This window comes from Cygnus atratus, chromosome 2 (assembly GCF_013377495.2).
Source record: "Cygnus atratus isolate AKBS03 ecotype Queensland, Australia chromosome 2, CAtr_DNAZoo_HiC_assembly, whole genome shotgun sequence".
Classification (NCBI taxonomy): Eukaryota; Metazoa; Chordata; class Aves; order Anseriformes; family Anatidae; genus Cygnus; species Cygnus atratus.
Genome location: NC_066363.1, coordinates 111073001 through 111133948, shown reverse-complemented (window position 1 = coordinate 111133948; position 60948 = coordinate 111073001). Strand labels below are relative to the sequence as shown.

Genomic DNA, 60948 nt, shown 5'->3' with positions numbered 1-60948 from the left:
CATGGACGCCCAAGGGTTATGTCCGGAGAATGGGTTCTCTTCTTCATCACACCAAGATGTGTGTGAAGGGAGACCCCTAAATCCTACTGCTTGCTTTTGTGTTGGATGGGGAGGGAGTCCAGCCTTCATGAAGTACAGAAAATTCATCCTCAGAGGAATGACCAGAGACAGCTGGCTGCAATTCAGGGGGCAAAACAGCAGCTCAATCCTACCCTGAATAACCACAACTTGTTATATGCACGTCTTGCATAGTCTGATAGAGACTAAAACTGCAAAAAAATGGTCTGAGTGGGATGCCTTCTTCCCTCAGAAAAGTTTTGGCAGGAAACTGCCAAAAGAAAATGAATAAAATGAAAAAATAAGCAGAAAAAGAAAATGAAACAAATGGAAAAGTGGTCCCCTAGCAGGAGAGATCCAAAGTCTTCTGCTGTCTCCACTCCGACTGAGCAGCACCTTCATGTAATAATCTTTATGCTGAGATCAATGGGGCTGTTTAAATAAAAGAAGCATTTAAGTGTAAAAGAAAGCCAGAGAAGAGAGACTGCATTCAAATCAAAAGACTAAAATTCAAGCCTCCTTGAGCCCCAAGGAAAGGATAAATCCTTTAAGCTGTGAAGAAGTAAATGCTGGAGAAAGTCTGTGAAATCCATTCTAAAGCTTATCACAAAATAAAACTCAGTTAATGGCCAGAAAGAAAACTGAACGGTTCAAAGATGTGGCAATGTAGCAGAAGAGAACAGCTCTGCTAGCATGACATTTTGTCTGTATTTGGTGCATCTGCAGGTCTTTCTGTTTGGAAGCTTGACACACCAGTAATTCCTTCTTCCAATGTGAAAATAAATAGTTTATTTCTAATTTACTGCAACGTCTCTGGAGGTGGCTGTTTTTTTTTGTGCTAGCCCCTCAGGAAAGAAAGAAAATGTTCAGATACACACCAAAAAGGAATTAACTAGATTTTGGCTATATATATATATATAGCCAAAGACATATATATGTGTGTGTGTGTGTGTATATGCAAGTATATATATAGAGATAGATATTTCATTTTCCCCTGCGGGGATGTAATCCAACCAGATATAATAGGACATAATGAATACACTCAAACTAGAGCAATAACAAGGATATGTAGCAGAACTATTCTGCTGGCTGTTTTTGGAAATGTTTTAGCTGTTTCCATCATGCCAGCATGACTGTGTTCCTATGGGAACAAGCTTCCTCATAGCAAGAGGCTTCTATAGCAAGAGAAGGTGACTCCTGGCTAAAAACTTGGGGTTTAGCACAAAACTTAATTCTCGGTAAATATTATTTTTTTTCTGTGATATTTGGATTACATTCACTCATTTTCAGAACTAATTAATTATTTTTTTTTCTACTCTGTCAGTGAGGCAAGATGCTATCAGCTACATTAAAACTGTCATTAGGACTAGCTAGTAGATCCTCAATAGTAAAAGCTTGTTCACACCCTCCTTGCAAGTATGGTGTTGCTTCCAAGAGCTGCATCCCAGTGATGGAACCCTTTTGAAAGGCACCATGCTGCAGCAGTAATCCCATACACTTTAATAGGACTATAGGTGAATTAAAGTAGTAGTATTCTTTGTGAAGAAGCCTATTAGAATCTGGCTTCATGTTAACAGCTGCCTTCAATGCATATCTCCTCTGAGAAGCAAGGTCTTGTGTTGTATATTGTAAGAGTATTATGTTGCTGTAATGTTTACTTGCAGCAGGAGTAATGCTTACGGGAAAAAAACGTGGAACTTCAAAGCTCTCTCAAGGATGCCTTTGAAAGAAGGGATTACAGGGGAAAAAAACAACCAAACAAACAAACAACCAAACAAAAAAACCAAAAACAACAACAACAAAAAAAATCAATATGACCCATCAGAGAATGAAGCAATTGCTGTAGCTAGCTGAATATTTCTTTGAATCAGTATTCTGAGTGTTCATACCCTGAACTGAAGCTGATCAAATGTATCTGCTTAATTTTTAATTCCTAACTGTAAAAACTGCCAGCAAAGTAGCTGTTACGCACGTAAGTGATATGAAGAAGACAGAACTTAATCTGTTGTTCTTAACCAGCAGATAATGAATGGACATACTGGAAATTGTAAGGAGGCTGGGACTCAAATTTCAAGGCAAGCTTGTAAACTGGGGGGAATTACCCAGTAAATGGAGTCGGATGTGCTGTACATCAAGGGGACATATGTAAATGAAACCTCAAGTGTGGTCCCATCATGTCCCATCTGGTACTATGAGTCCAGAAATACCATTTTCCTACAAACAAATGAAACAAGGATGTCAGAATTGTATCCTCCGGTCTTGTCCTTATTCCTCCTGTAATCACTGCTGAAACTTTTCTAGTTCTGTTCTCAGTGCTGGTTCATCACTGTCTTGTCTCTGCTGGCATAGCCCTGGCTTTCCTTGCTGGTGCTCTAGTCTTGGTGCAACTCTTCTTGTACCTCACTTGAAGTGCAGAGGGTGGCCATGAGGCATCCACCTGCTGAAGGCAAGGGGACCTTGTGTATGCCATTTCCCTTCTTATCCTTAAGGCAGGTGATGGTGAGCTGGCCCTGAAGAAATCTGAAGGTGTGTTAGACTCAGAAGACTTTAGGCACCAGTAGAAACCTCCAAGAAAAGTACTGGAGCAATGGGCTTGTTGGTGATAAGGTAGGATCGCTGCTTAGTGTTGAGAAACTGAAGCACATTTCAGGAGAGATCTGCTGTCTGCCCTGTTTTATGCACTGCTGGTTCAGGCCACCTCAGCAGCTTACAAGGGGCCACGAAGTCCCTCCTTCCTGTACAGTTTCACCTGAGTGATTTGTTATTTTTGAGGGTGGAAAACACGTTTCTGAGAAACAGAAGCAAAGAAGAACAGACTATAAATAATCACAGAATGGGTCGGATTGGAAGGGACCTTTTCAACTCTAATCAAAGCTTTGATTAGTGCTGACATTCTGTCTAATATCAAGAAACTTCCTGGTTTAAATTTCCACCTGCTCGTAACAGCAAAGGCATGTTGCCACCCCTCTGTATTTTTGTGCTTAAGAAGGTACAGGAATTTCAAAGTGACGAGCTACAACACCTAACCAGCATTTCAGCGGAGCCGCTGTTCTGATAATGTATCATGAAGCATATACTGTACCCTTGGAAACAGCCGTTTGCAGTTTCTGTCTTTAGAACGATCTTTATAGCTCAGAGGAGAACTGCACAGCAAAAACATGGGTGTGTTAATCCGTTGTAAGCTTGATAAGACGTGAATTTGTTTGAATAGCCATCTGCTAGTCTTGAGACTTTAGTGTTTGCTTGCCAACTAGAACAAGGTAGGCTGAGGGTTGTTTTGCTTTTATTGCTGTATATGAAGTACACCTGGATGCAGAGGAAAATAGGATGATGATGGACCGTGAAGGCTGAGCCAATGACGAATGAAAGTAGGGCTGTTTTTCCGGGAACTTCAAATGCTTAAATTCAATGTGCAAGTGTTTCTAGAGTAGGTGTTTTTGAAGGGCACCAAGCCAAGTAGTTTTAAGGCCAAATGTATGGCTGTTTAAAGAAATACATCACAGAGCATTAAGAGTGACTCCCATGAAACATCGTTTGAATCGTGCCTGAATTTTTGCAGTTTTGCCCCAGCTTAGAGCCAGCAAGCAGGTACGGCAGGGCACTGTAACACTCGGTGCCGAACACGGTCACGGAGGATCTTTCTTTTCCCTCCCCGCTCCGAGTGTTCCCTTGCAAGTGTTATGAAATGCAAAAGCAATAGCACTGTGTGGGTGAAGCCTAGAAAGCACAGCTCCCCTAGAAGCAGGCTGGTAGTGCACGTGAAGCGTGCCGGCCTTGTTTATTCTCAGGATAAATGCTGCCTCAGGGAGTATACCGGGGTGCCCCGCTTTGTACGGGGACTTTCCTCTCCCCAGATGACGGTGGCATGGGTCAGATTTAACCTGAAGGCAAATGCTTTCACTGGAAGGAGGTGCACAGGTGGAAGAGCAGTGGTTTGAAGGAGAAAGAGGGCTGCTCTTCGCCGTGACCGCACCAGGATGGTGCTACGCCAGCTCCCCCAGGTGTGGAGTCCCTCGAGCTGGGAAGTGCCCTGCGCTCATCCTTCTGCCCTCTGAAAGCAACGCGGCGCTGCGTGCACGGTGGCTGATTTCAGCAAGGCTGAAGTCCATCAGAGTGATCTTTAACTTGGCGTGACTGACTTAAGGGCTTTTTTTCCTTTTTCATTAGCTGCATGAGGAGTACAGCACATCTGATGCAGGACACGGCTGTGCTTTGTCTTGTGCTGGAGCACGGTGCTCTGGCAGGGCAGACCGACGGAGGAACATCATCTCGGTGCTGACTCTTCTTGATAGGGCTGATGGAGCTGTTTTTCCAGTGAATTTCCAGCTAGGCTGTTAAAATAAACTTCTCCATGTAAGCTTGTGACTGGAAGCAGTCATCCTGCCTCTGTATTTGCCTTCTTTCTGTAACTGGACTCTCCTTTGCAGAGCTTTCCCCTGCGTGGCTGAAATTACCCTGTGCACTGTCTTAGAGAGTATCAATACCTCACGTTAGCCACAAAACAACGCTATTTTAAGGACTGCAAGGTGTCCTGCCCCTGTGATAGTTATCTGAATGCCTCCCATCAGCTGTATCACAGCCTTGAGTGAGCTGGATGATTTGTTGTGCTTTGTGCATATGTTGTAATTAAGTCACTAGGCAAGAGCGTTGTTTTTTTTCTCTATTTTTAGTTTGTTTTGTTTGTGTTTTAATTATTATTATTTTTTTGGAGCCAAATTCTAAAGTCCATGTTTAGGGCTGCACACACTCAAATTTCCTTTAACTCTTGATAGGGGGAAAAAAACTGAGTCATGACCTTACAGTCTGAATGCGAGCAAACAATCTGTTATGGCAAACACACGGGGGGGAAAAAAAACAATGATTCAAGGCAACAAGATCCTCAACTTGAGATCATCATTTTCACAAAGGCAGGGGGTAACAGCTGTCTGGTGATCACGGGATTAGATCTTCCCGCTGTTCCTGGAGTGACCTTAAATAAAACCCCTGATGCCGGCGTGGCCGAGGCAGGCAGGGGCGGCGGGGATAAATCCCAGTGCAGCCCTTCGCAGCGTGCCAGGGCAGCACCAGTGCCCATGCTCCCGGCTTTGGGGAGGTTTCTGGAGCCTTCACTTCTCACCCACGTTTGTGGATTTGTGCCATTAGGTCCAGAACCTGGGGATTTAAACAGTCTCCCTCGTGCCACGGTTACTTTGCTAAAATCATAGGCGAGAGGTCCCTGTCCCGCTGAAGGTGTAACTGAAAGGCATTACGAACACAGGGCTTACTTCCAAGATGTGTCTGTCTTTTTTTTTTTTTTTTGGTTAAAAAAAAATCCTTGGATTTATGAAGCTTATTTTGTGCTAGATGTAAAAACGCGCGTTCTTCCAAGCATGCAGCATGAATGAAAGTGAGCACTGAATTATGCTGACCTTTCAATTCGAAATTTTCCACTGGGTACGATTCCAGGACAAATATTGATTGAACGAGCTGTGTGTGTGTGAAGTGTGGCCTGACACCCAGTGCGACCTTCCTCCTCCCTGCCTGATCACCAGCGGTGGCTTTAAGCTTCCTTCTGTACCAAAACCTTGTTTCATAACCGAGTTCCCCCGCTCTTTGGAACCCGGGTTTCTGCGTTTGTTTGCTCACTGAGCTGAAGTCTGTCAGGATATTTCTCTGTTTGGTTTCGTTGTTAGCTTTGTTGCCGTCCGAAATGGCCTGGGGCTGGTTTGTTCAAGGCTATTTTTCTGGGAGAGCTAGCAGAGGGTTTCGTGCTCCGCATGTTCGCCGGTGTCACCGCGTGTGATTTTTGCCCCATTATGCGCTGCTCGCCCGCTCAGGCCAGAGGCACGTTGTGTTTGCACATGCGCTGGGCTCCACTGCTTGTAGCATCCGCCAAGTCTAGGAAAATGTCTTCCTGATGGGAGATTTTTTCCCTGAATTTTCATATGTGCAATTCCTATAGAAAATTATGTATTTTTTTGAGGTCACAAGAGAGCAATTTTCAAAATTGCTCTTAAAGTTCTGTTCTGCACTCTGTTTTTGGAGTAGAAACAAAGGCACGTACACCTGTTGTGGTGTAGCAGGTTCCTCCAGCGAGGACAGATTTGGTCCCCAGCAAGTACTTTGCAGCAATGCAATCTGCCTTGGCAGGGACAGTGCAAAGGCCACGTGCACCTTCTGCACTCCCTGTAGCACTGATACTGCAGGATGGCACTTTGCACGGGTGAGTCGGGCCTCCAATGGTATATATATATATATATATATATGTATATATATATATGCTGATATTTTTAGATGCTGCTGAGTTTTTGGGATTCGGGGCTCACAGAGGCAATGTGGTGGGTAGAGAGGGAAGGGGGTCAGGGCTGCCAGCTTGGCCAAAGCTGGAGAAATGCTGGGTGCAGTAGAGGAAAGGCATGTGAATGAGACACTCTTAGGGATGCTCTTTATTAGAGGGAAAGAATAAAAATATAATTGACATTATAATTGCTTTTCACAAACCCAGAGAGCAAGGAGCGTGCCAGGAGGCTTCCCAGAGGAAAGCTGGGGTGGGAGCTGGAGCCTGGATTTATTTGTCTTTCATTCATGCCCTCACCAAAACTACCGATGTCCAGACCTCCAGCTCCCACCAAGGACGTGCGCATCCGTGGAGCACACGTTGCTGCCTTCCGGCCCTTATAAGAACCAGTATTATTTCTTCTCATGTTAATGAGAAATATTCATACTGGTTTCTTCTGAGATTATGATTCTTACTTCTATATATAATATATATTTAAAATATAAACACATGCAGACTATATATATGCATACATATGTATATATATATACATATCCCTTCCCCCCCCCCTCTTTTCCTTCTCTTCTCACAGACCAAACGGTCCCAGTGAGAGGACAGCAACTTTCCATCACAAATGCTTTTCCTGTGACTGTTTCTTGTTTTCTGAGCCTGCCACATGAAAGTAGACATAATATTTTCATTTCGGTTGTCTATAAATAAACAGAAATCTGACTTTCAGAAAGCGTTAGAGCAGCAAGTCGAGTGTCAAGGCAGAAAGGCCCTCATGTTCTCCACTGCTGAGCCCTGCCATGTACCCCGAGGTTGTGCTAGGACCCGGGGGTGTTCATGAGGAAATACGGACACCCCCAGCCTAAAATACAACAGCAAGGCCTGGTTGTGGAAGAGACAGGTCCTAAAACAAGGCCTAGGAAGCTGCTTTCACCATGGCTTTTTCTGTATTCCTTCTTTCAGTCACAGCTGTGGTTTTGTGGACCTCCAAGCAGATGTATTGGTCTTCCCATGGCTATCAGAAAACACTTCTTTACTGCGAGGGCGACAGGGCACTGGGACAGGCTGCCCAGAGAGGCTGTGGAGTCTCCTTCTCTGGAGATGCTCAGAACCAGCCTGGATGGGATCCTGCATTTGGGTCACAGTATTGACTGCTCATTGTGACAGGCACATGTCTGTGTTTGCTGCCCCGGTACAGGCCTTGGAAACCCCTGCTCCAGGAATGTCTGACTGTGGAGTGAGGCGGGTGGGTGCTGGGGGAGGCGAGAGGAAGGGCCGCACACCTTTTCTGAAGGCGTGCACAGCCAGAGGGCTTTGCAGCTCGAGCACAGGCAACACCCTACATGTCTGATTTCACCCAGCTCTTTCGCTTTAGAGTTTCTTTCCTACACAACACGCAGCTGCTGAGAAGTGGGATCGACCTCCTGTCCTCTAGAGAGCTGAATTTGAAGTCCCAGCGCAGCCTCCTGAGGGCCAAGGCACATTTCTCATGGGCCTCTCTGCACCCGCCCTGACTGGAAACCTGCACCGCTGCCAGAAGCGGCCTGCCTCTACAGCGCCTTCCTCCCTGCCCTCACCCAGCTCCTGTCCCTCACTGACCCACATCCACGGTGGCTCTGCAGTGTCAAGGAACTTAAGTCAAGGAAATTAAGAGGACCAGGCCAAGCTCTCAGAGTGCTGCAGGATGGGACGCAAGGCTTGCGAAGAAAGGAACACGGTGGCACTGGCACCTGAGAGCATTGCTCTGGGCTGGGAATGTTTCTGTCCACTACTCCCATGGAGCTGGTGTATTATCCACTGTTACTGTGGTATGGCTTCTGGATTAGTGTGTTCCTTTGATATTTAATCTTTTTCTTACCACGAGGCTATTAGGTAGAATTGCAGTCTAACTCGCATCCCTCTGGAAGAAGAAAACATCAGCGGGGCTGAAAAGCGGGCTCTGTTTAGGCATCATCACATTGATGATTTTTTTTTTCCTTTTCTTACCCTTTTTTTTCAGCCTAGGGCTGCAACTGAAGCCTTCAGCCCAGGAACATGTCACAGCCCCAGCTGTGGGTGCCTCTCACACGTGACAGGACTGCCTCGTATCAATGCGTAGCTTATAAAAGCTACTTTGCAGGGGAAAGGGGGAGTGTGGACCAGGTATTCATGCTTAACAACGCTTGCACAGTGAAAGTGGCTCACCAGGGACCAAAAGGCAGACAAATGAATCAAGATGAACTAGTTCTACTGTGTGTTTTGCTTTCCTGGCGAGAGGATTTGGGCATCACCCGTAGCGGTTGCCATCTTTGCTCCGCTGTTCCAAGAACTGCCACAGCCAACCCAGCCAGGAAGCCTCAGCGATGTTTCTGCTTGAAAACACATCTCAGGAATTTTATATGGGAATTTTAAAGGATGTCAGAAATTTTAAAGGGTTTGAAAGCTTTCCATCTCACTGCTTTCGCAAGAAGTTTTTTCCTGTGCTTGTTTATGGGTTTGATGCTCAGAGCAAACAGATGCTTGTTTAGAAACAGGTCAGAATTCCCAGACTTGCAGGAAACACTGCCTGCCTTGTTTTCCACTGTTTAGTACCCAAAGCTGAGGATGTAAACTGTCCCCGTGAATAACCTGGGTGGTTCCCCCGTTCATGAGCCCTCTCACTCATGCTGAGAGTTCTCCTGCAGCACAAGCCGTGGGAGACCATCTGTGCACGAGCTGTAGGGACTTGTGCCGATATTGCTGCTTTGGTGCCACCAGAAGGTGCAGAGGTAAATGATTGATGAGTGTGATCAGCACTGAGGCTGAGAGGATTCTTCTTGGGTTGGCTTTTCATCACTGACACCTCCTTATGGGGGTCTCGCTCACTGGAAAGTTTTACTGACAACTGGGTACTGGGAGGGAGCTGCAGCCCCAGGTCCTGAGGCCGATGATCTTGTGCTCAGAGCTGCAGAATGAGGGAACAAATCCTGCGGGCATGGTCATCCTGCTGAATCCAGCCCCAGGCAGCAGCCAGGCCGAGGATGGATTCCCAAGGGGCACAAGCACGTACCTGCACAGGGCCATGCAGCACAGCAGCTTCGGACACAGCCTTGTGTCACCTCACTTCACAGTATTAGGCCTGACGTACAGAAAGCTTCTTGCCCTCCCAGGTTGTCGGGGTCACTTTGTGTGCATTGCTTAAATAAATGCAGAAATTGCTGCAATTGTTTGGTTGCAGCGGCTGGAGCCTTAGCAAGGCAATAGCTGGGGGCCTGGTGATGAGACCATGACCATCAACAGCATTATGGTGGTAAAAATGGGGAAGTGGAATGGTCTGAAAACAGAAATGCAATACTTAAATGCACACAAATAACTAGCAGAAGAGAGGCAGTGCAAAAGAGCTGCCAATAGGCCAGGAAAATCGTGAAATTTCACGTGTTCACACTTTATCAAACCCCCTTGATATGAAGTTACACACAGGCCACTTGGGAGCAGTGAATGAGCCTCTGCTATCCCAGAGCCTTAATAAATTAAATGGGTTTGAGAGGGCTCCTCAGCTGGGGAAGTTCACAGATCCTCTGCTTTGACACCAGACATGGTAAAGGAGCTGCAGGTCTTTTATCATATAGCCTTTTTTACTTTTCAAAAGGATGCCAGATCTGAAGAGCATCAGATATTCTCTGTGTAGTCTGTGGGGTCAGCGACCACAGAAAGAACTGCATTACTTTATTTTCCTACTTCGTTCCTGATATTTTTCCACTTGTATGACTTATTCTTGGTTAGTCTATAGCACAAATACATATATAAGATATAGCTACCAAAGCCTAAGTGTTAAAAAAAATGCAGAAAAAGAGGCAAGTAGGATTTAAAATGGAGTAAACCAATTTGAAATACTTGATTCACCAGTCACCAATATGAGGGCTCAAGGAAAGCCACTAGAGTAGGGGGATAATCCGGACTGTGGGCTTTGAAAGCAGCTGTGGAACAGGCCAAGGTCTTACAAAAGGTCCTCAGCCATCCTTATACTAGCACAACTTCCAGAGCCTGAGGAATCAGAGAATATTTTCACACCAAACTCCCTCTGCCAGTGACCCAACCTACAGCCAAGCTTTTTGTGATGGGGTGTGAATTACATTGCTGTCCGATGGCTTAAATTCAGCATGCTCCAGACGTGTTGAGTCTCCCACCCTTTGCAACAATCCCCCCCTCTGAAAGCACTTGCAGCTAGCTACCACAAGCCTGGATCCAGAATTGCGAGCGATATGGGAAATTGCTGAGGGAAATACGTTACCAAGATGAAAGCAGACAAATGCTTGGCAGGCAAACATTAGTTTTGTTCCTCAAAAGGTACGTAAGCCTAGGATTTAGGAGAGCTGACGAGATTTGGAAGAAATGCGCAAGCTTCAAGGGATATGACAGATATTAAACTAAGACGGTTTGCTTAAAAATAACAGCGTGCTTCAGAGATGATGAGTATGCCACAGAAGTATTTGAGAGTCCGGGGACCAATTCTCGTAGCTTCATCTGACAAAATCCGCAGTGGCAGGCAGCTCGGCAGCCAGAAAGTTGACGTGTGCACAGGGCTGGGTGTTTTCTTCCTTCACCTGCAACAAGTTTTGGATCTCTGAAGTTCCCAGGTGTGCCCAGGAGCAGCTTGGGCCAGTGTGGTTGAGCATTCAAGGGCTTTGGCTTGGCTCCCTCCCGGTTTCACTTCTGGTCTCCCTCTGGGAGTGAGCAGTGAAGAAGGCCCTGAGCTAGCACGCTCTGGGAGGAAAGCAGGGTGGCACCTCTTGGTGGCGATCTGGAATGGTAGAAAAATGAAGCGTTGGCTTTCGGGAGACTCCTGCAGGTCTCACAACTGCACGTTGAAGGCAGCTGCCTCCACCAGAATGACTCGGAGCTTGCTACAGCTCACGGGGGACTTCGCCTGGTGTAAAAAGTGCAACCAGGAGTTGTGGGGACATGGGTGAGAGCCCCCGGAGTAGGTCACGTCCAGTTTACATACTCATTTGGAATAATCAGTTGTAGTCTCTTGGTAATAAATGCCTTAGGTCTTAGTGTTTGTTTTCTCATGTCCTTCCCAGTTCAATCCTAGGATAAACAGATTCTGCAGAAGTTTCCTTCTGAAAAAGCGTACAAGATCCATTTTTATGTACGCTGAACTGGAGTTAGTTTTCATCACAAAGGGAAACTTTTTTTTTTATTGTTTCAGTGCTGGTTCACATTTGTTTTAAGGAATAGAAACCCCTATATAAATGAACCCCTTTCTTTGGAGAAATCATAAATGCAGTAATTGTAAACAGCCAGCATGGCCTAGAGACCCCCAGTACTGTATACAAGTGAATACTTGTCTTCTAGAAGTATTGGTCACATTTAATGAATTATGAAATCTTGGTGTACAGAATTCTAAGTTAGAACCATGTGGTCATCTAACACCTTGACAAAGTTTACACAAAAGCCTCCCTTGCTCATCCTGATGTGGAGAAGCCCCTTCAGGATGCCTTGAAGTGTGCAGGTTGAGGTGACACCAGCAGGCACCCCAAGGCTCCCCTGCCCAATGCTCTCCGGTACCAAGGCAGGACATAGAGTGAGGAGGCACGGAGGCAACTCCTTTCTCAGGAACTCATGATGCCTTTCAAACCTCACTAAGAAAATACCCTGTGTCAATACTCAGAGGCTGAGGAATAAGAGGAATAGTTTTTGACACCCCTGTCACTCTTAAACTCTTAACTGTTTCAACACAGGCTTGAGAGGAATGGAGCTGTATCTCCAATGATTTGGTGTGATTATAGATCAAGGGAGAAGGAGAGGGAAGAATGGCTAAAAGCATATTCTTTGTATCTTTTCATCTTTCCTTTTCCTTTTTTTTTTTTTTTTCTTGATTAAGTGTCAAATTATTGGGACTGAATTTCAGAAATTCTGTTGCTTTGTCTGAGTGATTTGCCAGGCATTTAACAATTCATTAGCAATTAATAGAGTGCATTTGGCAGGCTAACAAACCAAAAAGTATTATTCATTCACTTGATACCCAGCAAGCAACATGCTTTAGAAGTGCATATAAAAAGCAGAGTGATTTCAGAGAGGGTTGTCATGATGTGTTTGAATTTCTTGCCTTCTTCTCATCTGACAGCAATGATATAAACTGAATTGCATTAGGACAGAGTGAAATACTTCAGCAAGTTTAATATTTCAAACCCAATTCTTTTAGACGTAACTTTGTGGAAAATCCTGTCTTTTTGTTCCAAAGAAGAACGCTGATACAATTTGAGATACTGGACGCTTCCCTGGAATAGAAATAGTAAATCGGCTTTTCTGATTTGCAAGGATCGGTGTCTTGGCTCTAACTGTATTCATCCTTATGCATGTGTGATAGGGTACCTGCAGTTTTGTAAACTGACTGAAGTAAAAGAAAATTGGAATTCAAATAATTGCCTCTTCTGGGCCATCTGCTCAACATTAAAAGCATATCAATTCATTATCTGATACACATTATCAAAGATAATGTTAGCATTTTTTATTTTATGCTTCTTTTCAAATGCAGCTTAAATTCCCAAGCTCTCTGAAATGGTGAGTCATTAGGAATGTCATTTCAAAGACTGTTTTTAATCTCTTTATCTTTTCCCACAACTGATTTACCCAAGGGCACAAGTAAAGCACATGTAACAGATTCCCCAAGGTCCAAAAATCATCATTTCTTTCCTATCTAGCCTTATTTTATTCTCACTTTATTTAAAACCGCCCTAAAAGGACTCATCGAGTTGGTAATTTTAACTATGAGGTAATGGGTGGCTTTTATCACCACACAGATGTAAGACGATAACTGGATCTGAATTTTGTCTCCTCTGCTTCTGGTTTCAAACATCTGACCCACAGCCTGGTCTCCTGGCTATTTCTGCTGGCTTTGGAGTACAGGCATATAAAGCTCTTTTCTTTTCTGTCATTATATTATTTTTTAAAGCCTTCTCCCTATGAAACCATTGGCTAAGTATAGACAAAGTGAGGTGAGTTATTAATTCACTGAAAATGAATTCATTCAAAATAGTTATTCGAGTTGGTGCTGAATTTCAAGCATAAAAATTATATACGTGAATCAAAGACTTAACTGATTTCTATTCCTCCTTTTAAAGTCATTTGTAAGAACATCAAGGATGCTCTACGTAAACCACTCAGAAATAACAAGAAAAGGGCAAACTTCTGTATTTCCAAGATGTGGTTAGAACGACGGTCATTCTTGCAGCGTAGTCGAAATATATTGCTTCATCACCACATGAAAACTCTGATTAGCCTCATTCATGGCTGCAGCTGGAATGCCAACAAAAACCTTCCAAGGGCAACCAGTCTCCAGTTGTCCTTCTCACGGCTCCTGCCGGGTAGGGTTATCTCCCATAAGTGTCGATGGTGGGAGAAAAACCTCCTTGGCCTTCCCTGCAGGCGCCCAGTGCCTCTCTTCGCCCTGGTGGGGATGGAAAGAAAGCCAGCTCCCAGCCACCTGGGAGCCTGGGGGCTCTGCCACCGCTGTGCTTGTACCTAAATGGCCACATGCCTGGCCACGAGCGCATCCTAAACATATTCTAAGGAGGAGAGGCAAGCCTTCTGTACTAAGAAGTCGGAGAAAGAAGGCAATTGTAACCCAGAAAGAATCTCATATTAACATGACCATCAAGGGAAGATTTCTCCATATTTATAGCACCCATCGTTTCAACCCTGATGGTATGAATGCATTGTGTATTTTTATACCGCACCCCTGTTTTATGTCACAGCACTCGCAAAACTGTGAAGTTCAACCCAAGCAGTGCTGACACATCACTTTGTAATCAGCAACGTACTTCACAGAGGACAACGCTGTTTATATTGTCTACAGCACATCATTTTCCATGTGATGGACACATACAGGAACGCAAACTGACCTCCAAGGCTGCACGCAAAGCACAGGCTAGAGAAAAAAGAGGAATTCTGGGGAAAATGCTTTACATTTCAGGCTTTATCCAATTAAATTGTTCCACGTGGGCATGAAGCAGTCCCGGTCCATCTTCCACTGAGTGGATCTTTGGACTTACTTCTGCATTGTCTCGCTCCTTCCCTTGGCTGTTGTTTCATACTCATACACAGAGAACACCCCCGTAAATGTTACGCTTGTGCTGTGCAGGGACAGCACAGTGAATCACTTCAGACCGAGCAGTCTTTCTGCACTTACACGTGGAAGAGAAAGGTAATGTTCGTTCTTTCTTCCGAATTTTCCCCAGTTGATCCGTTTAAATTCAGTAAAGCCCTTTCTTTGAGCATTAGGGCTGATGAGATCAAATTGACTTTAGCGGTATTTCTAAAAAGAAGAGCCCACTGATACCCCAGGATGCATCAACAACAAGAACCACACCAACCTCTTCTCCATCTGCTCTTCTTCCACCTGTATTTTGCTCTCTTATGTTGTTTTTTTGACAGGATTCCTCTTTAATCTGCAGACAGACACTGTCTTCCTCCTGCTTCATTAGGGCTAAGCCATTCATCCTCTCTGTCTGAGAGCAGCAAAGTTCAAAAGCACAACTAATTAAAAGCAACTAATGACCGGGACGGCCTTGCAGGCAGCGAAAGGAACAGTTTGCCTGTGGACATTTTAACAATGTCTGACTTTTGTGCTCCAAGCAGCCCAACAAACAGTTTATGATCAAAAGCTAACTTTTTTTGGGCTCTCTTTGTGGATCAGGCAGATAGCGTTTCGGATGCACTGAAGCCAGCCATTTGCTATCTTTATGATTTCGGGAACGGCCTTAGGCCACTGGCTTGAAAACTGTACCACTATTGGGCCCGTGGAAGTGTCTTAACATCACGAATGTGAATATATGCTAGCAATTCCTAATAACAGAGGGGCGATGCTCTGTGCTCCACTACTACTGAAGAAACTGCTGGAACTGCTGAGTACTACCTTGGATCTAAGTTAAGAGAAGCTGACTTTCAGAAACCACTTCAACCTATTCCAATGGGGTCGGTTTTGACATCAAATGGATGTGTTTTTAGATGATGCTGGCTCCTTGAGGATTGTTACTATGATAGATTCTTATCAACAGAAGTGGGATGAAGCTACCCATATGAACATCAAGTCTTCAGCTCCTTCCAGTCATGGCTAACGTGGTAGCACCCTATACCTGCATTTTCATTTTAAAAGATGCACAAATCCTAGCATTAATTACCATATTTTTCCCTTATTTCGTAAAACAAAAATAGGCAGCATGTGGATACATCCGAACCCCAAGATGCTGTCACAGACAACATGAGGAAACCAGACAATAGCTGCAGCTGTCCTGGTAAGAGTGAGGGGTGGCGCAGGTATGACCCAAGAGGCACTGCTATTCCAAGATTCCCAGCTGGGTACTGATACCTGAATACAACTGAAGAAAATCCCAACCCCCTTTTTCTTGCATTTCCTCTGGGCAAAAAATATACATTATTTCAAAAGCATGATAAAAATATAGGTAAACTATAATTACAAATTAATACTAAAATTTACTGCAAATAGAAAACAGTAACTTAATTTCTAACATTTGTCAATTTTAGTTGTCATTTTTGGTACACAGAAGTTGCTCAGACTTCTGGTATTTCTTTAGGAAATTCTCTCTTTGAAAGGGAAGCCATAGAGTATCTCAGCTATTGTTTCTATTTTTACTTCTAGATGATTTTTTAATTATCTGATCTCATCAAGATGAAACTTGGTCTCAATAGTAAACTTTTTTTTTTTCCTGGCATTATTGCAGATGGACAAGAGATTGAATTTTTAAGACAACTGAGCTCTTAAAACGTTGGTTAACTAGAATGGAAAGGGTAGTTCTTATTCTTTTACATGTAAAAGCAGTTCCTTACTGTCCTCTAGTGGAGTAGTACTATCCTCACGAACACCAATGGATTTTCAAAAAAAAATTTGATAAAATATTCATTTCACTGTATGTTGTTCATTCTTCTGTACCCAAAACCTCTGCAAGCTGCCTTTTGTATTTCACTTGAAACACTGTGGAACTATAAAGTAAGTAAAAGTTATTATCAAATGGCAGAGTCTAAATAATGGTTAATTTCTGCAAGCTTCACATCTACAGATCTGTGGATACAGGGGATGTGATGCATGTTTAGCAACGTAACTCTTTAAGCTATTGCTCGAGTGGCAGACACAAACCAAAAGATGGGGTACATCACATTTTCAAGGGGAAATGGCATCTCAGCCAGTAAGCTTCTCTAGTAAATACTCTGTGGAGTTTTGGCAGTATCGTAAGTGTAACATGAACCTAAGTACAGCTATACTGAGGGACACATACGGAGGCAGATACTTCCCCTAGGATACTCTCCCAGTTTCCTGTAACCCAAACTTAAGGAATGCCTGAGGCAGCAGTAGTATCTTTAACACATTCCATCCTTGATGACCATTTTCCACTTTATATTCTCTTTTTAACCTGCCCAAACTTTCTGTATCCATAATATGCCGCGGTGGTTCCATAGCCTAATCCCAAGTTCAGCTGGATACATAGAGAAATGCTCCCTTCTGCTTGTAATTGAACCTGCTACCTGATGCCCCTGATGAGCAACGCTTCCTGTTTACGGATTCCACACTTCATGACTTCATTGGCATCTATCATAGCCCTTGTTCTGTGTTTCCTTTTCAGATTAAGTCTTACCTTCTGCTTTGCAAATTGTGCCCTCTCCCTTGCTCTTCTATATTCTGGTTCTGTCAGTGTCCTCTTTCACAGTAAATAATTTAGTCAACTTTCTACTTTGCCTTCTCAAAACACAATTAGGCTGAATGCAAGAAGTCCTAGAAGAACTCTTATAACCTCTTCCCTCTGTGAAGATTTGATGCACCTTTAAACAGGTACAATCTATGAGGTAACTTCTTTTATACCTGCTATGAGCAGAACCCTGTTTTTACACCTTCAGAGAGACAAAGACAGGCAGAATGATTCATCTTTAAAAAGTCACATCAACTCTTCACATTATATTTATCCATAGGTCTGCAAATCCTGCTCATCACACTTTTTCAATTAGCTCACTGTTTCCAATAAACTATAAAACTATTCATGCCGCGGGATCCACTGATCTCAGTCTTCTTCAAAATCTGGTGGCAGAATTGTCACTTTGTATTCCTTGAACAGCAAAGCTGCTTTTCGCTACAAATTCCATGCTACAGCTAAGGGCTAAGCTGTTTCCTCACTTTGGAATCCACAGGAGCACTCCCCAGTGCCGCCACCTTGCTGACACTCACTTCATTGATGTTTTCTGCCACTTCACTGTACAACAGCTCCTCTTACCTTTTCTGCAAAGAAAGTTCCTTAAGCACTTCTGTGATGAACATCGGTCAAAAAAAGGAACATCACTGCAAAAATATCTAGCTTTTCTTTTTTCCTTACCTTTTAGATGTTCACATTAGTACGATCATTTACTGACTCACTGTAAAGTTCCCTCTGTCTGACAATTACTTATAAATATTGTTTCAAAGAAGAAACTGGTTTTTCATATAGCCTATTTCACAATGAATTTTAGGATTTGCTGTGTTATAATAAGTCTCCACTTTTGTTGTGAACATAACTTCTTTGCAAAGGCTCTCCCTAATTAAAAGCAACCTCCTACCTTACCTTCTTTGTCAAAGGCTTTTTTTTTTTTTTTTTTAATTGGCTAAACATTTATTCAGGGCATTTATTGTTGTCTTATAAAATTTTTCAAGATACCTGCAAGATTTCCAATTTTGGCTGCACTTGTCAATTTTCTTCAGTCTTCAAATTTTCAGGAAACTAGATTTCCCTCGCACGGATTCCTTGACCAACTGCTCCAAGAAATGAGTACTGTTTACAGTTGTGTAAACATCTACTGTCAGCACGTGTTAGTAAACATGGAAATGACTAATGATTGTCGTTGTTATTTGGCCTTCTGCCTTTGCCACGCAATAGGACATTCCTGTGTGATGCTAAGGCAACAAATCAATCAACTAAGCAGGTAGGATGGTGACAGTGCCGGGTGATACATTATTCTATTTTTCTGCAAGGCCTACGATGTCAGCCTAAGAGGATTCTGTGCTTCTTAGTGCAGCCTAGATTTATTTATTTTTTTGTCTTTCTAGGGGTATGCCATAACCTCTCCACCAGCAGACCCTACAGCCACTCCTGTAATAACTGCACAAGGAACTACATGGTCCCATCCATCAAATATTTAAATACATCTTTTTTTATAAAAACACAAACACGTCTAAATAAACAAAATACATGAATAGGAAGATACATTTTTATATATACACACACACTACACTTTATATAGTATATATGTATATGTATAAATGTATCTTCACTTTATACGACTATATAAAATCTGTCTATACTTTCTATTCTTTTATTTTGGCTTAAGGTATATAAATACTTGCTTATTTTATGATCTCCTTTTAAAAGGTATTCTCTTTGGTTGAGCCTATCCCTGGTTGCATACTGCTTGAACGTTTTCTTCTTCTCTATCCTAGAACACTATTTTATTCCTAAGTATCCTACAGTGATCTTTGGCCTGTCTGCCTGGGTAAAAGCATTACCTTGCCTCTGTGCTACTGTATGTTCTTACTCTCCCATAAAACACCTCTACAGAATCCTTCATAACCTAGTGGACAGCAATCAGCATTGCCTAAGAGAACTCTGTGCATAGCTGTCAACCAAATTTAAATGTAACAATGCTTATCTTCTTACCAATAAAGCATAGAACTGAGTACAAACAGATGCAAATTAAAAAGAGAAAAATTTGATATTCTAATTTAAACAATGTAGAAACATGGTGCTGTACCTTTTGCCCCAACACTGTAAGAAAAACGCTTAGACTCTATGGATTTCTATACTTCTGAACTATTAACAGTAGATACCTTTCATATTTAATACGGTTTTATTACAAGTAGATAAAACTATTATTGCAATAAGAAAAAGGTTATATAAAAAAATCCAGTGCAAAATGAAAGCATCCTACGAAATCTGCATTTCTGTTCCCGTTGACAGGCGTTTAAGACCTTGCAAGAACAAGTGTGATCTCAGTGACTTCAAAGAAGTTACTTAATAACATAAAGATTAGACAGGATTTGCTGAAGTTGTAACTGTTGACTTCAAAGAAAGACAAAAAAGGAGACTCGTTGTTTGACAGGTGCAAAAATTAATACAAAATGTATTAACACAATATGAAACAAACGTACATTAAATAGTTTTGTTTCCTGGCACATACTTCAGATTTTCAAATGAATTTTATAAAATTTACATATTTAATGAAATGATTTGTCGTTGTGGAAAACACAGTTCTCTATTTCAAGTTTATATTAACTATAAATATCTAAGGACAGGAAAGATGCTCTTCAAGTTGCCCTACTTCCCCATCATTTATGTCTTCTGCTCTTTGCCTTTCGGAGAGAACATTACAGCATAAGGCTGCCGCCTTTTCGGACGTTGACAGGGAGCAAGATCCTCTTTAATATATCCTTAAAATAAAAAGAACAAATATGAAGTAATAAATACAATATAATAGCATGAATGGCTTCAATTTCCTTTGTTTACCCTCAGAAAACCTTCTGATTATGCCTCCCCACTACCCTCTCTTGTAACTGGTTCTCACTTGAGAGAAAGTTGGATATCCCAGGGTGCAGTATCATTAACGAAAACACTCAGCTGCTTTCTGGTAGATGACTGCACAGTAATGCAATACCAACAGGTAAGACTGAAGAGAAGAATGGAGGCTATGAACTGTTCATCTAAACGCAAACCACATTTAATTTTTTTTTCCTGTAAAAGATTTTGTATAACGTAAGAGTAACAAGTATATCAGTACTGCAAATTCAGTTGGATAAAAAAAAAAGAAAAAAACACATTTAAAAATGTATTCCCTAGTCACGAAGAGGAAACTTTAGGCACATGCATTTCGTGGGTCTGAAGGGTATATGTGTCTGTTTTGAGAACATTCTTTTTTATTAGACTTGTCAATCTGGAAGAAGCCAAACAGTAACCTACAGATCAAACACCCTTTGAACAGCTCTCTGATAAGAAAAGTGTATAGGAAATTTCTGTAACACGCTCAACTTAGCTAACACTGACAGTAAGCAGACACTTTATGCAGATCAGTTACAGCATCTGGCTTTTGTCAAACCCTTACTGTTTATCAGCAATAACATCCGCTGAAGTGAGAGTAGTAGATTCTGACTTCATAGTTAGAAAATGCTTTCTTTACAACCCCCGGTTATTAAAAAAAAAAATAATCCAATTGGTTCAAGGTACCGCTGAGAAACAGAAAATACACCCTACATACCCCCCTACTTCTGAGTGACAACTGCAATTGTTCGGTAGCCTCTCTAGCGTCCTTGCTACGCTCTTGTGTAACATGGCTTTTGTGAAGAAAGGGCAGATGTAAAGTCTGCCTTTAATATGCTGTTGAGGACCATTAACAACTGAATAGCTCTTACCCTAGCAGAACAAGAAGATTGCTAAGAAGATAATTTTAACAAGCATGCAAGCAGATTCCAAATGGGTAGTAAAAGGCAATTTCCCTAACACGGTATCTCGATTGCCTGATGTTATAAATGGACATGGCTTAGCATTTAGACCAGCTTTCTCATTGGCTGAAACAGGTACAAGGCAACCAAGATTGGAAGTGGAAGGACTACGACTTGTTCATCTTAAAAGATAGTGATCAAGAAGGCTCTACAATGAAAATTCTGTCTCATTATCTAAGGTAAAAGAGGAATGGACCAGCCACAGCCGAGCCCTACCTAGCTGGACACAAAGGGAGGAGAGAGACAACGCACAAAGGAAGCCGTGATTCAGCAGTGTTCCTGCTGGACTGACAGATTCACTGTCCCGTATGTGATACCAGAAATGGATTTCTGGGCAAGAGCAAACTTTCCTGAAGCCTAACCAAGCCCAAGGAAGCTTAATGACCTGTCAATTTGGTAACTACCTTAACCCCTCACAGTGGATATTTAGGAACGGGGAACTCGACTTCAACAGGAAATCTCACGTTTGATTCCCACAATGCTTGGAGGCCGAAAGCTCCGAACACCATGTTTGAAATGCACACATTCTTTGGAAATCCAGGTTCAAATTTAAGCAAACTCAACGCCGCATATCTTGATTAAGCAGTATGACTTGCACTATTAAAGTTACGTAACTATCTAAAAATCAAGGCTCTCTGTTCTGAAAGATTATGAGAAGTATTATACTGTAACACTACCACGCAAGAACACATCCGCACCCCTGGCTACATTTTCCTTCACTCGACCTGAAACTGTTAAGAGAATGGGTGAAGATAAGTGAAGATTAATGTTTTGCAACCAGTATGAGTAAAGTAACTCACAGACAGTTCACATACCACTCCGTATCTCATACTTTAACCACTTCTGAAGAAATATACATATAGTACAGTACAAATGCACCATGTTTAAAGCCATTAGTAAAAACTAATTTTTATACCAAACTCCAGGATTTAAAAAAATATTTAGAAGAGAACAATATTCCTTGAGAAGTCAAAAAAAGTTCAAAAAACAAAAAAAGGGCTTTTGAGTTTCACTAATAACCAGGATATAAGCATCTAATCACATCTGACCCTCAACTTTTCAGTTTTCATTTTGTGCTAAGGAGCCCTCAAGATACAGACAAAGGAGATCAGTGGTGCTGCCCGTCTCTCCTCAGTAAATACAATCTCTCAGCCTTTGCCTCTGAAAATGCTGACCCTGTTCTTGCTTTGCTTCAAAGACAAGTAGAGCTTTAATTAAGTTCTATAGCAATTCAAATTATTTCTGCCTTCTCTATCTAGGTTCTGAGAAAGTTTCTCTACGTTCCCTTCTTCCTAGTACTACAGGTACTGCTAAACAGAGACAATATTCTTTCAAACTTATGGTTACAGGTAAGTAAACAGAACTCAGAAAGACTGGGTGAGAAAGGCTGCTGTATGAGTATGAACAAATCCAGAAAACCATTTTTAAAATCAGCTTTAAAAAGTGCTTTATGAGCCTTTTTTCACACTAACCTCTTTCCACACAAGTTTGGGTGGAAGGAAATCCAACCTCCCAGAAATTTTCAGGTGTATTTGGAGGAATGTAGCGAAATCTGTGTCTTGAACAGGCAGCTAGTTTCTTCTCTCTCTCTTCTTCTGGAATGTCTGCATAATACTGCGTGTTAGAAAAAGAAAAACCCAAGTTAACACATTTATACATATACAGCAACTGCTTTACACAACAACACTGTCAATCATTGTTTATTAACACAGTCATCTAAAAATAAGGGTGAAGATAGCCAAGAGTAAAGACTTGTTACCCCCATGACAAACATCTGGCCATTATCCTAAAAGTTTACAGAATTTACAGATTAAGCATAACCTTACAGTGGCATGTGTTAACTTTGTATCTTTTAACATACCACAGGTACAAGGTTTAGCAATGTGTATAATTACTTATGTCAACAGTTTTACTGACTGATTTTGTGAAGCTGTGACACAGGTGTTGAATTAGATAGGAATTCCCTAATAAACGAAGTTTCAGTTTACAGTTTGAAATAAAACAGAAAAAAATGAAATACAATGCATGCTGCAAAATTATTTGCAGTATCTAAACTTACTGAGCTTATAGCAATCAAGTCAAAATGCTTCCTGCTTTATTATCCTCAAGTTAGGTGTGCATGAAGAGCCAGCTTAATGTATGGTGACTGACCACTGGGACTCCAGAAGCTACCTGGACATTCTCTAGTAACGCTAAGTTATTAGCGTTAACGTTATTAGTAACGTTAAGTAACGCTTTGCCAAGGCACAAACAGAAGTGAAATCTCTCACATAGCTCAGAAGGACAGGTAATCCCTCCCACTCACATACTGCTTGTAGCACACAGCCGAAACAATTTACTGATTTTTACCCCTTCCCTAAACATTTCCTCAGACTTCACAAACTTTTCAAAACCTTGTGATTAATAAGCCTAGACTTTTCTAAAACATCATTTATGCTTCATCTAATACTCCTTTTTTCATAGGCATTTAATTTCAAGGTAGTTTTATTATGGTACAGTGATACAGCCAAGCATTACACATGTTCACATTCATCTTGAATGGCCTAGACTAAAAAAATGTTTTCTGAAGTTTGACGTAGAAACCTAATATTGTAAAAATCGAAGCTGTTACTGTTTGCAAAGTTACCATTCTAATTAACATACCAGGAAGTAACAAGAACTGGATTGACTGATCTATAGCTTACAGATACAGGAAATTGAAACAGTTAACAGGTGTCCCTAAGCCCAAAAAAATAGGCTAAAGTTGTTGTTGTTTTGTGTTTTTTTTTTTTTAATTATTTTTTAATTTCCCCATCCCTTCAGCATCCAGTTTTCTTTCAAACTATCTAAATTAAACACTTTTTTTGGGAAAATGGTATTTATAAGTTGACTGTAAAACTTAATTATTTGTATTTAATGAGTTTTACCAAAGATATTTTTCAGGAACATATTTTTGTCCAAAATGCACTCCGCTTTTGAATTTTGAAGTTTCTTCAGCTAAGTAAATGTAACTATAAAGTGAACAGCAGGAGAATCTATGAAAAATGTTGGTTCTATATAGGTGTGGAAATGATATGAAAAGACTCCAGGTATAATTCACACTTGCAGAATGTTTACTTATTAGATCATTGCCTAATTAACTCTAGCCTGAAGGTCTACTGTAACCAAATACATTACCAAATAACCCTACTATACATGTAACTATGTCAATATTTTATCTTTATACAAAGTATCTGAAAGCAGTTCAGTAATTTTAAAGGGAGGGAAAACTTATGAATGGAAAAACCTAAAATCTCACACTTTTTCCCTGCTAAGGCAAATATTTTTTTAAACATTTGTATTTATATTTACATTGGCACCTATGCTGGTTTAACTGTCTGAAAACACGGACCCCTCAGAAAACAAGAAACAAAACAGAAATCAAGACATATGGGTACAACAGGAAACAGAACGTACTTATTCCAGTACCTGTGAATTTCAGTAGATTTTGTTGAACTACAGAAACTTAAAATCATTCTTTGACTAGCTAATGTATCTTTTATTAACAAAAACTGGTTCCACGGGATGGAACTATACTGTGAGAAGTTTCTAGCTTCATACAGGCATAAAAAAAAGTTATATGCAGTTGCTACAGTTAAAAAAAACCCACAACAATACAACTTGATAAACAGCTTTGGTGGACAATTTTTTGCTCACTTATGCACAACCAGACTCATAATTTCAATAGCACTTCCTAACTTAGATAGCAGAAGAGCTGGAAGACCAGAATTCAGGGCAGTACTTACTATTTCACATTCCTTACAAGTATGGCCAGGCAATTTTCTTCTTTCTTCTTTCTTCCTAATAACCTCAATATGAGGAAAATTCAACACTGTATTCTTTCTGAAAAGCAAAAATGTTTTCATATGATTGTACATTCATTTCCTTTGTATGTCTGAGGAATTTCTCATGTTTATTTTTTTAGAATACAATAATGGAGAGTTTCAAGAAAAGAAAAAAAAATCACAAAATATCTACAAACCCAAACACATTGCATTTCATATCTGAATAAAATTATTTTTGTAAAGAAAACACTCCCAAGGTTTTTAAAATATATTATTATCCTTAGTTTAGGATCCATACCTCCAGATGTGTCTCAGATTTTTATGACTTTTCATCAAATGAAAGTAAGTAACTTGATGTAAATTACTCAAAAAATACATCTTCTGAAGAATACATATTTTGTCTGGGACACAAGTTTTTACTCTGATTTCTGAAGGAGGAATATATGTTCTGGTTCAAGCACTGAATAGATTTACTTAGTTTTTTAACCAATGTGCTCTTTTTCAAAAACCAGAAAACACTAAACAAATCTTCCTCTACAAAGAAAACACGCTGAGGCGTTAAAAAAAGAAAAGCCAATAACTACTTAACTGAAGGCCATAATATCATTAGGAAATGAAGATTCACACTACCAATGATGATTAGGCAGAAAGGCAACAGAGGAAGCACTAAGAGGTACAGTTGCTTACAATTCCTCATTTATTGCCTAGAGGAAGGGGAAAAAAAGCCAGAGATATGGAAGTTTTTATTTGTACAAGCCACCCCTAGACTCTTTGATGATAAACTCGTGCATGGCTACTTGCCTATAGGAAACTGCATGGAATACAAAATGCTTCATTCAACAGGATTATAAAAAGCAGAAATATCATTCCTTTCATTTCAGCAATTAGGATATAAATGCCTCTCAGTGTGTTTAGTCGTATCCCCCCTTCAGCTTTTATCTAATGCTTTTATCTAATTTACTGTGTTTTACCCATGCATCTTCAGCTGCTAGTAAGCTACGTACAAACAGGTTTGTTTTATGGAAGAAAACGTTCTCTGTAGGGAGGAAATAAAGAGCCTTAAAATGCCTGTATTAAACAAGCTACTTTTATTTCTATTTTTATTAGGCAAATTACCTTTCATCACTTTTGAAATATGGCTCCACAAAAGCTTTTTGTTTAGCTTTATCTTGTTTATCCTCATGTTCTGTAAATATACATGAAGAAAAAAAAATACACGTCACATAAGGTTAACAGACTGCCTAGAGAAACGTCTGCAAAACAATTTGCTGGAAATTATTAAGAAATATAAAAATGCCACGTGCATGCTGCTCTGAGGCGGCAGATTCAAAGAAAAAGTAGAAATAATATAGAATTGAACCAGGGATCAAAAAGCATTACTGGAGAAGAAGGAAAAGAGGAATGGACAAACAAAGAAGATGAGCAGAATTGCAAAGGAAAGGTTGCTTAAAATACAAAATATTGAGAAATCTCAATATAGGCAGGGAAACAAAGGAAGCAAGCAGTTACAGTCATAATCTACAGCCAAAAACTGGTGATTCCTTTAAGAGTCACCTCACCGTACGGCTTCTATGTCACCTTCCATTACATCTCCCATATTTGTGTGCATGCAATATAAACCAACCAACAACATAATTTTCAGGTTGGTTTGTTATGTCACTACAGTCCTCCGTGAACTTACAAAAAATGAACTCAGAGTTTATTCGGCATATTTGTTCCTACAGAACAAAGCCTGACTTCAAATCAACTCTTGTAGTTTGATCAGTCTAATAAAGACAAAAAAAATTATATCCCACTCTTTAGTTTCTTGCTTGCTACTGTTATTCCTTTATCCTGCTCTTCTTCATGAAGAGTTTCTTTTTCATCACATGCAGGAAGACCATCTTCTGGTAGGCATGATTCATATTCTTCAACATTTGTCCGATCAAACATTTCTGTTATGGTATCATTCATTTTTTTTTCTCCTCCTATTATAAAAAACAACATAATGAACATCCAAATCAGTCTCTCAGCAATTTAAGAAAGCATATTTTGACTGAATGGATATCAAGAATTAGCATCCACTTCCAACTCCAGTAGTGATTAACTTAACAATACTGACACATTTATTCTTTCTGCAACCTTTCCACGAGTCTTTTAAATGTGTAGAAAACTCAAATTTTTCATGAAGATATCTTGACTCCATTTCAAAACTTTGATTAATTGCTGAATCTCTTTGATATACCTTTAACCTTAGAAGTACATAAATGAGATTTTTGTTGTAATTCCGGCTTAATCCAAGCAGAAGGAAATATTTTCTTTATGTAGGAAATAAACTACATAAATGTGATCAAGTTGCAACAGCTTAAAATAGAAACAAAGAAAAAAAAATAAACTCCACCCCAAAAAACAATAACCCAAAACACTGTGGCCCCCCTCCAAAAAATCCACAACCACTGTTGAAAGTCGCTGCCCTGCAGCCATGATTCACCACTTACCATACATTACATGTGATATAAATACACCTGGATTTATTTTAAATACACTAGTTCTACTTGTATACCATTAAAAATGAAACTGGTCTTAGAAATTGGTCATAGAAATCCTGATATGATTCCATGGCAAACTTTCAAAGCTCTTAGTTGTAAGCATGTTCATTACAGGTCAGAACATGGAAAGTATTTAACGTCTTAAACAATATAAAAGCACGGTACTAGCTTTGTCTCAGAACAAACCTTATTTACACAATGTAAGCTAAAATGAACAGACACCATCGATTCTATTAGGAAACAGACTGATCTCTGTGAACTGAAAAATAAATACGTGTCTTTTGCTGTAAACCATTTCCTATTATCTAATCACACATGGGGAAAAAATATCCTTTATTCTTTACTGCTTCACAAAAAGCGAACCAAAGAAGAAAAAAAAGTCTTACTTGGACTGCTTTCCTGGTTTTGCTCTTGATTTTTCATTTTTAATAGTACACTTTCACTAACATATGTATAATCCATATCAACTTCCCCTCCAATTCTTGACTGAGAACCATCCTGAATAAAAAAATAAGGAAACACGATAACTGGAGTCAGAAGCAACTGGTATAGTCATTATCATTGCTGTGTATATAAAATCCTTTCATAACCATTACTGAAAACTTTTGGACACCCTGGTATTTTTTTCTGCAGTAATGTATTCAAGATAAAGATGTAAAATCTAGATAAGAGAATAACTCGTTTTGAAATTGAAATGGGAAGGATACATTGGGTGAATAACATTACTTGATAGACAAGAAATTCCTTAAAGTTTTCATGTTAAAATTCTACAAAGGAAAAAAAAAAAAGTATCAATAAAACACCGACTATTTTCAAAATAGTCCAGTTCCATAATCATCTTCCTAGCCCTCCTCTGAACTCGCTCCAGTATCTCCGTGTCCCTCTTGTACCAGGGAGCCCAGCACTGGACCCAGCACTTCAGGTGTGGCCTCACCAGTGCTGAGCAGAGGGACAGGATCCCCTCCATCGACCTGCTGGCAACACTCTTCCAAATGCACCCCAGGATACCGCTGGCCTTCTTGGCCACAAGGGCACACTGCTGGCTCATGGTCAGCCTGCTGTCCACCAGGACCCCCAGGTCCTTCTCTGCAGAGCTGCTCTCCACCAGGTCAGCCCCCAGCCTGTTGTGGTACATGGGGTTATTCCTCCCTAGGCGCAGGGCCCTGCACTTGCCTTTGTTGAACTTCACGAGGTTCCTCACTGCCCAACTCTCCAGGCCCCTCTGAATGGCCTCACAGCACTGCGGTGCATCAGCTACTTTCCCGTTGTGTGTCATCGTTACTTCTAGAGGCTTTTTTTCCCAATATTACGGAACATGCTGACTTGGTGCAGAACTGATAATTTACCTTTGTATCAATCACAGTAACGTCCATTTTGTACTGTGAAAGGTCAGCTCCTGGGTCTATGCTCCACTGAAGTTTTTCTAAGGAAGTTTTATCTTTCAGGTCTGGACACAGAATATGACAAAAGAAACAAATGATCAGAATTAAACTCTGGAAACAGTATCTGATAGTATCTAAAACACGAGTTGGCTTTCTCTTCATCAATTCATCTTTGGTTTTAGGGACTGATTTTTCTCAAATAGTAAACATACTCATTTGGCGTAAATAATTTTATTTGAAGATTCAGAAATACATCTTAAGTTTTTTGTCATATTCATGGAGGACACCACGCCTCTGTGTTTGTACATTGTACTTAACATGTACTTAAATACTCTTGCAGGTAAAATCTCTGTACTGTGCAAATCAAATGATATTAAAATTGGATAGAGAATATTAGATCAGTAAGAATACAGAAATTGAGTCTTAGACCACACGTGTAGAGAAGTGTCTGGAACAACGGTTCCAGAACTGGCTCCTCCTGATTTGTGAACTAGAGGTCTAGATTACAAGCTACATGACAACACCAACTGCTTAAAGACTTTTTAACCTTAAAATGCAAATATTTCTACATAGAGTATGCAGCATAACATCTTAGCTAAGGAACACTGAGACAATCCCAGTTATAAAAATACAAATTTTAGGACTGGAATCAGTTATGGGAAAGAAAATAACTTCTAAAGAAAATATCTGACAAATCTGCTCATTATTAAAGGCACTAATAGGTCATTGGGAATCTTGAAAGACACGATGGCTCATTATTATACTTACGGACACTTTTCAAACATCTGATGTAGATAGGTTGAACTCAAACTTCCTGAGATTTAATTTCAGTATCTGTTATTCACATGCTGCAGTAAGACACTGCGTGCAGCAATAACAATACTAAATAACTGAGGAAAAAAAGGTTTCCTAACTTGTTGAGTTTACGGCTGAATCCAGATGATACATTCATTATACAGGGGAGGAAGAAGAAAAAGAAAAACTTTATGAAATACAGTAAATTATGATACAGGTTGAAAAGCTGAAGGTGATCTTGAGAAGTGCTGAATAGAATGAGACTAAACTGGAGGCAGAACAGAGAAAGTTATTAATGTGGGAGAAAAGAAGATACAAAGAATTGTATTCAACCACAGCATAGGCTGGCAGGGTTAGGGAATAAAAGGAACATTTTTGTTAGGTTACCTTGTTCGTTTTGTACTGCTTTGTTTTTTGATAGTCTACAAGGGTTTGGCTGAAGCACAGATGCTGGTTCAGACTCTCCATGTCCTGTTCTTGTTTTCTTTCTGTTTGGTACATGGCCACTGGGAACCTAACAACATATTGCAATTTTACTATTTCCCAAAACTTAAACAAAGCATTTCAAAGGAGAAGGAAAAAAAGTCAGAAAAATATACCTTTACATCATCAAAAAGTTGCTCTGTGTCTACGGTACTTGGCAGTGGTGCAATTTTGAAGGGAGGGATTTCTTCTTTCATTTGGATCTGGTTTTTCTTATCCGGGAATGTTTTTCCCAGCATTGCCTCTTGTACGTAGGGTTCCTCTTGTAAATCTCTGCCAAACGAAGAGCTCTCGTTGTTGGCATTCTGAATAGATGGTGGACCCTCAGGAAGGGGCTTCCTTAGCTGTGAAAAAACATCATGCAGAGTCACCTGTTTCAGTCTATTTTTACAGGTCTCCTCACTCCCTTGTTTTTTCTCTTGACAACGAACTGCAGAGAAGCGATCAGACAAATCCAAGGGCTTATCAACCGTATGCTCCCCATTAACATGCTGAATATCTGATTGAAAGGGTACAGAGTTCTCTTTGTTGAAAGATGTTTTTTCACAGCTAAATGCATGCTCGTCTTCAACTTTCTTTCTCTTAGCACACCTGCCTTCTTGCTGCTTCTGGTGTACGAGAAGGAAATCACTCTTGATCACCTCATTTTTAGCTGCACAAGTGTTTCCAACACAAGTTACAGCCTCATTAGCATTCTTTTTCACAACAATTTGCCTGTTGATAGAGGCCTGGCTGATAACTGAGCTGATTTCAGTTCCAAGATTCAGTGGCGCAACAAAAGCAACATCTTCAGATTTTGATCTGCTTTTATGAGATCTAGAACTGGAAGGATTGTTGAAGAGGTTGGTTTTGACATTAGGCTTCAATCCTGAATCTAAAATACAAGGGGTATGACATGTACTTGAGTTGTTCTTCATGTTGCTAGAAGCTCCAAAAACAGGAGAAGCTACCTGAGAATCCCAGTCAACATGCGGTGGAGTATTCTGAGATGCATCTAAAAAACTGAATACAGTAAGAAATTAAATAATTTTCTGGTGTACGCAGGGGGTTGGGGGAAGAAAGAGGGACATACAAAAACTATACATTTCCTATCAATGTTCTGCACTGAAGCTGTTAGATTATTACCTGAAATTATTAACTAGCATCAACTGAAAACAGAAGGAAAAAGAAAAGGGAAATTTTTGTTGCATTTAACGATGTAAAAGGCAAGTAAAACACAGGCCTTGTCCTTCATTTTAGCACGATGAGAAGTTTTGTTCCACATTCAATTGAGAACCAAGGACAGAATTAAGTCTACCCAGGAATCTCTCCTACCAAAGGGCTGCCTACCTTTCAATGCAGTGAAATGGAAGAAAGTGGGAATGGTTGTGAAAGCAGCCTATCTAGGTTCTTGTACAGATCTTATAACCATGACAACAGATTCTCAAAGCTTCTGCAAGTGAAGGAAAAATCTGCAAGTCTTTTTTTTTTTTTAAGTACTCTTTTTTACTTGTGAACAGTAAAACATAAAAGAAAGAATTCAGGGAGGGAGTGCATACATAGAAAGCCTGTATCAGAAGTTTGAGAGGAAAGTCCTCAGTGTTGTATTTTATCAGTTCCAAATAACTTATTTACTTGAAAGAAACCCATATAATATGAAAATACTTCATTCTGTGTCTGTAGCTTTAAAGCAAACTGCTGTTTAAAACAACATTATTATTAACGAGTGGAAACACACCCTAAACTGTTGTCATCATTTCTTGATTCAGAAGCTGGATGTTGTCTTGAGTCTTCAGACTGCACGCTCTCTGGAGCTTGGTTCACAACAGTATTAGTGCGGGGAGAATTCAATACAGACTGGGACTCCTTGCAAGTGGTGAAGGAAAACAAAGAACAGACGCGTGAGAAGTTATTGGAGTTAAAATTTATACATATGCTAGGTTTGTGCATAAATACCCCGAAGTCCCATTCAAACAGAACTATTCCTAACTTTGAAAAAGTAACAATTTGAGAAAAAGAAAAAATTTTCACCAGTGATTTTTAAAGAAATTTTATGGAAATTCAAAAATTCACTTATGCAAATGTGCACACAAAGACATATTTTGTCTAAGAAAACAAATTGTCTGTATACCATCATCTTCACCGTACTTACCAAGCAAGAATTGTTAAACAGTCTCACCTGAGTCACCAGTCTCATCACCAAGTAAATTTTTTTAGTGCGTTAGACTTCATTGCTGCACAGAGGTTCGCAGACCCAAGGATTTACTCCACTGTCCTTATCAAATTTAAAAGATGTGTACATGGCAGGAACCATGACCCTCCCACTTCCCCAGCCGCCAGACATGTCAGCTCAGTTACATCTGCTCTTGCTACAGAAATTCTTTGGTAGGTAAGCAAAAGCAAACTAGAGTGAACTTACTGGAACTTCGAATACTTCTGCAGAATTTTAATGCAAAAGAGAAAAATACTGTTTTCAAACAACTGGCAACAAAAGTTGATTCCATGAGAAATTTGGGAATAGTACTTACAGATTCATCCTGAACAGCAAGTCCAATTGTTTCTGCAACAACTGCAGCCAAGTTAAAAGATGGCTTTGGAACAGGATAGCCTCCCATCCTTGATTTACCTTTATAAGTAGAAAGAAGCTCACTTAATGAGTTACATACATGTTATATGATCTTATTCCACTTACACAGGTGGTACAAACTCAGAACAAAAAAGATCACAAATTAAAATCTGATCATTATGGAAATAATTTGACCTGTATTAGATAAAATTGTATCTGGAAGTGGTGAGTGGGGCAGAGGGGCAAAAAAAAAAAAGAATTTACGCCAAGGGCAAACTGCATTTTTATAGACAAATATGCTTCCTATTTGGGTACGGTACCCCAAAATTAAAATACAAAAGAATTTTTTGTAGAGGTTACATTTCAAATTCGCAGTCCAGGGCAGGAGCAGTTTGAGAGTAGCATGTAGAATAGTAAAACTGAATATTTATAGTAAAATGACTGTGCAGTATATTTCCAAGGTGACACTTCCCGTTATTATTCTTGTGTTTTTATCAAGAAAATAAAAGAGATGACTTTCCCTTCTTTCAGGGGTTTAACATTATTCAGTTTACTTAACTGGGGTGAAGTAATAATATGATGTGAAATTAAAACAAGTAGAGTATGACAACTCTGACCTACATGAGCAATTCCAAAACACCGACTGTCATCTATAGTTAAATACTTCACAGGAAAAAAAAATCAGGGATATAGAAAGTTCTGGTCAAAGAACTGTTTATGCAGAAAGACTTAAAGACTTATACCAATTTACAATTATAGAAAAGGGAATAATTAACAATCACTTCTAAATTTTATATACTCACTTCAGACTAAGTGCAACTCTCAGAGCATTTTATCTTATAGTTGAAAAATCCAACATAAGACAATTGGATGAGTTGACCAAAACAAAAGAAATCAGCAGTAAGAGCTGCACTGAGCTTCTTTTTATTTCTTGACTCTAAGCCCTACCACTATGCCACCAGATCACACATCTAGTGGCATAGAGATAGGCATTACAGGACAGGCAGCCCAGAAGCAGTTGTGATTAAACATAACTTTGTTTAAGAGAAGGACCGTGAACTGAATCTCAGTTGTTGATGACCCTTCAGTTTTACAATATTTTCTCCTTATTTTGAATAGAATTAGTACAAAATCTGTCAATACACTTACTTGGTATAGGGGACAGTTGTGGATCACAGGTGTCTGCCACTAGTATCTCTTCTCCATGGTGACTGTTCACTTGTGTGGAATAGAGTGGAATTTTTCCGAACTCTAGGAAAAGTTGTATAAACATTATCACACGGTGAAATTCGATACTCTGTTCCGACAGTTATGTGTAGACGCAGACCGTGATCCTGATCTCAACAGCACTTAAACATGAATTTTAGTATGTCAGTAGGTCCATTCATCTAAGCACATCTGCTTATTTTTATTTTAAGGTGACTGATTTGTCAGAGCGATACAAATATTTCATATTAAAACTTTGTCTCACTGAAGTGTCCCCAGTCAGTCAGCTCTAACGTAATGCTGACACAATTACATCACTGTCTACACAAACTGCATAAGCACTAGGTATTTGATCTATACTTCACCTGTTAACACAGCATCAAACTATTGAAGAGTAAATTGTCCAAGATGGTAAATTTTTGCATCAGCTAAGGTAATGAAAAAGTGAAAAACATGAGATTTGAATCATGAACAATTTTGTTTTTGCCATGTTGTCCTTTCCATCTGGACACCACTAGTTTTCCTTAGCTGTTAATTAACTGAGATAGGTATTTACACTGTTTCAAACACGTTTTAATTTAGTAGCTCAAGTGTTGTTGTTTTTTTAAACTCAAAAAGTACAGAAGTAGGCATGTTTAGAAAGGGTAAACTTCACAGCACCAAACATAGATCCCTAAAATAAAAGGCACTAATAACCAATCCACCCTCTTCACCCCATAGTTGTACTACTTCTATTCTTGCAAAGCTTTTAGTCAAGGCTTATATTTAGATCTAATCACATATTTTAAAAAAATACTTTATTATTATTATTATTCCAGAAGATAAATTAATACATTAAAAGCACATGAATTGCTTATTGTACTTCCTGTGTATCATTAGAATACAAGCCATTCATTAAAATACTTGTTATGGTTAAAATACATTATTTGGTTAAAATACTTCTGTGACATTAGAGAAGCAAGTCTGGAAATTAAATGTGCACAATACCTCTGGACTTATACACAAAATGCAAACTGAGCATTAGTACCAGAAAAAGAATGATCATGTAGCTACTAGAATTAAACATTTGTCAGTTTCAGTAATATTTAATTGCAGGATAATTGCTCAATGTGGCAAAACATTTATTTCACTCTCCACTAGGTGGTGATGTAGCTGTACACACAAACCAAACCCTAACAGATTTTTTGGTCAGTTTGGAGTTAAATAAGCGTTATGGGCTGAAAAACTCTGTTCTATTTACATGTGGATGTGGATGAAGAATAACAGGAGGTTAAGACAAGCTCTGAGCACACTGCTGATAAAACAGTTGCTGCTAAAACCATTCTTCCACTATCTCATATATTACTGCATAAATGGAAAAAAAAAAAAAACCCATGCAAAAGAATTACTGAGACTTTTTAAAAAATGTTTTTACCCTTTGCAATCAAATGTAGGTGTCTTCTTTCCTTAAAAATATTTTTGCAAGCAATAAAATGTATTAAAGAACTAATAATACTCTCTCTTACCACTGTTGCTCTCCTTAAGTTCCAAATCTGGATGCGAATGTTCTGTGTATCGGATATGCCTATTCTCTTTTTTCCTTCTCATACGATTAACCATAGAAAATGAAGTCAGAACTGGAGAATCTGGAATGACTCCTTCTTCTAATTCCAATGCTTGTTGCTTTTGCTCCCTGGAGACCAAATTAGGAGGTCAAACAAAACCCGAGTCAGCAAGATGAAGAGCTTTAGCAAGCAGGCCAATCATATAGTTTAAGAAAGCAACAAGTTAGAAGACACAGCCATCCCAATAACATATGTGCATAAAAAGTAATACTACAAGAGAGCTTTTAACAACAAATTCAAAATTGCTCCATCAAAACCAAGAATGGCCTACAACCCTTGCTCTTCACAGTTGAGGTCAACATCCAACTACTGCACGTAGAAAACTTCTTCCCTGAAAAAAAACATAAACCAACAACTGTGGAGTTGCTAGGTCATCCCTCTGAAGCATATGCTACTTTAATGAAAAATGCTGGGGTGGACGGATTAGTGTGTCCCTCAATATGGAAGTTCCTCCATAAACTCAGAATACTAATCATCTTCAAATACAAAAGAAAAGCTTTCAGACTATTTTAAATAGTAATGAACAGCACGACACTAAAAACAATCCCTCTCCAGACCATTTGGTGTTACCTCTAATTCACCTCACAGAGGTCTTCACAGAGGAGTACGAAAAGCAACGTAAATCTCGCATAACAGCAATGCAAGCAGTGCAAAACACGATGAGTTAAGAATTTTTTCTCTCACGGTCAGCTCTAACACTACGTTGCAGAGTCAGTGTAGGAAAATTACATTAACTGTGTATTTTCTTTCCAAAAACTCTATCTAGACATAGCAAGAAAAAAATTAATTTCAATTTTTATATAAACTTTATAAACAGAGTTTGTTTAATATTTAATGAGGGCATTGCTCCCTGTCATATGGTGGTGGTTGTGGAGAACAGAAGAGGCAGCAAAAGAAGCATGAGGAAATCCAACTCTGCCTGCTTGGTCATCTTTGGTAGCACTTTTCCTTACGACTCTCAAGAGAAAACATGGGCCAAAGATAATTTCCTAACTATAAAGAGAAGAATGTAAGGTTTTCATCTAAGAGAAGAGGACGTGATACGGATATTTCAGTTCGCATTAAAATGAACCATGCTATCTTACATAAAATAAGTTAATAATGGGACGGAAAACTGTCAAAAGGTGTCTGGCTTGAGACAAGGAGAAACAAAGTTTTACAAAGTTAGGCTTTTTACCATGACTAACTGTGAATGTTAGTCAAACAAACATTGATGCATTTACTTGCTTCTCTGACATCTTGATGTATCCTATTGTGCAATTCTGTAATTCCTCTTTTCTAGCACATTTACACAGAAAATACCATAACTGGAAATCTGTGCCATCTGTTGAAAATATCTTAAGGAACAGATCAAAACATGCAGTAAAACAATGAATTAATCCAGTTACATCACAAATTTAAGTTAGCTGACAGAGTTCTCTTTAAATTTACTGGCACAGCCTATTATGACAAATTAGATTAGCCTGCCTAAATATTGTTCCATGCAAGCCAAGAGATGGTTCTTAAATGCCACCACAAAAAAAAAAAAAGAAATAAGAAGTTGCCATATATACATCATAAATATGCATTAAATCATTTCTGAATTATGGAAGCATTTATTTGAGGTTACAGAAAATGTTTTTGTAGAAGTCTCCTTGCTCTTTCCATCCATAGATAATGAAATTCTAATCTGATAAAGGAGCAGGTAATGCAATTCTTCTGAAAAGTTCGCTTTTATACAGGATTCTTAGATTTTCTTTTAAAACATTAAGCCTTGGGAACAGAACACATAGGATTACAAAATCCTGATTTTATGTTATGCACTAGAAACAACCTGCTACCTTGTACCTATTTGATGGTGTTACACTGATCTAAGTTGTTCATTCTAAATAAAGCAGCAGGCCGATAGTTCTACTGAAACAACCAAATGCAGTGGCTATATTACAAACAACAGAACCAGCCTTGATAAATCAGTTAATCCACACAACTCGGTACTCATTTAGATATCCACTTAACATGCTGACCAAATAATTTGGTGTTACATTGATCATTCTCAACTTTCCTACAGTGGCCAGAGATTTTTACTGGAAGCTAAGTTGCAAGACTATGGATCAAACTAATAAACTTGGATGGATCTGTTTGGCATCAATCAATTAATATTTATAATGCCTGTTCCTAACTGCTGTCAAGATATTTAGCAGACCCATTATTGAAAAACAATTATATAGTGAAAGCATATAGAAATTCGTTACTACTTGGTCTTGAAGAGGAATGCTTCCAGGGTTATCAAGTATGTTCTGAAAACGATGAAGCGCATACAGAAAAAGAATAGGATGATTAAGGTGTGAGAGGTGGGAGACAAACAATGAAATACGAAAGGAATAGAACCACAGGCCTTTCTAACTGTACTCTAAGCTGTTTTACTCTGACAACAAGGTTACTTTCTAACGAACGTAAAAAATTATACGCCAAAAAAACCTTACAAGCCCATATATCCCATCCCGCTCCCCCTGCCCACATATGCGACTTCTTCACAGATAGCCAAAATTGAGATAAATTTCACGTCAGACCACAGATACACAAGAAAAGAATACAACCTCTGCCTTACAGAGCATACAGTACTTGCTTACTTTACTTGCAACATTATACAGTACATTCTTGGCAGCACACCAGAGAACAATCTGACAGTCAACTTGCAGCTATTTTTATGGCTTTCTTTCAAAGTATGTTTTTTTTTTCTTTTTTAAATTGTAAGATTATCAGAAGTTTATTTCAAAAAAAAAATATTGAAAAATCCCGGGACTCTGGCTACTAGAGAAACTACTTTTCTAGAGCCTTACCCTAAGAGGAAACAACTGTTAAAGGGTCTACAGAAAAATAAAAGAATGAGGTAAGGTTTTCCTATGCACTGCAAACAAACAGAATCATTCTGAGCAATCATGAAGTCAAACTGAATTTCTCCGACAGATTTATCCACCTCTTTGCATTTACACAGTTAAAAAGCAAACAATTCTGCAATACAAAGATGCTAGTTTTACATTGTTATATAACATCAAGTGGCATTCAGCTATCTTTTCCCAGTCAACTAGAAAAGAGCAAAATGAAGTTTTAAAGACTTAAAAGCTACTATTTATATCCCCAGACATTACTAGCAAGATTAAAAACAAAATAAAACAATTCTCAAAACTTACTCCAATTCCTTCTGCAATTGCTGGAACTGTTCAGCTATCTTTTTATTTTCATCCTGCAAGTTGTTTTTTTCATTCACTGCGATTAATGTATAACAAAATTAATTCACACGTGGTAACATTGTATCAGATCTCATTTTCTCCGGTCTTCTAAGGAAATAGAATCAGTTCTAAAACCCTAATACCACATATCTTCTGCAGCTTACCAAAATGAGTTTTCATCACTAAAAATGTTACAAAATGATAAAAATGGCAAAGGAGTCACAGCTACTAGATCCCAACATTAGTTCCACACCATCATTAATTACTTCTGTCCATGTGCATACAAGTATTGTAAAGAGGAATGAATTGCTCACTCAGCTCCACAGACAAAAATTGCCACAGGACACAAGCTTGACCCAGGTAACGTTTGTTTGAACTTATTTTGTGATCACCAGCTACTTCTGAAGCCAGAAGGTTTTCCTTAGAAAACCTAGCTATCAGTCATTTTGTGCCTTGACTCCAGGAATAAACGGAAGCAGCCACATTTTAGCTCCAATGACTACCTTACAGCGTAAGATTTTCCACGTCAATCCAATTTCAGTATTAGCACTTCAATCTAAGCTAAGAAGGCGGTTCAAATGATTAGTAATTGGTATGTGTTACATTATTTTCCAACTGTAGAATTAAGTACCCCCTGACTGAACTTCTTGGACTTACAAAAGCATACCATACATAAATTCTATCAAGTTACAGGAATTTATGAAGGACGAGTTCACAAAACATACTGTTTTGTCTTCAGACTTGTGGACAAAACTTACTAAGCTCAGTGATGAGTTTAAGATTCTGCTGCCGGATATTTTCAAACTCTTGCTGTTTCTTTCTCATATGTTCTTCAGTTACAGCACAACGATCACATAATCCTGCTCTTAATCTACAATAAAATTAAGAGAAAAAAGCTTTATAAAAGTACTGCCATATGTGAAATAGATATCCACACTTAACTGGCCTTTTGAACAGTGAAAACTTGAAAATTTCTGACAACTCTGCAGAACACCACTTAGTAGTAAGTGCTGCAGCTTTATATAGAGACACAGCTGTACCTACACGTACTACTGTCTGTAACAAATACCAAGTATATGTTAAATCCTTTATCTAGGCACCAATACTTAGAACTGGATCTAAAAGGCCTCATTGAGGCATTGCTGCCTCCACTTTGCTCGTCTAGATCAGTTGTTTAAGGCTCATCTGTGGTCAGAAAAGGACTCATAATAATCAGTACATCTTACCCGACACATTCATTCATGCTGTGAAACGTGTGTTCATTTTACAGTTGTTAACTAAACAGTATTTATTTGTGGTACACAGCAAAAAGCATTAGTATTGCCAAAGTGAAAGCCAGATTATTTTGCCTGCTAAGGCAAAATACCAGTTGGTTAAGAGTTCTGCTTTGCTGCTGTTAGCACATGAAGCAAAAAATAGCTAAATTTCCAATTATGCAGTTTAATATTTGAAATAAAATCCATCTTGATTTATGAGTATTTTAATATCATGGAATTAGAGAAAAGGTAAAATACTGAGATGCCTCTTCATGCTAGCTTTTCTGATTACGTAATAAACACACTATTATCATCTCCCTGAATTAAGCAATTTTAAATACTATTTTTTTTGTTTTCCAGCATGTATTTCATCTGCTAAGGGATTAGAAAATTCCATCCACCATGCAAATGTCTCTACCTGTTCACAGTGAAAGTTTATTACCTGCCTGGCTACAAGTTTATGCCTAGTGACTTTTACAGACAAGCAGAGCTAAAAGCATGTTTTGAGTATCGCAGCTCTGATACTTGTGGTAATGCAGGAATGTGAGAAAATAGTTTCATATGAGATGATCTCCAGTTCCCAGAAAGCTTCTAAGAGCCTATTAGAGGCAAATTTAACAAACGTTCCAAAACAAGTATCATTTCTTTTTAGAAGATGGAAAAATGCACTGTAATTTCATGTCAATTGGTTTTGGTTTGCTATACCAGGTTAAACAGCAGCAGATACGGGAAAGGCAGAACAGGTCAAAAGGTGATCAGAATGGCTGAGTCAGTGGCAAGAGACAGAACCAATGACTAAATTTAATATAAAGCAGACAACTGGAATAAGACCCCAAAACTGAAAGTTTTCTTAGTGAATTATTTCATCTGTTTCAAAATACATTGTATAGTTCACCTTTGGGTTTTGTATTTGTATTATTTCTTGACTGATACCAAATTTATGTCTAAAAAAATGAATGAAAAAGAATGCATCTGTCTGCCTCCCAGGCTGATCTGTTTAACTTCCATTCGTCTTTACTGAACTAAATGCTAAGCACTTAGAAAATAGCAAAATAACAATTTAATTCAGTCAGAAGAATTCAAATTCTACACTTTTCTTTGAAACACACTATTTGGAGTATTAGAAAATGACTAATTTACAAAAACCAAACATTCAAACCTGCAAAGTATACAGAGATACTCTGAAAGAACAAAACACGACAAACCCCAGAGCTAAAAAACACTGGTTCACCTGTCTTCTAGAACCTTGATAGTGTCATGAAGTGCCTTTTGCTGTTCTCTGAGCTGTTGATTCTTGGTGTAGAACTCTTCAAGCCTCTCTGCATCCCTAAAATCAAACAGAGAAAAAGTGTTACCTCTAACTTTAAGTTACAGCTTCTATTTTTTCCAATAGAGAATTATCTCTGGTATGTTTCTTTCATACTCTTGGGTAATTCGATCGATCATCAGCAAAAAATACTAAGTTGAAGAAAAATGAAACAAATGTTTCTGACGAATAGTAATTTAGAGACGTCTGAGTTAGAAAAGTAGCAGCTAGTTTCTAATTCTACAACTAGAGCTGACCTTCTATAAATCTGATTTTTGCTCAGGACAAATATTCAGTTGAAGATAGTCAAGGCATAAAAGCTAATAGTATTCAAGCAACCATTTCAGGAAACGTGAGCTCAAGTGCTTCTTAAATCACTGTCTTGCTGAGCTGTTAGGGAGCTAACGGGGGGCCTTTGCAGCCAGGTCATTCTGCTCTTTTTTCAAGCAGCAAGTGCAACTTGTAGCACAGCAAACCACATCGAGTTTGTAAAGCTATAACAAATCTCAAGAGCCATTAAAGGTTTAATTCCTCGGGCAGCAATTCCCAGGCTACAGAACATGGATTTCCAGAACATGAATGGGAAGCAAACTCTCTTCCCAAACATCTCAGAAACAGAAGAACTTGGGTAAAATTTCTTCTCTACAAGACAGGACTGTTTACTTAATAAAGAACAGCTATTCTGAGGAGGAGTTAAGAAAAACTAGTAACATTAACTTCTCAGCTTTAGCTCCCCTTGACATTTATTATCTGACCACAATATCTCTTCAGGATGCACACAAGGTATAAGCAACAAGCACATGATATTTTTCTACAAATTAACTTTCAGAAGAAGCTCAGCAGCTGAACCTATACAACACAACAGTATCTAAGCCCTGAGAATTCACTCCTAACTCTTCTTTTTACCATGGAATCCTTTGTATATTCCAAGAAAGTGGGTGTTTTCATCATGCCTGAGATTAATCATTTAAGAAAGCCATGAAATTGGCTGACAAAAAACAGCAAAGGACAAACACAAGAAAACATATTTACTAACTTGTTGATACAATTCTTTTACAAAGATTTACTTTCAAAACAACTCTCCCTTTAAAATATATTAATCAAACACATTTGCATATTGCTGGTATTACATGATTATTATAGCAATACAGAAAAGTAATAATCATGGGCCATAAAGTGAATGGGACAGCCAGGAGGATCTGCAGTATACAATCCAGATATATTTTATTAATTCTAAAATTTAAGAGTGGGTATTTTTTCTGCACTACCAACCAGACCACTGCCATCCTTTTCAACTGCCTACATAACATATAAAACGGTTAAATGTTCACAGCGTGATGGACCATTTAAGACTTACACTTTCACATGAGAAGAAAGTGTTGAAGTTCTGTTATTTCAGTTCATTAACCATGTAAAGGCAGGCCATGGCAAAATGAAAAGTCTGCAAAAAAGTCTATATTTTTCTGATGCTTATTTCAAAAAAAAAGTCAATGTTTTTCAGTTTACAAAAATTACAGAAGTCCTAATATTCAATACTAATACTCCTATTCAATTTTAAAATCTTTTCTCAAGCTGCCTTTAAGACATACCTTATTCCATGGCATTGATTTATTTGTAAAAAATACATAATATACACTAATACTCCATTCCTTCCACTTAAATCCTGTAAAACGTCACCAAGATATTAAAATGACAGGAGAAACAAGGCTTTTTTTTTTTTTTTTAAAGCCAGTGCAGCCAATAAACCTAACAGACATTTTAGACTATGAGACACTCTTCTTAATGAAGAGTCTCTGACCTAGCTTTTACAAGTCATTAGCTCTAGTGCTGAACTGGGGTACAATATAAGGCACTCATTGTCAGCTGATTACAAAGTCTGAAACTTTAAACCTTAGGTATTCAGATGCATCCAGGAAAACAAGACCTACTACATAAAGAGTATTGTATCGACAGTGTGGTAATTGGAGAAAGATTCCAACAAACAATAATTAAAACATTTGCTACGTGTTCAGTCACATCACCGATAACAGTCAGCATCTAGAAAATTAATCAAGTAATTTAAGGTTTTCAGGATACAGAAGCAACTCATGACACAGCAGATCAAGTTAACAATAACAGCAAAAGATCTTTTCACCCTTTCAGATTAGAAATGAAATAGCTACTTGATTAGTGAATTGTACATAAAAAATAACAAGATGTTAAACCGATCCATTCTCCCCCCCCCAAAGTACATGTAACCTGTAAGTTAAAAACATAGCACCAAATATTTGCTATCTAAAAGTAATCTAATAACCCTAAGGGCTCATCCATCCATCCATCCGCTGTAACAGAAAGGTATTTCTTGTGATACTGCATTACCAATCTCAATGTTCAGTAAGCATCTTTAAAATATAAACAGGTATGCTGCTTGGACTTTAATGAAAGATCTGACAAGATTCCATGATACGTCCTGACGTCTTGGTAAAGCACATATGAATTAATAGCTCCAATTGACTAAAAATTTGCTAACAGACCAAATAAACAGTTGGACTCTCCTGCTACATTTTTATTTTTTAAATCACTTATCAACTCTTACTCACAATTAAAGAGCAGCTGCAAAGAACGTATACTGTAGTAGTAGCATGCTAGTGCTCAATTGAACAACAAGCAGTACAAAAGTTGACCAACCTTGATCCTTAGGAGCAGGTGCATAGTGGGGGGAGCTGGGAGTTAGCAACACAGGTACCCTCAGGATTTGTAAAACCTGCTGTGGTGAATCGCTACATAAATGCAGGGGATCCTCATGGTGCCACAGTAAGATGGATGCTGTTGTGGAAGTGATTAATCAACACTTCCTTTTGTGATCCTGGCCTGAACTGTTCCTTCAGCTGCCACTGCTGTTGTCTAGCAGCTTCTCTGCAGCATTTAGTCCCCAGAAAGTGCAGAGAAAACATTGTAGCATCTGCTTAAAGCATCAAATGACACCACGTGGACAAGTCAAAACCATAGGCAGGAAATCTACAGCCTCAACAGATTAGATCTACATGAAAGCAGCTGAAATGTGAGAAGATGCGACACTTTGAGGATGCAAAGTACTACTGTGGATTACCAAACACCAGCAGGATTGGCATCATTTTACTGAAGTAAGCAAAACACACAAGCCTTGAGGAGGTTCAAACCTAGGGGAGACTTTATTTGTCACTTACACAATTTGAGAAACTAAAAAAAAAAGAAACAAACCAAAAAACAGAGAACTAAGAAACCTAACAGGAATTAATAAGTGACATGATAATATAAATGTTACTTCTGTAAAAGCACAAACTGAACACAGCAAGACAAGCTTGCTGTCTCAAAACTAAGATCGTATATCTTACTGCTTCAAATAGCAATGCTGGGAACGTAAGTATGTAGTATTTCTTGCTTATTTTAAGAAGAGTTACATTTTATTTCTTGTATCAAATACAATGATATTGTTTTCCGAGGTGGAAAGAGAACAAGCAATTCATTTTTATTCCTCTCACACAGCACTTTAAATTGCAATTCATCATACAGGACTTATATAATATTAACACAGTTAAAACTGAAGTAAAAATCTGAACAGGACATCACATTAACAGGTCATTTATCATTTAATTAGATATGGCTCTAAATCTTATTTTTCTTTTGCTGACTAAGACTGTAAATATGGACTTGGGTTCTACTGTATACATAAATCTCGCAATCCAGATTTTTTTCCCCAAATTGCTTCTATTGAACAGAATAGGATTAGCAGTAAATATTTACTGCAAAAGAAGTCACATTTGTCGTAAAAGTATAAGGAGTGCCTGAAAATTAGTAAATTGTTTTTTTTTTAAACCAGAATCCTAACTGAATGACTAAAAGCTGAGTTAAAGCACTTCAGCTGATATTAAAAGCAAACATCTAATGAAGAGAAATATATAAAAAAAAAGTTATCTGTAAAGAGATGCAAGTGGCAAGACAAGACTTGACCTCAATTTTAAAATGTCTCCCTAATAGTCTTTTGTTTTAGAAATGTCAACATTGTTGATGGGCATCCTAGAAATAGTATAGATAGAAAAACCTTACCAGACATTTGTTGAAGCAAGACAAACCTAGCGTTCAGGTGATACATCCCACAAAGATGTATCTACACCTTTAGATGACTTCAGCTGAACTATTTAAATGAACAAAACTTCCTACATGTCTGAAAGGAGACATCCACAAGAACTTAATTGATCTTACAGGAATTACCGCTCATTAATTGTACTTAGACTCTCCTTCAGTAAATCACATCATAAGGATGAATACTTACAAGCATCTTTCCTTCTTCAACTTAGATATTTTCAGTTGTAAGCCTGAAAAGTGGAAAGAAAAGAAGATATTGTTATACAATTCTGACTTAACAAAGTCAGTGGACACAATAAATAAATTCTCCTTTTGCCAATGATATCTGCAACAGAGAGAGAACAGTCGCTAATTTGGAACTAATGGTTCATTCTGGATTTCTTGTGTATGTTCTTGTGTATGTGTCTTGTGTATGTTCTGCAGTATCCTGGAAACCAATAAAGCTATTACAATCCTGAGGAAAAAGGGACTTGTTAAACACTCGGATTTACACTTAAACGGGTATAAAAACACCCTCTTTGTAGAAAGGAAAAAAAAACAAAAAAAACACACATGCTAATACCAAGTACTGTCAATATATTTTAATTGACTACGCATACATGACACAAAATAAGTTCTGTGTATAAATTGTATATAAATCGTGTATATATAACTGCATAATACTACACTTAAAACATAGCATGCAATACGTGAATCTAATAACGTATTAGATATGCATAAAGGAAAGTTATTCAAAATACATTTTAAGGCTTTAAATACAAACGGACAACATGTTCTGTTGGAGGTACACTACCAGAACCTCTCAGACAAAGCTTTTCTGGAACCTCTTACGGTGAATTGAGGAGAGATCATTTCATCTGTGGCTCTTCTCCCAGTAAGGAATACACACTCCAAAATGTATGTTCTGTGCATGAGTAAAAAGGTTTCCAAATCCAAATGATGCTCTCAGGCATGAGTGGCCAGCTGACAGCCTGATCTAGAGAGCAGCCAAGCCAATCTGCTTGCAGTCTTCTGGGTACTGGATGAATGTGCACAGGTACAGAAATATAAAGGTGCTTTAAGTATGGCCTAGGTGAGATGCAGTGAAATTTATGTGATACTACCCATATGCAAGCTGGACATTCCTATTCTGAAAAAATGGTTGGATACAATCAGAGTCCAACTGTGTAACTTTTTTTTTAATTACATATGCAACAGTAATTTTAAGAAATAAAAAGAAAGCAATGTAACATTCCTAAGACCGTATTTTTTTCAAAGGGTGAAAAGCAGTCAGCAACCTGTGTTTGAACACAAGGTGTCTTGTGAGCTTTTGCAAAAGCATTAGTCTTTTTGGAGGATATAAACTTCTGGTACCAGAACACTTTTAGGAAAACTTCTGACAATTTTAAATTTAAACCAAAACACATATCCAATACTACATTTTTTTGATAGAAAATGCTGGTTAAGGCAGCCAGTCGACTTTTTTCCTTTCACCTACCACACTTAACTGGGATCAGCTCAAAGGGCAAACTACTTGCTTGAGAAGGTTCACTGCTCAGGACACATAGAACGCAACGGTCAGGTCAGCCAGAGAGTCACTGAAACCATGCCACAGATGGCTATGAGATGCCAGTGAGACAATGAAATAAGAATGCAATGACTGCTTAAAAAACAGAAAAGGGTTATTGGGAAATATAGCACGACTTCTTTCACCTCTAGGTGTTCAACACCCATGAGATGTTATGTTCTATAATGCAAATCAGCGCAGAAAGAGGGTTTTTTTTTTTTAAGTAGTTGCTATTCATCAAGTCAATTAGGCATCTGCAATTAGAACCCCTATAAAGCATGCTTTAATGCTGCTCCACGCCCATCGGAAGGAATGAAGCTGCACAACAATGCATCTCCTGTATGAACAGGTAGTCTGTTCAGCAAGGATTCAGGATGGTAACACTGGCAACCTGAGCCACAAATCGGAGAGGCAGCGCTCAAAAGGCTCAGTACTGTGCTGCAGGTAACACTATCTCCCCTCTCACCTGAATGCAGGAGGAACCTAACTGGTTACTTACAGGCTGTGTTTTTTCTTAATTCAAATGATTGCAACGAGAAGGCAGGAATCCTGTTTGTTACATTTATCCAAGAGCACTGAATTACTACATTAGGTGTAATCTCTTCCTTTTGCTTTTCCAGAGCATGGGCAGACTTCAACCAAACTAATTAAGACAACTTTTTGTTTTCTTTTAAACAATGTGAATGGGTTTTCAGATTTCCCCATTTAATAATCTAGTAAACACATAAACATGTGCAACTACACTGTGTACATTCCCAATTCAACTTCCTCTCTTACACAATATTTCTATGAAATAGGCAAGCTACAGACTATATAAATCTACATTATGTAAAGCTCGTAAGTGTTCTAGTAAATGACACTGTCTCTATTAAGATGATGGAGACTTTCTTTAAACTATCATTAGGCAGATTAAATACACAACACTATCTTAGGAAAATTGCAAGTTGTACTTGTAATATTTCAATTAATAGATATGAACATTACTGTTCTGATGAATTTTCAAACGCACTAATTCTACCTTCTGAAAATTCACCGTGCTTGGGAAAACAGCAGAATCACTGAAATTTTCTAGGAATTGGTTGGACAAGCTTCTGTCAGCAGTGACATAGATGAAATCCTACCTTGAGGGTACAGAAATGGATTGGATGACCTCCTCGCTTCCCTCCCAGCCCTGTTTTTTTTTTTTTTTTTTTTGTTACTTTTGAAGAGTTTCCAACCATTTCCTTTCCTACAGCAATAATGAGATTGCTTTCCTCATAGCTTTCCCTGCTTCTAGGCCAACAGTCCTTTTCACCCCTTTACCCTAATTCCCTCAAAACCATTTTCAGAATCAAGGAATAATTGAAAAAGAATTAAAGCTATTTCTTGTACGCAACATTCTCTTCTTGCATTTCTGCACTGAAATATAGTTCTTTTTAGTCCTTTAGATTTGAATTCGTCCTCAGGAACCACGTTGATAAGGCACACATGCAGGAAGTATTCATATAATTATTTTTAGTCACTTTATAAATAAACAGCATTATTAAATTCCTTTCTGATCCAAGTGAGCTATGTAAGTGTTTCACACATTTTACATGTAGGTAACGAAAGCAAACATATTTTTAATAGCCATTAATCTGAGTTGCTAAGCATGCTTGAATTCCATGAAAAGTCAGCCAAAATTGACCATGTCCAATATCTTTGGAAAGAGGGCTGTGGATTGTCACAATGAATTTGAGAGAAGTGCCAGGCTGGCTATTTTGTCTGAAGAGATCCAAAATTTGGAGTTTCAGCATTTTTTGCAAATGATCACTTTTAAAGAATAAAAAACTCTCACTCACTAATGAAGTCGCAGGACTGGGCGAGTTTAGATAACATGGAGGAATAAAAACATTCTTTACAATACAGTAATTTAAAAATTCAATGCAACCCATTTTGAAATGTATGAGTTTATATATTTATAGAATATAGACTACAGAATACTTCAACTATTATAGCTTGTATAATATATCTGATCGTTTCAAACTTGTTCTTCATAAATTCTGCTTTTCATGGACTTGTAATTAGAAGAATTACCCGAAGAATTCCACAATGGTAGTGCCCTGTGCCTTGTATATGCAAAAGACTTTTTCTCCAACTACTAACTTTCCCCTAATCCGACTTCCACCATCTTTAAAATAATTTTTTGCTGACATTTAGATTGGAAACTCATGAGTCAATTTTAATTCTTATTTATAGACTTCAGAAACAAGCAAAGTCCAGGCAAGCCTGTGTTTGATGTTTCTAAAATATCTTCCAGTGCCATTTTCTATAAGAGGATCCCCACCTTTGAAAAAATTAACTATCCTTCAGGCATGTCTTTGATGTTATCACGGAAGACCTAATTTTACCTAACACGGTGCGGGACATACTGACAAAGGGCTAGGCATGAAAAAGTCTGCCTAGTGGCAAAATTATCTGGCCCCACCCAGCATGCGTTCTGAAGAGTATCTTTACATGCATAAAGAAAACCAAAACGTTAAATCACGTGCTGCACATCCCAAGAAACTAGAGAAGGGGTCACTTAACGTTACCCTCTACATTAGAGCTTTTTGGTTTTCAAGTTTTTGTTGTTCAGACATGCCATAGATTGCCAGATCCTACTCTGTCAGTAATTCTGTGTGTTATCTGTAGCTGACATCACACCCACTCTGAAAAGAAACATCAAGATTAAAAAAAAATAAACCCTCATGAAAATAGACTTTTTGTGTTTTGAACATAATATAAAATTGTGTATCTTACACTTACACATTTCATTTTTTAATGTAACAATATCATACTAACCGGTACATCTTTTCTTTCAGCTACCAAACCGATGCAAATTTTTGAAAAAAGAAAAAAAAATAGTTACTAACACAAAGAACCAAGGCTTGGCATTGCAAATTCTTGAGCCAAGACTTCTGTGGCTTTCAGCATGAGGTATGAAACATCTCTACAGCTCTTAACTCACAAAAAAATCACCTGCTTTTATTCCAGACTAATAAAAATACTTTTTCATGCATAATAATGTGTTTGTTGAAGATGCTGTCAAATATTATTCCAATCCATTCCAAAAAAAATGGATTGTGTGACTTAAGAAAACACAGCAGTTTACTTCTAAAGTATTTTTAGCAAAATATTTTATGAATACTACTTCTGAAACAGTATTATAAGAATATAAATATTCAGTGCAATAATTCATCTTTGAGTGTTATTAGTTTCCTACACCGCTGAAGAATGGAAAGACATTAACAGTGAACCATAGTAAAATAACATGCAGATCATAAAGTATAGCATAAAAATAAACAACATTATTATAAGTTCTGCTGAGAAATTGTTGAACACTAAAAACTGAAGAAATATTTTTCACTTCAGTAATACGAATCTGCAATGGGATTTGGCATAAGTCAGGGGACGTAATGCAAATGCTTGTCCCAGCCTTCATTTTAATAAATCCCAAGTGACTAAACCCAAAGGAAAAAAAAATACATTTAGTAACTTGATTTGGAAACTTTTAACCATAACCATTGAAACTTAGCCAACATTTGAATATTTCCTATGCAAACACAGATCCCATGTAACATTGTGTTATTCCTCTCTCAGGTGACCTAGCAAATCATTTATACTTCGGCAGTTTAAATCTGATCCTGTTAAGCCAGGCTTAGGTGGTCAGTCTGTAAGGATCATTTGTAATCATTCAGTCCCTCACCTAAGCATAACATAAAACTTTAAAAATGTATTTAGATCCACGCAGACAGAGTGGTATTCTGGTTCAAAGTTCTACCGTGGCAAGAGACAGCTTTCTGTGAAATGAGACTTCACTTTTTACCTTGTACTTCTTTATCATGACATTCTTTCAGCTTGGACCACAGCTCCTTGAAGAAATCTCCAGAAGATTCTGCAGAATTAGGGCTCCCACAAGTTCCTCCAGATGCATTCATCTTGTTTCTTCCGCTCTCAGCTTACTTATTTGCAGAACTGGCTCGCTCTCACACTTTAAGTTTTAAATAACATAGTTATGAAGCTGTTCCTGAAGACAGGTGTATGCCTGTAATGACAGATCGACACCACTTATGTTTGCATTTATCAGAATATAACTTGCAGCCAGAGATGAAACACAAAGCTCACTCATATTCTTGTCAGGTTGTACTTATTTACTGACAGCCACCCTGAAAGTATGGAAGATGGCAAGGATTTTGCTGCAAGTAATACTAAAATAACAGAAATTTGTCCACTCCTACCATTTCCCCACCCCTTAAACAGCTATCAACTTAAAAATAGATTAAAAATACTTAGCAGTCTTTAATCTTTCTCCCTGTAAACTACTGTTAAATAGAACTCGTTTTCTAAAGTAACCCGTGCTTCCAAAACGTTGCCATCAGAAAAACTGTTTGTGAGAAGTTTTATCAGAGATACATTTGTGTACATGCATTCTAACATTGTACGTGCAAATAGATGTGGATACAAATGATAGATTCTGCAAAGAGAAGCCCAGCTCTCCTTGAAGTCTTCCTGATTCTACATTGAATTTATTCCTACTCCACAACACAAAGGAACTAAATCAATCTCAGAATTCCTAAGTCCCCAAAATGTCAGTATTCTAGGAGAACTATCAAAGTCAGAGAGCTCTGTCTTAAAAGTCAGACTGCCTATACAATTCAGATAGAACAACCTTACCTGTCATTCCTCTTTCTTTTGAAGGGTTTCTTAGCACAGATGATGCCCTCAGGTGATCTACAGGGGAAGTGTGGTACTCAGATCTGGGTCTGAGCCAAGGTGATTCAACTCTAATTGGTGCATGGGGTGTCCAATATGGAAATACTCATGTAATCTCTGCCCTTTGGTTCCCTGGGTATGCAGCTACTGGTTTAACTGGTCACCATGATAAACTGTTTAGGCCACCGGTTAATGACCTTGTCTAGGACCTGGAAGCCTTGGTTCCTGTCTTCTTTCTCAAATCTTTGCGTATAGTCTTAAGCAAGTCACTTTTATTTCAGAATGCCCATTTTAAAAATAGAATAAAAGTAATGGAATAAAGCATCATTTTCAACAACACAGGAATACTGTGTAAGGACACTAAAATGCTACAGTAATGGTAGCTGATGGAACCATCGGTAATCATTAGGTACCTCCAAATTTGCTTTAATATTCTACATCTCTAGAAAATTCAGTGCCCATGTCAGTACCTGATTTCAACCTAGCTTATGTTCTTATTTTGAGAATAGTCCTTAACAGAAAAACAAATTACCTTTTCAAATAGGAATGCCTACAATTCTTCGGCTGAAGTTGAATGGCACTCTGCTTGCATCTTCTGAGCTGAAATGCTTCGCTTTGTGTGCTGTCAGATTAAGCCATCTTACAATACTTCTTTGTGGAACCGATTGCCTAGTGACATTAGGAAGGTCTTTTAAACTCTTATTTTTCTACCTTCAACCACACGCAGATACCTCAGAAACCATCTTTTTCTCTGTTGAGCACTAGGGCAATGAAATCAACAAACTTGTTTGTGCTTATTGTCTCAGGGTTGAATATCTCCAATCATTTTCAAGTGCACCTGACTCCAGAATTAATAAGAATTAATCTCCAATGGTTTTGCTGTGCTTTTTTTCCCCCCACAAAAAATATTGTAAGAAAAAAAAAAAGGGAAAAGGTTGCTGGAAACAATCAGTACCTCTACAAACAGGAAAAAAATCAATGGCTTTTCCCAAGCTTCATCTGCCTCAAGATCCCAAAGTGATACATTGTTTTCTACAGGTGTCCAACCTGTCTTCAAAGAGAGGGCCCCCAACAAGTGTTCTAAGAGACCCTCCGACATGCCTGGGCGGCTGCTCAGGTGCAAGAGGCACTCAGCAACAGCAGCTTCTTAGCTGACTTCCAGGTGTGGGCAAAGCAAAGCGCCTGAGCCAGGTGCACAGCCAGGTTAGGCAGCACACAGCCACCCCTCACGAGCCTCCCTCCTGCTGGCAGGGAGTGTGGCAGCCCCAGGACCCCAGGGGTGCCCCTTCATAGAATAATTGAGGTTGGAAAAGTCCTCCAAGATCATCTGGTCCAACCATCATCCTACTGCCAATGTCACCCACTAAACCATGTCCCTAAGCACCACGTCCAGCCTTTACCTTGAACACCCCCAGGTACGGTGACACCACCACCTCCCTGGGCAACCCGTCCCAATGCCTGACTGCTCTTTCTGAGGCAGAAATGTCTCCTCATTTCCAACCTGAACCTCCCCTGACACAACTTGAGGCCATTCCCTCTGGTACTATTGCTAGTTACCTGTGAGAAGAGGCCGACCCCCAGCTCCCCACAGCTTCCTTTCAGATACCTATCGAGAGCAATAAGGCCTGCCCTGAGCCTCCTCTTCTCCAGACTAAACACCCCCCAGCCGCTCCTCACAGGACTTGTGCTCCAGACCCCTCACCAGCTCCGCAGCCCTTCTCCGGACTCGCTCCAGCACCAGAGCAGAGCACAGCGGGACGATCCCCTCCCTGCTCCTGCTGGCCACACTACCCCTGACACAAGCCAGGATGCCGTTGGCCTTGTTGGCCACCCGGGCACGCTGCCGGCTCATGTCCAGGCAAGCATCGCCCAGCGCCCCCCGCTCCGCGTCCCCCGCCCGTCCGCCCGTGGCTCCACCTCGCCACAGCCCCGCGGCCGGACCCAGGGAGGGGGGGGTGGGGGGGGCGGGGGGGGAGGAGCGCCGTTACCTGGTTGGCTCCCGGCGGCTCCGCGCGAAACGGCGGGAAAAGGGGAAGCCGCCGGCCGCGGCCCCAGCGGCAGATATCGCGGCGGGTCTCGCGAGAGCGGCGCCGTGAGGGGACAGGGGTCGGGGGGCGGCTCCCGTCCCCAGCTGGCGCTGGGGGCCGTTGTGGCCGTTGGGCTGTCCAGTGAGAGCAGCTTGAGGGAGGAGAGGGGCGCGGGGCGGGCGTGGGCAAGCGTTAAACCCGTGAGGCACAAAGCGACACGGAAGTGCCAGCGTTAGCCGTGCTGCCTCGACTGCTGGAGCCTGTTTTTTGTGTCACTTAAGATTTTTGCCGATGTGATTCCCCCCCTCTCCCCCCCCCCCCACACACATTGCAGATCAACGTTATTTTATTCTTTGGGACCAATCCTGCTGTCTGCCATGAAGTACACCTTTTCATCTTTAGTTTGTAGCTTGCCTTGGTCATGAAGTAGAAACAAAACACTGCTTTTCAGAAATATTATTCTGCCTCCACACGATTTCCTCTTTACCATTAAAACACATAGGCAGCTTAGTGGCATCCTGAGAGGACACACTGGTCGTTGCAAGGGCAAGTGCTGCAAGCATACACTTTCTAGTCTATTAATTGCGGTATTAAAAAGATAGGTGTTCTGGTATTTAATAGATGTTAGTAGCTGCTTCATCTTGTTACATACATCACTCAAATCTCCAGAATATATCATAAATACAGAGCTACAGCATAGATAAAATTGGATCTGAAATACAATTGTAATATTTCTTAAAAATGTTGAAATTCTGTCAGAAAGGAGTCCTAAACGACCCGTGATTAAGCAGGCTTCAAATCTGTTCAGCTTTGTCAAATATACTCTGAGTTTCCCATCAACTATATACCTTGAATTTTGAAGTATTTCAAAAATCTTTGTTGTGGAAGAGGTTAACATTTCCACTAATTCCTTACCATTGTTTAATCACTATTTTTGAACTAAAATAAAATAAATCCAGTGTTTTCGTAGCTCAGCAGCATATTACTTAAGCTGATAGTTTGGTATACCATAATATCAATATACATAGAACTAAAAGTAGATGCATCTTATGGAAGAGACTGTCATCGTAGGTTGTGATAGACACTCTGCTATTCTTAAATAACCACTGCAAGAACTGTCTCATTGACAGCTTTTTATTCTATATCTGAAGCTTCTATAATCTAAAAGTTAGTGATGTAGAAAAGTGTTTCCTTGGGGTTAAGAGAAACAGCTGTTTTAAATATATGCATAGACCTGATAAGTAGCAATAAAATAGCCTTGCTTGTTGTTCAGGTGTTTACCACAAGCCAGGCTTTTCTTTCTGTTTATAGGAAGCACTCTAGATAAAAATAATGTCACCAATTTTATTTGCCAGTAAACTGCATGAGCAGCTTATTCTTGTATTTGCTCATGCTGAACTTTACAGCAATGTAATTCCATTGAGTTCTGCAGTGCTATCCTTATCGGCTTAACAGTAAGTGATAATGGATTAAGACCAGCAGTGGAACTTTGCCTTTATCTCCTTTCCAGATTTATTTGATTTTTTGTATCCCATAATCACATATTTGATCACCAATTACTGCGTGGATCCTTGGCTCATTAAACATACTAGAAAACTACCAAAGAGTCTTATATTCCACAGTCCACTTAATATGTCTTAAGCTGACTCGTCTAACTGGAACTCATCTCATTCATCTCTTAAGAGTAAATGCCACACCTAGACAATAACACTGTGGGAGAAAAAACCTCACCAATGTTCAGCTTGAACAGAGGCAATACTTTTTGTAGTCATGGCTCATGTCCAGTTTTCAAAGTAGCCCTTAATATGACATATTAAGCTAGGTGACAGACTACTTATCCATGAACAACTCTGAAGAAGGAAATCTAATTTAGTCCCAGCCCAGTTTAGACCTGGCTTGTCTGAAATGTTTATCTTTACTAATAATATGTGAAGCTCTTGATCTTCAACCACTGTTTAGTGGTAATACCTTCTTGTTGACTGGCCAATTCACCAGCATATCAACTAATGACTGAATTTCTATTTTAAGAGTACTACAGTGTTGAAACACAGATAAAATAAAAATTAAGAAAAGCCATTATGCCTCACCCATTTTTTTTTTGGTGATAGAGACTGCATCAGTGTTTCTAACCATTCAGATAACAGTAGGTGACCTAGCCCAATGCATATGCATACAAAATAAGATTAAAAGAGATTAGCAGATAGCTTACTTTTTTTTTTTCTCCCATTACTTCAAATTTAGATACAAAGATTAAAACCAGCTTTGAATTACACTGGGAACTCTAATTTAAATATTTTAATTGCTTTAAACACAATGATAAATATATCACTCTCTTCCTGTATATATAAATATATATATACAATAGTTAAGTCCTTATTTATTTATGTAAGATTTAGCAGATTGCACGTATACACACAGGGCCAGTGTGCTCACAGCCTCCCTGACTGGCAGGGAGTATTGCCCTCTGCACTGAGGGATAAATATATTGCTCAATTCCTAGGCATGTTCATTTTGTTAACTTTATGTTGCAGTTGCCAGTAAGGGCATCAAAGGCATGCAGCTTCAGATGCAGCGAACAGGAGCATGTGGCAGTTCAGCTGCTGCCTCAACGGGGTTTAAACCTTACAGGAACTGGCAGTCCTCTGAATGGTAGGTTTCTTACACCTGGGAATGCACACAGAGCATACCAATGATGTCTGGCACCGGTATTTGCTTTTTCTGCCACTCCATCACCCCCCACTAGTTGAATTTCATTCTTCTCGAGCTGCTTGCGTAGCCACTTTTGAAACTGAGCCAAGATCAAATTCCCTGATGCCAGCAACAATGTTCACTTTAAGAGACCCTCTTCTCTGAAGTGCTTTCACTGCTCCTCATCTGTAGTCAGAAACAGCCAGGATTTGTTCAACTGAAACTCTCAGGTCTTTTAGAGATCCTTGATGGAGAAAAAAAAAAAGAAACCTGAGGGATGCTGTTTCAGGACTCCAGTGCAGTGTTGCTGGTCCTCAGACTCTAAGGAGGAGCACCTGTGTGTGTTATCTGCACGCAGAGATGTTTTGCTCTTACTGATGTTTCTTGGGCTGACATGAATAGTGTTGAGTACTTTTGCATATATATATATATATATCAGCCTTGGAAGGTTATTTCAGCTTGGAAGGCTGAAGTAAATGTTTACATGTCTGCATACAAAATCATGCCACCTACCTTTTGGTGTAGTGAATGACAAGAATTCAGGACAGGAAAACAAGCGAAAGAGAAATAACAAATGGGAAACAGTATTTTACTTACCTTTTGAGGAAAAAAAAGATCCCCAAATGATAGCCCCTGCCTGCCACCTCCCCCCGCCCCCAAAAAAAAAAAAAAAAACAGCAAAGGAAAACCCAAATAAAACAGAACAAACTGCAGAAGCAGAAGATGGCAAGCAGTCTTTTGAAAAGCTAATTTATTTGGTTCAATTTTTTTTTTTTTAAATATATTGTGGTCCCATCTATAGCTTTAGAAATCAAAGCTCCCTTGTAACATTTTAGAGGTTCTACACAGTCTCTGCTCAGACCACACAGTTCAGCCAGTTACAATTTTGGCTTTTGAGAATAGTTTATTCCTTAGCAATTTTTCATTCTGTATTTGATAGGGAAATCAACTGTGATGATAAATACACTTTTTTTTCTGCTGAACATTTGTAGCTTCTGTGGGAGTGCAAAACTTTCCCTATGTTCTTTTCTGTGTACCCACACCTTGAAGAACAATTTTAACACACAGATGCAATGCTGTTAATGAGAAAGTCATTTCAATTTGCTGTTCATTGATTTTTTTAGCTGCTCAGGAGGCCTTTTTATTGGCGCTCTACAAAAGGATAATGTTCATTTTCACATCAACCTGGAAATAGCAAGCAGTAAACGCTTCCATAACTGAACCTTCCTGTTATGTGACTACCATAAACTCTTACCTAATCCCATATAAATATTTTTTTTAATCTAGTGGTTTATGTCCACTGGGGACACTGATTTATTTGTTTTTAACATCATGAAAGAGAACTTGTAATTGTTTCACTTCAAGACAGACTAAATTAAGATTTCCAGGTAGATGGAAGTACCTATGCAAGGGTTTTCAAAAATGTAGTTACACGGATGGTGAGAAGATTCACATTTACTTAAGTTAAAGAGTTATTTTGTCCTAACAGGCATGACAAAACCTGTCTTCATTCCTTTCTATTCAGCTCAGCAAGTACTTCTGTGCTCCAGTAGTTAATCAGTTACCAGATTCCACAGCTTTTGTTTTCACACTGTTTAATTTTTCTTATTTGACACCATACCTGTGAATGGACTCAGTTGCAGATACAGGTACAACCTTCAGGTCTGCCTACTCTTTAAGACTAGGACTGCTTTTCATTACCATTGCCACCACCGTTACTCATTATTTTCTAAAGAGGAATATTTCTAAGAAGTATACAGAAAGAAAGCAATAAGAATGACAAGCACATTTCCTATCTTACCAAGAAGCCAATTCTGAGCATGTAAATCTAGGTTTAATTAACTCACTTTATAAAACTGAACGATTAAAAAAAAGCCTAGGAAAAATTAGTAACTGCACATCCTAGTGGAATGGCACTCTGCCTTGTCACGACAAGTGTTACTGTGAGGCAGGGATTACAAAAACGCAGTATGAAAGAGAAGACCAAGAGGCAACACTTCAGTGACATGCTCAATACACCAAGTCATTGGCAGTGAAGCTTCTCTCATTCCTGTGCTTGGTTCCTTAGCTGTCTCTCCAGTAAATACTCCTGCAGCCAGATGTTGAGCTGCACACAGCGGGGTCGGAAAGCCGCTCTCGCAAAAATGCTGGCAGCGAGCACCACAGAGACTGGCAGTACCCAGGCACGTTAAGGAGATAGCCATTATACCACTTCAAGCACAAGATAAAGTTTTGCTTAAGGTTATCTTAAATGAATTTTAAAGAAAGACTTTCAAAACTCACCCTTCTGTTTGAATTGTGAAAAGTTCAGTTCTTGATCGGGGTGATAAATATTTACTATTGACTTCCCCTCCAGCTATAAACCTCAAGTGTAAGTGAGATGAGGAAGCCACCGTGGACCACACTAGAGAGTGCCGAGAGGAGATCTGCTGCGCCTAAGATATATACAATGTGCAATGGATAACCTAATATGCCTTTCATTTAACTGGCCGGGCAGGTTTCTGCATTCTGGAGAGCGTGGAATCATACCAGAATTTGTTGGCATAACAGGCCCGTCCGACCGGTTCCCGGGGCGCCCAGGAACCAGCACAACCAGTTCGCATCAAAGGCCGGGCCCAACATGCTGCGGCTCAGCTCGCCGGGGAGGCTTCGTGCGGCGGTGAATTATTCACGCCTCTGTCAACTCCCCGCGCGTACCGCTCCGGGAGAATGATGTAGCCTCCAGCAAAATAATTTACTGAGGGGTGGGGGAGTGATACATCCTCGGGAAATGTAGCAAGATCGTATTGTTAGACGGTTTCTTTCATTTTAGGTGCTGATGCACTGGGCTAGAGGTCTTGCTCAGCATAAATGCAGAGGGAGATGGGAAAGAAAATACCATTTTTAGAGTACTAACCTTGCACACTTCTTATAGTCAAATAACACCAAGTCTCGAGTGTAACCAGGAAAGAAAACAGCAACAACAACCGACCACACAAACAAGCAAACAAACAAGCAAACAAACAAACAAACAAACAAAATTAGGCTCTAATTTCTCCTAATTTCCAGTCCTGCTCTGAGTATACCTACTGCATGTGTAGGACTCAGCACGGCTTTGTTACGTGCGGGCGACGGGAGCCTGGGAGCTTGCACGTGGAATGTGCACCTCGTGCCTTCGGTGGAGCTCTGGGTCAGTGGAAGCTCGCCCTGAATTACCGCACATGATATTTCAAGGTGAAACTGGTCAGAGAACATGAAGTGTCTGGGACATGCTTCCATAACCATGAGGAACTACTTGTGAGGCAACACCCTTTTCTGAAGGATACAGGCAGCTGCCCTGTTACAATAGCACTCGGGCTGTAAGCAGCAGCTGCGCTGCTTCGTATTCATGGCTGGGGGGCAAGAATACTTGCACATCAGTCCTGCATATACCATATTTATTCAAGCTGTAGGCAGGATATGCCCCAACAGAACCCTGCATCTGTGCAAACTTATTACTTTCTTTCAAATACAAATATAGACCATAATTTTCAGATCTCCTGCTGTGATTGTTGGAGTTGTTGACTGAAATCAGTAGGAGCCGTAGAAGCTTAGCACTCTTTGGAAATGTGATCATGGGTACGTACAATCAGTCTGCTAAACCTATGCTTAGGCAGATTCCTTAATCTTTTATTCAGGCACTTAAATTTAAAAGCTCTATCTTGACAAATTTTTCTCTATTTAATGTTGTCAGAGACTCTGAGTAACTTTTGAAACCTGTGTTTGTCCATAAAATGATCCCACAGTGGTATAATTTATCATTTTTTAGGTCTTAATTTCTTACACATTTCAATACTAGTTACCAGACAACTAGTAAGTAGTCACAACAGGAAGTTACCATCAAATTCTACCGGTGTTGTGCAACATGGGCAGCTCTTTCATCATTGACCAGGATAGGTAAAAGAAAAAATGCTGATATTTATATACACTCTATTCAGATTATTGCACTACTATTGCACTATAGTTACCCTTCTTATAAGACTAGTGTTTTTTCTGACAGCCTTGAAAAGGCTTAATTCTGAAGAAAGCAACTGGATTACTAACAGAGCTGACATGACAGATGTACCCTGTTTGTGCTTGCAGTCACACCACCTTAGGGTATGATTTCATACAACTAAGCAGGGCTGGGCTTGGTCAGTATTGGAGAAGTAATTTACAGGAAAGTCCGCTGCAGGAAGTGGTTTTGGTGATTCAGTGGGCTATACTGAATAATTGGGCATCAATGCCAGCTGTGATGGAGATGTTGGTTTCTAGATATGCGATATTTTTTTGTGCCATATGAAACTGAAGTTATTAAAGACTCCAAGCCCTTTTCACAGCCACTACATTTGGAACTGTAAATTCACTTCCAGTGTGGAAATACTGTCTGGAAACACTGCCTTCAATTTGTTTTAATGGGTGTCATGTAATTGGATAAACTGCCCAACTGATTAACATAGGTATATTACAACCCCAAATAGCTGTTAGACTATGTGGAAAAGGTTCTGCTTGCCCAGTAGACTAGAGAAAAGCTGTTGTGCTTCAAAGTTGGTCTACTCCTTCCAGCTGTGTCAGATGGCCTCATAAAAGATGCCATTGGAAATTTTTCTTCTCACATCCTGAGTTCATCATGGCAACAGCAGGACTGAGGGAAGGACATTTGGACCATTTTTAAGTGGATATAATAAATGCCAGCTTTCTCAATACCTTTTCTCTAGATTAAACCTGGCGCCTTACAGCGGATCCGATAATGGGCCTTTAAAGCACATTGGGCTTGCAATGTAACTGCTTACTGGAGTCTGAAGGGTATAGGGACAAAAGAGATGTTTATTATTTGATTTGATTATTTGATCTGGTTACCTTAAAGAAGAGTTAGAACACCTTTTCTCCTTCCCAAACATAAACCACCATGTACACACTTTACACATTCAGTGGGGTCTTCT

The 60948-nt window shown here is 39.2% G+C and overlaps 1 protein-coding gene across 4 annotated transcripts; it reads right to left on the bottom strand.

Moving 5' to 3' along the window:
* Window positions 1-19118: 19118 nt before the first annotated feature.
* Window positions 19119-53490, bottom strand: RBBP8 (RB binding protein 8, endonuclease). 4 transcript variants are annotated; one of them, XM_050708456.1, is made up of 21 exons: window positions 53282-53379; window positions 51826-51962; window positions 51255-51311; window positions 50407-50625; window positions 45222-45264; window positions 40856-40951; window positions 39127-39239; window positions 38330-38405; window positions 35061-35227; window positions 33499-33600; window positions 32312-32409; window positions 31522-31649; window positions 29921-30806; window positions 29709-29835; window positions 28491-28591; window positions 27531-27642; window positions 26413-26583; window positions 25733-25802; window positions 24578-24674; window positions 22286-22427; window positions 19158-19748 (listed from the first exon to the last, which is right to left on the bottom strand). In XM_050708456.1, the coding sequence occupies exons 4-21, from the start codon at window positions 50516-50518 to the stop codon at window positions 19651-19653; spliced, it is 2739 nt and encodes a 912-aa protein (XP_050564413.1). In that variant the 5' UTR covers window positions 50519-50625; window positions 51255-51311; window positions 51826-51962; window positions 53282-53379; the 3' UTR covers window positions 19158-19650. The 4 variants fall into 4 exon arrangements, with proteins under 4 accessions (XP_035419977.1, XP_050564413.1, XP_035419976.1 ...); XM_035564084.2 differs by lacking the exons at window positions 51255-51311; window positions 53282-53379 and adding an exon at window positions 52996-53236 and having other exon boundaries at window positions 19119-19748; XM_035564083.2 differs by lacking the exon at window positions 51255-51311 and having other exon boundaries at window positions 53282-53490.
* Between the last annotated feature and the right edge of the window lie 7458 nt (window positions 53491-60948).

Bases quoted from the DNA above. Each gene is read 5' to 3' on its own strand.
- RBBP8 (XM_035564083.2), bottom strand. From the start codon at position 50,518: ATGAATGCATCTGGAGGAACTTGTGGGAGCCCTAATTCTGCAGAATCT. The intron at 40,952-45,221 runs GTAAGTATTCAT...GTTTGATTTTAG, and splicing joins TTGAAGAAGGAAAGATGCTT to GGATGCAGAGAGGCTTGAAG. The intron at 25,803-26,412 runs GTGGGATATAAT...GTATATTTACAG, and splicing joins AGCAAGCAAGAAACTAAAGA to AACATGAGGATAAACAAGAT.